Source organism: Chenopodium quinoa, unplaced genomic scaffold, assembly GCF_001683475.1.
Source record: "Chenopodium quinoa cultivar QQ74 unplaced genomic scaffold, ASM168347v1, whole genome shotgun sequence".
NCBI lineage: Eukaryota > Viridiplantae > Streptophyta > Magnoliopsida > Caryophyllales > Amaranthaceae > Chenopodium > Chenopodium quinoa.
The window spans coordinates 1,369,689-1,438,405 of record NW_018742815.1 but is presented as its reverse complement, the minus strand read 5'-3'; the positions used below and the strand labels follow the sequence as shown (position 1 = coordinate 1,438,405).

The following is a 68,717-nucleotide window of genomic DNA, read 5'->3' as shown; positions in this document are numbered from 1 at the left end:
AAGCTTAGTAAAAAAAAAAGAGAAGAAGGAACAAAATAAAAGATCCAAGGTTACTTGGACTGACCGTTAGAGAAGCTTGGAGGGGTACGAAGGTTGAAAGTCAATGGCGGGGGCGGCGCAGGCTCGTTATCCCCTACCCCCGTCCGGCCAGACTGATCGTCGGCCGACTGATTGGCATCAAGCCAATCAGATTCATTGACTCTTTGGACGGGCAGAGTCACTTCTGGCCCGGTCGGTTTTGCCGGGGTCGACTTACCCCTATCGTCCGATTTCTCGGACCTAACAAGACCCGGCATGGCGGCCGGATCTATGGACTTGGAGGCCCCGCTATTGCTCAGCCAGGGTTGTTCTCCTTTAGACTGTTTTGAGATAGTCCGCGACGTCGTCTTGTCCGCAGAAGTGGAAGTGGTCTTGGATGCGACCGTCTTCCTCTGTTTGGACGCCTTACTGTCCTGATCCGTCTTGGACGCAGGAGACGACTGCTTCCGTTTGGACCTGGGGGTTGGAGTGGCCAGATGTAGAGACAAAAGTTAGTAAAAGAAAGCAAGATAATATAATAGGCCGAGCCTAGTTAGGAAGAAGATCTCCTCCGTAATGCATACACGAACGTAAGGAGGAAAGCTAGATGGGTTTACTTACTCCTTTAGATTGCTCGTACAGCCTCTGGAGAGCCTTGTACCGAGCCAAGTCAATCTCGGACATGTTGACCTCCCCTCTTTGCTCTTTGTCCAGCATCTTGTACGCCTCAGCTGAAAAAGGAGGAAAAAGAGTTAGAAAATTCTTCAATATCAAATAATATGTGTAAGTGTAAGAATATGTGTCCGTGCCTCCACCTTGGGGCAGGTTCTTGTACAGGCCATAGGCGGACATAAAGGTGGGATCCCGCAACCAGCTGGATAAAGGGACCCAGTTACTTGGAACGCGCTCAGTTTTGCCGTTCCTTTTCACCCGCCTGACTTTGAAATATTCAAGCTGGTACTCCTGGCTGGGGTGGACGGGTGGCTTATCAGGCTTGAGATCCCCACGTCCAAGTTGAATTGGCTCAGCATTGAACCGATTCATCCGCAAGTTAAATTCGACGTCCTTAGTTTTGATGCGGTAGAATCGGTGCTTCCAGTCGCGCCACTTGGAGACGCGGTCCATCACCACCATGTAATCTCTAGTGGTGCTCAAGATGAGCCAGTCGTCCGTATCCGCGTCCAGCTTAGTCAGTGAGTGCATCTCACAGAAAACTGCAAAGTCTGGCTCGAAGCCCTTGCAGATGCACGTCACCAGGTATCCAAAAATGTTTAACCAGCTATTTGGCATCAGCTGGAAGAGAGCTATGTCATACTCGTCCAAGATTGTGCGGACGAAAGGATGGAGGGGGAAGCGCAGTCCAACGTCTAAGGCCGCCCTGTAGATGCTGAAGGATCTTTGGCGCGGCCTCTCTTCTTCCCAGGCGGCCAAAGCGCGGGACTTCCTTGGAGGCTGGATCTCAAATCCTTCCCTAAGGAAGAGGAATGCCTTGTATTCCTCAAAGTTGTGGTTCAGGTAGCCCAAGGTCGTGCTACCAACGGTAAAGGCGTACGGATCCTTGAAGTTGTCAATGTTGGCAACATCCTCCTCGGCCGCCTCTTCGCCCTCTGCGGCTGCCGCTTCACCCTCGGCCGCATTCTCAGCTTCGCCCTCTTCTCGTTGAGGAGCGCTCCCAAACTCGGAAGACAACACTCTGTCAAGGTCGGCTGCCTCCGCCGAGCTGCGGCTCCTAGAACTATGGCCGCTTTTGGGGGAGATAATGTCTTCAAGTGGCCGTTTGCCCTTATCTTTGGCACCGGCCGCCTGACTCCCAGTAGGAGGAGCTCTGCGAGGGGGCAGGTCGGACGGTTCATTAAGTAAAATCCCCGTTCTTGGTCTGTCCGACCAGCCATATCGGAGATAGAGCTCTGAGGGAGTGGGGACAGACGTATCAGCGTCCGCTCGAGAAGAGGAAGGAGGCCCCTCACAGAGTAGAAACTCGGCCCCATCCATGACCGAGCTGGCATATTGGGGGAACCTCAACCCCGGAGTTTGCCCGGACGTTCCCCCCATTAAAGGAGCGCCTTGAGTTCTTTGTCGCTCCTCAAATGAGGAAGTTACTTCCACGGCCGAGCAGTGAGTGCCCGTGGAAGCGGTCGTAGGAGTGGTGGAAGGAGTCTCTACGTTAACATTGTTTGGGTCATAAGGAGGCCTAGGGTTTACCAGACTTCCGTCTGGATTTCTGGCTGCATGACGATCGTACGTTTGCATCGTCCGTGTCATGTTCGACTGTAGGGACAGAGAAGAATGGGTGGATATGAGTTGGTACGCACTAGAAATGGACCCACTCCATGAAGGAGACAACTCGTCTCCGTCCACTCTAGACTCCTCAGTCCCAGGCGAACGGCCGGCCTCATGAGGAGAAACGGACGAAGCCGAGTGTTGAGCCAGCTTTTAAATAAACAAAGAAATAAAAGACAAGGAAAAGAAAAACAGGCGACCTACCTCTGTACGTGTTGAAAACTTGGAAACCTTGAAGATTGATCAGAAAACTCAACCAATGTCACCGGAAAACTCAAACGCGCGACGGAGCTCTTGAAGATTCAAAGGAAAACACACTTTCTCTCTCTAGAAGCTCTGACTTCTCTCTAGAAAATGTAAAGTTCCAAAGTACCAAAATGAAGTCAAACCCCTTGTATATATAGGAAAAATTTATGGGGGTAAGATAGTAAATTCATCTTTCCCGCCTAACTTAGCTCAACAGTTACAATTAGAAAAAGTGACCTAGAATTTGGAAGGACAAGGAGCAACTCCGTTAAATTAGGCGGAAAGGATGACCTAATAAACAACGCGTCCAAAGGAAAGTTGGCAGAACTAAAGCTTTCTCCGAAATGGCAAGACGGTTGCAAAAATCGACGGCCTGGTCTAGTCCGCGCCGCTTGAATAGACAGGCGTTCGCCCTAAAATTGTCAGGCGGACAGAAAGTTGACAAAACTCTAAAACATCTGTACGCGTCAAGGCTATTAGAGGTCAGAGGGGCCGGCCTATATGCGTACGAGCCATCCCCCTCTGAGGGGAAAATTTTGAGGGTAAAAATACCTCGTGTATGTGGACCAATCCCATAGTGACACGTGGCCCAGTTATAGGGTGACACGTGTCACCACGGGAAGATGCCACGCAAACCAGAGTTCTTAAGGTCTCAGGCCAATCCCATAGTGACACGTGGACCAGTTATAGGGTGACACGTGTCACCACGGGAAGATGCCATGTGTTTAGGCAATATGATTCTTCTTTAAATTCAGCACGCCAAAAAGCCCTAACAACGTCACGGCAATATGACGTCAGGGCCATGTGGCATTCGCTGATTGCGCAGCCAATCACATCACGCAAATCTAGGGTATAAACCCTAGAGAGGGGCACGAGTCCCACCCCTATAAATACCCCAATCATTTATGATGGGAGGGGATTCAGACAATTGAAAACAACAGAGTATTAAATAGCTCCAACTTCTCTCTACTTCCTCTATCTAGCCTTTTCCGTTCTGATCACTGACTTGATCGTCGGAGGCGAATATTCCGTTGATCGGAATATTCGTTGTTTTGCAGGTGGGACTAACTCATTGCCAGCAGAGCGTGACCAGTATCCCAGGAAATCCAAAAAAGACCCGAAACACATCCCATATTGAATGCGTACGTTTGACAATAAATTACTTTGACCATATATATCTATAGCTGCACATTAATTTAAAAAAAACTACTATAATAACTGAATATCAATAAGACAGTAACTACTCATTCAGATGAATCAAATAAGCTCAACATAACTATGTTATGCTTCGTAATGTACATATTGAATGTAATACGTAGTATAAATAATTCTCTATTCTTATAATTGTGTCAAAGATTCCAAATATAAAAAACAAAAATGATAGTACTGTATTAAAGATAGATTGTGCCAAAACTTCATGATGGATTGGGCCTATCTTTGGGTCAAAAATGTTGTTCTCAAAACCCAGTTTTTTGGGCCAAAATTGAGCCCAAAATTAGAATATTCACATAAAAAAAAAGGAAAAATGGAATCTAAAATTCCAACCTTTGCGAGGTCTGAAAAAAAAATCCAACCTTTAATTAATCTCACAAAAATCCAACCTTTGCACCCCACCTTCTCCTACAGATCCATTTAACCTTTAACCTATTAAACAGGTAAAAAAAGTTTTTTTTTTAATTCTCTTTAATTTCCCTTCTCACTCCTCCTCTTTCTCTCTCTTCTCTCCAACAAACCACCAAGACACCACCACCAATTCTGCCACCCTAACACCAAACACCCTAAACAGCTAAGCCCCGACCACCCCAGAACCCAACCCTAACACCAACCACCCTATACGGCTAAACCCCGACCTTTAATTAATCTCACAAAAATCCAACCTTTGCACCCCACCTTCTCCTACAGATCCATTTAACCTTTAACCTATTAAACAGGTAAAAAAGTTTTTTTTTTAATTCTCTTTAATTTCCCTTCTCACTCCTCCTCTTTCTCTCTCTTCTCTCCAACAAACCACCAAGACACCACCACCAATTCTGCCACCCTAACACCAAACACCCTAAACGGCTAAGCCCCGACCACCCCAGAACCCAACCCTAACACCAACCACCCTATACGGCTAAACCCCGACCACCCCAGAACCCAATTTCTAACACCAACCACCCTAAACGGCTAAACCCCGACCACCCAAGAATCCCAGCCACCCATGAAACTCGACCCACAAAACCGGGGGTTGTCGGATTTGGGTGGAAGGGGGATAATTTGGGTCGGGTTTAGGGTGGGGAAGGGTGGAAACGGGTCGGGGAGGGTCAGGGGTTGTCGGTTTGTGGTCGGCGGGCGATGGGCGATGGGGAGGTTCGGGGAGGGGTCGGGCTGGTTTGGGAGGGTCGAATAGGGTGTTTGGTGTGGTGGTTAGGGTTTAGATCGTAGGGGGTTTTGGTGGTTGGGGAGGTTGCGGCAAGGGGTGGGGGGAGATCGTCGGAATCCGACGACCCCGATGGTGAGGCTGGTTGGGGGCGGGGGGAAGTTTCCGGGGAGTGGGGGAGGTGGCAGGGGTGGTGTGGGGGCTGGGGGAGGTGGCTGGTGTTGGTTTTTTTTTCTGTTTTTTTTTCTTTTAATTTTTTTTTGTTTTTTAATAATTAAAAAAATAATTGACCAATAAATGACTGACATGTGGCACATAACTTACAAAAATCGGTCATCAACAGGTAATGGATTGTGGGAGAAGGTGGGGTTTAAAGGTTGGATTTTTGTAAGATTAATTAAAGGTTGGATTTTTTTTGTCAGACATCGCAAAGGTTTGATTTTTAGATTCCATTTTTCCAAAAAAAAAAACCTCAAGTTATTATACTCTCCTAGTTAATTCCTCATACCAAATTCCAGAACAAAGGAAGGGCTTTAACGGGGTTTTACAAACCTCTAAACTCCACTTCATTCTCTCAAAAACTCCCAATAAGGCCTTGTTTACTTCACCTTATTTTTGCTGAATTGAAATTATTTTTACTAAATCTCTATTATGTTTCTGCTTTACATTTCCCGAATTTTACTAAATTGAAATTATTTTTGTTGAACTGAAATTATTTTTGTTGAACTGAACTTATTTTTATTGAATTGAAATTATTTTTAATGAACTAAAATTAATTTTATTGAATATTATTTTTATAAGGTGACGTGAACAGGGCCTAATACACACCTTTTGCCTTCTTCCTCCAGTTTCTCTCTCCTCCTAAAACTAGTAGAATAAGGCAAATGGGAAGCGGTTCAAACCTCCTAAAAGGAAGTGGTTTTGAACCGCATCTGCTTGGGGGGGCTTCCCATTAGCCTTTTAAATGGGAAGCGGTTCAAACCGCTTCCCATTTGTGTGAAAGAGAAGTGGTTTTGGCACCAAACCGCTTCCCATTATGCCTTTAAAAAAAAATTATTTATTTATTTATTTATTTGCTTTTTTCTCAGAAATTAATACACAACAACTAAAAATGTATAAAAATATATATTTTCATTAATAATTTGATGTAATATTACATTTTAATATTGTTTAAAAAAAATAACATTTTAATTAAAAAAACAAAAAAATCTACTGAAGCCACCACCGCCGTGCTATTATGCCACCACCGGCCTGCTTTTCAGCCACCACCGCAATCTGAAGAAAATATGGACAAAAATAAAATAAACTAGAATAAAAGATCAAAAAACGAAAGATCTAAAAACCTAAATAAAACACGAACAACCTAAAAATTTAGATTAAAAAAAAAGAATTATCTAATAGAGAAAGATGTAATTTAGATTTAAAAAAAAAACAAAAAACAAAAGTTCAAATAAACCATACTATACTATAAACGAACCCTAACCAATTTTTAACTCAAAACTTTAAAAAAAACCATAAATCTAACTGATTCAAAGCAAAACATAATCTAACAACCTAGAAATTCATATGGAAGATGAAATTTGAAGAAAAAAAATAGATTGAAATTCTTACCATAAACTTATATCTGAAAATTGGTTGATTGGTGTGGGCTGCTCGGTGGTACTCAGTGTAGGTTGCTCGGTGGTGCTCGACGTCAGTGGCTATTGTGGTCGGTGAGGGTGTAGGCTGCTCAGCGTCGTGGATGTTGTTGTCGGTGATAAGAGGAGAGAGGAAAAGAGCTGAGAAAGAAAAGGAGATGAGAGAAGAAATAGAAGGAGATGAGAGAAGAAAGAGGACGTGGGGGGGGGGGGAGGGGAGAGAAGTGAGTAGGGGTGTTCGCGGTGCGGTTTGGATCATAAACATCACCAAACCGCAAAAGTGCGGTTTGTAATTTTTTCAAACCGCACCAAACCGCACTTTTAAAAAAAACCGCACCAAACCGCACCGTAAGATGCGGTTTGGTGCGATGCGGTTTAACCGTATTTTATTTAAATTGTAATTATTCTTTTTAAAACAAAACTTTTATTTTATATTATAATTATTATTTGATAATTTAAATATTAAACTCTTTTTATTAACCTTTAACTAACTAATAGTAAAAAATTAGCTCATATATTTTAGTTCATTTATACAATTTTAATAAAAATATAATATAAAAATCGCAAACCGCACTTTGCGGTTTGCTTTCAATAATTTTGGAAACCGCACCTAACCGCAAACCGCGGTTTGGTCATTTTAAAAAACCGCACCGCAATTTTCAAACCGCAAACCGCACCAAACCGCAAAATTGCGGTTTGGTGCGGTCTAAACCGCACTCTGTACAGCCCTAGAAGTGAGGCGTGAGAATGGAGGGGGAAAACTGAGAAATAAGAGGAGAGAGAACGACGTGATAAATGAGGGGATAGAGGAGAGAGAGCGTGAGAAATGAGATGGGGTTTTAATTTTTAGGGTTTTTTAGCAAATGGGAAGTGGTTCAATGTTCAACTCGCTTCCAATTACAATATTCGGGAGCGGTTCACCCAAAAACGCTTTCCATTTGTATGTTTCAGTTTTTTTCTTTTTATTTTAAGTGGATTTTTGGAAGCGGAATTCAATAAAGGCTTCCCATTTGGGATTTCCCAATTGTATTTTTCTACTAGTTTAAAAATCTCCCCAATTTTCCCGCCCTAAATCCCTTTCTTCCTCAAATCACCATTTTTAGGGTTTCTCCAAGCTTCAACAATGGTGTCTCCTAAGCAAATTCTTTCCACAATCGAATCCACACTTCTAAGCTCTTCTCCTCCTTCTCCTTCAGATCGTATTGAGCTTATGCATGTCATTTGCAGTTTTCTCACCTCTCTCCAAAACCTCCTCTCGTATCTTATAATGTTTCTATTGCCTTTTGATTTTTACTTTGTTTTTGTATTTTTGATCAATTTTAATGTTTCATTTATTAAATTTGATAGTTTTTGTGGTTTAATTTATTAGCCTCCGCGACCGGCGGATCGAACTGAGGTGCAATCGAAGAAAGTACGATTGCCGACGTCCCCGCCGATATCGTTAGTTGGACGATCAGTATGTTCATCATGTAAGCTTTTCAGTAAAATTAATTTCAAGATCAGTTCAGTAAAAATAATTTAACTTCAGCAAAAATAATTTCAGTTTATTAGGAATAATTTAAGTTCAGCAAAAATAAGGTGAAGAGAACAGGGCCTAAATGCTAAATCATCTAATTTTCTTTTACATATCTATATTTAATTTTGTCTTTTTGTAATAATTATGAAAATTAGATGTATGAAAATAAAATACACATTGAGATAAATCTAATAAGATACACTTGATAATGTTTTTTCATATACATTTACGACTTTACGTACAATAAGATCAAAGTTTAATCAAATTAAACAATTGTTCGAACAGGCCAAGCCAAAAAAAAAAGAAAAAAAAAAGATGAAATAAGACCATATTAGAAAACCTTATTTCAACACTATAAAAGAGTACAAAACATTATTTTATTCTCATTACCAACTTAAACCAGATAAAGGCAAACACTTAGAATCAAGTTCGTTTGTTTATTAACAATTGTTTTGTTGATTGGGAATACTTGAAACTCGAATAATAAGTTCATTAATCATCCGCAATTTTAACAATAGTCTTGCCAATATTACGACCACAAAAGAGACCTACAAAAGCAAAAGGGATGCTCTCTAAGCCAACATGGATATCTTCAAGCACTTGCATTTGACCTGCTTTGAGGTAGCTTGATGTTGCTGATACAAACTCGGCAAAACAACGTCCATCCTCTTGAAAGTCGTAATCGGTACATAGATATCCTTGGATGGTGATTCGATTATAAACTACGTGATCATGTTAGGACCGGCTCTTCTCTTAGTAGGATCGGTGTATTGAGACATTACACCGCATACAACCACTCTACCAAAGGGGTTCATGTTTTCAATTGCAGCTTCTAACATCTCACCACCCACATTGTCAAAATAGATGTCAATTCCTTTCGGAAAGTGTCTGCATTTGGTTAAAAACCCGATAAATTGTATTTGCTTCCACATTTTTATGTCTCAAACCCTCAAAAAATTTAAATTATCGACATAATCAGTTAAATATAATATTACATATATGACACGACTACAAGATATCCCTAAAATATTGTTAAATATGTATGCATGCTAACATGTGCTCATTTAAAATAATAAAATTACTCATATATGTTTCGGTAGGTGAAAAAAAGCATTTTATTATAGCTATGAAATAGATATGACCTTTGAAGAGCCAACTTTAAATCACTTTCTTCTTTATAATTGAATGCATCATCAAAGCCAAGCTTTTCCTTTAACATAGCAACCTACAGATTATAGTGATGGTATTAGATGCTACAAAGTATTAATAAAGATTGAAACCAAGATAATAAACATCAATTCCTGAACAAGAAAATTAGGAAAAAAAAAAACTCTTGTTAACCTTTTGGGTTGAACCTGCACAACCAACAACATAGCAACCAAATAACTTAGCATATTGGCCTACTAAATTTCCAACAGAACCTGAAGCAGTTGATACAAATATCCTCTCTCCCTTCTTTGGTTTGCCCACTTTGAAAAAACCGGCATATGCTGTGAGTCCACTAACTCCTACAAACACATATATACATAGTACATAAAAATATATGCAAATTACTTTTTTCTAAAGCATCTACAAATGACTAAAATTCTTAGCTTCTATATCTATAAATGATCTTGAGGGAATCCGACCCCCTACTTCTAACCATATGTAATTGGTGGAGATTTAACTTGTAACCTCAAAGTCAAAAGGTAAAATTTTCACCATTTCCACCTAGTATCCTTTTTAAAAAAAAATAATATATAGCGAGATATAATGGTCGATTAGAGCACATACATGTTTTCAAGTGTTAAAGGATCAACCAAAAGCTTAAGGTGATAGTTGAGGCCAAGATTATATGTTATACTCTATCACTCCCCCTCATACAAGAGCCCGTTTGGGCTAGAAGTGTGGATGCAACATGGGCCCTCCTCATACCCAGTGCTTAATATTCCACTTGAAAGTGGGGGTGGGAGGTGGATGAGATTCGAACCCGTGACCTTTGTGTCACAGTGGCTCTGATACCATGTTAAAGGACCAATTTAACCTAAAGCTTAAGTTGATAGTTGAGACCCATGATTATATTTTATACTCTATCATCAAGTGAGTTGACGATATATTAGGACATTCTTTTGTATCCATCTTTATAGAATTTTTTTATTACTCGTTTTACTTGCAACTCCTCTCACATCATTTCATGTTTATTAATGCAATATTTTTATTCCTAATATATCTTCAATTATTATTTAATATATATTATTAATATTGAAAGTATATATAATTAAATAAGGCGAATATAACAGTACAAGATTCTACACGACTATACATTTTTTGAACTACTATGTATGCATTAATAAAGTCGATTAAATACTTAAAATAGAACACATGAATAGTACACTAATTAAAGTGTTGCGGTTTTTAAAAATAAACGGAATGGAAAAGGTATACTTCCTCCGTTTTTTTAATACTTGCAACACTTCCCTAAAATTGAAATGTCACAATACTTGCAACACGCTATAAATTGAAAGTTATTTTAGGAAAAAGATGTATTATTTCCCTTATTTAAAGCACATAGCTCACTAAATACACTCCTTTCAACTACTCTCCTCGTTTTAAAATGTATTATATCATGTGAATACCATATTTCTTAAAAACCGTGAAAAAATATGTGTTGTAACTATTAAAAAACGGAGGAAGTATATATTATTAATCCAACTAGCTAGGTTTCATCCCTTTCTAATCGTTTTTCCCTATTTTGACCATGAATACACTTTTTTTTTCAACTGAAGTTTAAAACTAATACTCGGACTATCTTCATGCATGTGTTTATGCTTAATGGTAAGTTGTATGACCATTGAATACAAAAGGATTTAAGCAAACATATAAAAAGAAAAGAATTGAATTGCAAGTAGATATATATATACCAAGAATTCCAAGGTGGTATGATAAGGGAAATTCCATAGAATCTAATTTCCTCAACAAATTGACATTCTCCACCACAGCATATTGTGCCCAAATCAATAATCCAGTAACTAAGTCATCCTTTCGAAATTTTGGATGCCCTGAAGCCACAACTTTTCCAACTCCGTTTCCATTAATTGGCTGCCATTTTCAAATAAACACTACAAATATAACACATCTATTCCATCCTTTATTTTCAAAAAGTAATATTGCACGCGTATAAAACATAAAGTAAATTTCCCTTAAAAGGTCAAAACTTATGACCCGCAATTCACTAACTATAATGTAGAGTACCTAATAAGAAGTCAAATAGATTGTAATAAGTATTTATTTAAATCTTTTCTTTTTCTTATTATATATACTTGAAAATTAAATGCAAAATTTTGCAAATTTCTAAGGGATTAGGCCGCCTAAAGATGTCTTAAACTTAAATTTGTTTTTATCTAGCAGAGTAGATTAACCTTATATTACTATAACTACATATATTAGTCAAGCCAATCAATCTAAATATCAACAATAAAATTAACTCAAAAGAAAAGGTATACTAAAGCCAACATAACTTATAATATATAACTAGATATATTTTTTATTTATTTATTTTGGGCAAGGAGAAGAACCATTTTAGAAAGGGGATGTAAGGAAATTCCCTTCTAAAATGCGCTTGGTGAGATTTGACCTCTGACCTCACGTTTGGAAGTCGTAGAACTAGTCAACTACTCTAACCTTCAACTCGTATCTCATAAGACCATAGTATTATAACCTACTAGTATATTTTGCCACCATTTATACTACTATCATCATTTATACTACTATCATTTCTCATATAAATTGGTGTAAAAACTTATTATCACTATCATCATTTATATTGCTTATGAGAGTGAAAGATAGCTCAAATAGTTAGAGCTTTTCTCCCCCCGATTCCAGGAGATCTCGGGATCGATTCTCATCCCCGCCCTCGTGGCTCTCTAAATACCAAAATAAAAAAATGAAAAAAAAAACATTTATACTATCAAACGGGGCGTAAAAGTATATTCTTCGTAGTTCGTATGTATTTGTTATACACTTTCGAGCAATCAAGAAGCCAAAACAACATAAGAAAGCCGCAACTACTGAATTTTGAGAAGGACTAAAACTCTTCATGCGGTTAAGTTGGTAAGGATCCATTGAAAGTTGAAGACATTTAACGATGACAAGATTAGAGCCTGGCTTAATTGATGATAGGCTAATATTTGTAGTCAAAACCTCAAAGTCATCCTCCTTTGGTGCTCCTTCTATGGTGTGCTTTATTGTCACAAACTTATTGCCTATAATTTCTTCCATTTTTGTTTGAGCTAATTTTCTCTATTGTTGCATATATTTTTATTGTTTGTTTGAGACTAAAAATTGCTTTATATTTCTTATTACTACGGAGTATAAGTCTACAACCACAACCACAAGTTGTGGCCCTTAAAGCATTATATTTTCGTTCCAATATATCTAGTGATGTATGGCTATTAAGCCTATTATCAAAAGTGGTACCCACTTTCAATTTTCCAATCCAACTACTGTATATTACTCCGTATCATACAAGTATGTATCATGCCAATCATTAATGTTTTCTTTTATCTTACCATTGTAAAAAAAAAAAACAAAATAAAATTGTACTTTCTCTGTTTTTGTTTTTAAATACATCACTTTGACTTTTGCACTATTCACAAATCATGATTGACTTAATTTTTTCACCCTTATAAAATAAATACTTTGTAAATGTTACTCCCTCCGTCCCAAAAAGAACGACCCATTTGGGTTGATTACGCGGGTATTAAGGAAGTTAAGTAAAAAGAAGTGAAGAGCAAAGACTCTTGAAACTCGGGTTAGGGAGAGGTTAGATCGATTTCTAGCCTCACCCTCTTGGTTGAATTTGTATCCTGATGCTCATGTGGAGCATTTACTGAAATTTAGATCAGATCACACCCCTATAGTTGTGCGTACCAAGAAGGAGAAGAGCAAGAAAAATCACAAGCAAAAGAAAAGTTTCAAATTTGAAACTGCCTGGATGCTGGATAGTGCGTGTGAAGAGGTGGTTCGCAAGTCATGGACTGCTGCGGGAATTTTTGATACTGTTGGGAAATTGCGTGTGCTGGGCAAGGACCTTATGGAGTGGAGTAAAAACACTTTTAATGAGCTTGGGAAGAAAATTGGGGAGGCAGAGATGAAGCTCAAAGAAGTGCAGCAGCTAGGGGTTTCTCGTGAGACCTGTGGGAGAAGTCTGGAGTTGGAGAAACAACTTGATGATCTCCATTCAAAGCATGAGGCTTATTGGTATCTGCGTTCGAGAGTAATTGAGGTAAGAGATGGTGACCGTAATACTTCTTACTTTTATCACAAATCCTCGCAAAGGAGGAAGAAGAACATGATAGAAGGCTTATTTGATACTAGTGGTAATTGGCAGAAGGATGAGCGTAAGTTAGAAGAAATTGTGAGCGATTATTATAAAAATCTGTTCACATCGACAGAGCCAAATGACACTAGCATTTTTGATGTTTTAAAGCACGTCCAGCCTGTTATTTCGGATGATGATAATCAGTGGCGTATCCAGGAATTCTGAACTATGGGTTCAAAATCTTAAAAAAAAAAACGATGATCATATATTGATTAAAAATTCAATACATAAATTCAAATTTTTATTACAAATGGATGGATTACACAATAAAAAAAAATAAAAAAAATAAATAAAAAAAACTACAAAAGCATTCTTCGAGTTTTCATACTTTGAAAGCGTGCTAATACATCATCATCACTAACTCTTGCAAATAAGTCTCTCTCAAGATAAGTAACTAAACTATCATTCAATAGTTGATCACCCATACTATTCCGCAACTTATTTTTTACATAAGTCATTGATGAAAACACTCGTTCCACGCTTGCAGTCGCCATCGGAAGGATCAATGCTAGTCTTATCAACAAGTAAACTAATTTGTAAGAAGTATGCTTATTTGTTTCAACAAGCATCATAGAAATCTCATTAATACCCTTCTAGTCTCCAAACCTTGCATCTGTACGCATGTCATTAATATAGAAACCAAGTTCATGACGAAGAGCAGTCATTGTCATGTCATTAGTTGGAAACTCTTCGGGATATAACTCGGCAAGTCTCATCAACTTTTGCTTATCAAATGCCCCAAATGAATTTACCGGATTTAAGCATGACATACAAATAAGCAACTCCATATTTTTCTCATCAAATCGATTATTGAGCTCTTGGAGTTGTAAATCAATGACACTTAAATACATTTCTATCTGAAAACGATGAAGATTTGTCACTTTGGCAAAGAAGTGTTTTGATCTTCCACGAGGAACATACATATTATCCATATTAGGAGCTTCCACATTATGTTTAGCACAAAAAGAAAGCACAAGATGCAAAAATTCTTCCCACCCATGGTCCCTCATTTGTTGCAATTGTTCCTTAGTCAACGTAACAAATGACATGGCATTAACAATATCTTGGTCTCCTCTTTGCAAAGCTTGACACAATTTATCAGTTTGCCCAAATATTTCAGACATCAAATGTATCATGAAAACAAACTCAAAGGATTCAAATGTAGACATAACAGTGATAGTCTTTACACGATCATCCTTATAAAGCTTATTTGATCCAACCTTCTCAAGAACTTTGACAATAGTAGCATATAATGAGGTAACATTTGAAACAGTTTTGTAGTGTGACCCCCACCTAGTATCACTAGGCCTACCTAAACCAAGTTCTTGGTTTAAACCTTGCCCACTTTCAATTTCCCCTAGATCTAATGCTTCTAGAACATGTTGAGATTGTATTTCTCTTATCATTTCCCTTCGCTTACAAGAAACACCAATAATATTCAATAAAATAGCAAGTTGGTCAAACAACCAAATACAATCATCATTATCCTTAGCAACAGCAACAAGGGTTGATTGAAGTTGGTGAGCAAAACAATGAATATAATAAGCTTGTTTTGTTTCATTCATGATCAAAGTCTTCAAACCGTTTATCTCACCCCTCATATTACTAGCACCATCGTAACCTTGTCCACGAACTCTAGACAAACTCAATGAATACTCTATAAGCATAGACTCAATTGCACTCTTTAGTGACAAAGCAGTGGTATCCTTAACATGTACAATTCCAAGAAACCTCTCAGTTATCTTCCCTTTATTATTCACATAACGCAAACAAAGGGCCATTTGTTCCTTTTGAGATACATCACTAGATTCATTTGCTAGTATTCCAAAGTAGTCATCCCCAATATCATCAATGAGAGTCTAGTAGTTTCTTTGGCACAACAGTTAATGAGGTCCTTTTGAATTAAAGGAGAAGTCATTTGATTATTTCTCGGGGCATTACTTAGAACAACCTTTGCAACATCACTATTATTCTCTGAAAGCCATGTTAAGAGTGCAAGAAAATTACCCCTATTCCAAGAGTCTTCGCTTTCATCATGCCCACGACAAGCTAAGCCTTGACTAAAAAGAAACTTAATACATTTTAATGAATAAATCAATCGAGAGTTGTATTGAAGTTTAGCTTCTGTGGTGTAAGTGGAAAAAGATTCGGCAACTGATGTTTTTGGGTTAATGAAAAAATTGTATTTTTCATAAGCTTGATTATGCAAATGATAACTTGTTATTTGGTATGATTTTAGGGTACTTTTGAACCTTGTTTTCGTGATTATTCGACATCAAAGTTCATTATTTATCCTATTTTTATACAAATTTTGTACCATCCATGCTTCACGGGTTGTTTGTGTTTTTGATGTAACGTAGATATTTTTAGCACTATATATGGACGTGATAAAGCATGAGTGAACAAGGAGAAGAGAAAGCTTGGTTGATAGAGCAATTAAGGAAGAAGGATGAGTGTCTTAAAGAGAAATGAAAAGCTTTTGGAAAGTTTTGGAAGGATTTTTGCACTAAGGTCAACTTCAACTGACCATAACTTTTGTTTCACTCAACATTTTGAAGTGATTCAAATTGGATATTAAAGTTCATCTCAAGAGCTTTCCAACGACTGATCACATGCCTTATTCCGATGAGTAACAAAGAAGTTATGACCTTCCAAAAATAAGTTGTTTCGCCAGAAAAGAGCTGCACGTCCGTGCCAATAAGTGGCACGTCCGTGCAAGTCACTGCACGTCCGTGCCAAATGAAGCACGTCCATGCAAGGTCAGGCAGTAGCTACTGGTTGTATTTTAACACGTCTGCACGTCCGTGCAACCTTTGGTACGTCTGTGCAACCTTTGGCACGTCCGTGCCGACCTATAGACGGGTCGTTTCCTCGTGTTCTCCGTCCTTTTACTTGGGGGTTATATAATACCTCTTTGGCTTCATTTGCAAAGGGGGGATCTTCTTAGAGTAGTTTTATCTTAGTTTAGGGTTTTTAGAGAGAGAAACTCTCATTTTCTAGAGAGAGAAAGTGAGAAAAACTTGTTGAATGCTTGGAATATGAAGAATTGAAGGAAGGAGACTTGAAGATTTGATTATTTCTTGCAATATCAATGAGAATTTCTTAGTCTCTCTCTTATTTTATTGCTTTAATTACTTATTTTTGCATCTTTTCTAGTTTAATTACTTGTTTATGATAGATTAGTGTTTGAATTCATGTTCTCAGTTGTTAACTCCCTTAGTTTTGGAATTTATAATGTTTTGTGAGTAGTTTATTTACTTGGGATGGTTGAAACATTGATGAATTCACAAATACTTGTTTGCATGTGTTGATTTAGCTAATGTGGGATGTTAATTAGTTAAGTTTAAGTGGTTTCATTGTTATTTCTTGTAAGTGGCCATTGCTAGAACTATTTATCTAAGCTTTCTCAACGAAGGATCGAGAGATGAACTTGAGTTAGATCCCTTATGCTTAATTGACTTGAAATGCCATGAGAATAGGAATTTCCAGTCAAGGAAATGTTTATGTCATCGTGATAATGCTTTAACACTTGTTTTATGCTTTGTAACCACGAGAGTAGGTTGTATTCATAACTCAAGTAATCCCTCTAGCTTGAGAGAGTAGTTGGGTGCCTTAGATGACTTCCCCTAATTTATCCCTAAATTGCTATATTTTGTATGTTAAATTTTAGTTTGTGAATGACTTAATTGGTGGATACCTTCCCAAGATCCTTTTTATTATTGTTTGTAGTTTTTCATTATAACTCAAAACCCAAAAAGACTTGACTTAACTTATCACAAATCGATACTTGTTAGTGCTCCCCTTAGTCCTTGTGGGATCGACCCTTACTTGCCCTTTCTACCCATTAGAGAGACCAAGTTAGGTTTTTATCTTTGGTAGGCTCGACGACGGCCTATCAACAAACTACCAAGACCTCCCACATGAAGATTAAATCTACCAATCTTATTCCATCCTCTAAACCCCCCTTTAATAAAGCAATCATTAGCAGCCATAGAATCAACTTTATCCTTGAACAAGTAGCACACAAAACAAAAATCCGCATCTTTCTCCACACTATATTCAAGCCAATCATATTTATCAAACCAAGCAACATTAAATCGATACATACCTCCTATTTGTCTTCGAGGGAAATTATGAGTGCGTGGATCACAATGTTTCATTGTAATATAACCTCTTCTCACAGCATCTCTGTCAGTAGCAGGATATTCCAAAATTGGAATTCTTTTTCCAGGATCATGTGGAAGAAGATGAACATCATAAATGCGAGTAGCATCAGACTCAACACTAGCATTTGGATTAATTTGAGTTGTGTTTTCAGGGATTGGAATTGACGCAGCCACTAGAACCGCATCATTATTAGGTGACACGACATCTGCATCATCATTAGGAGACTCAATATCCGCATCATCAATAGGAGTTACAACATCTTCTTCTATTGGAGGATTCCTAGAACTAGGTGAAGAACAAGTAGAGGACTTTTGTGACTTCCCGGCACGTTTCCAAAAAGACTCTAAACTCATGGTAACTGACAGGGTAAAGTCGTATCCCCTAATAAAAAATAATTACCTAAGTCCTCTAACTAAAGTAGATAGGGTAGGGTCGAATTCCACAGGGAAACAAGTCTTTTTACTCCTAATTAATTAATATAATCTAGATTTTAAAGTAACCAAAACATAATGATCGAAGGAAACTAAACTACAAAGAGTAAAAGGAAAGAATAAAAGTAGGAGGAAAACAATGAATAAAAGGCCTAGGGCATAGGTTCACCAATAAATAATATTCCAGGGTAAAACATAATAATCAATCATCAATGCATACATTAATCAGATCATAAAGGGCTTCCGCTACGTATTACAATCACACAATTAATTTACCGGCATTAAATCTCATCTTTCGAATCTCGACTTAACCATTTATAAATTAACCTGCCTATTGAAACTAGACCTAAACATCAATTCTCATCTGTCGAATCTCGAATCAATATTGTTAAACCCATGCATAAAAGATCTGCGCAAATCTAGTCACAGAGCATTAAATCAATCAATAGGAAATTAATCTAGCATTGACAATTAACAACAATAAATTACCCCTTCATATTATTTATGGATCCCCATAAACCCTAGAAAGAAAACTACTTACACATAATTAAATATAAAATAAACAAAGCAATTAAAGACATCATGATAAAGATCAAAGCAATTAAATAAAGCATAATAAAAATAATCGAATAAAACTAAAGAGAGGGGAAGAGTAATACGGAGAAATAAAACTAGAACATAATTAATACGAAGTATGAAAGAACAAAACAATGGAAACAAAGTATCTTACAAGAAATTAAAACTAATCTAAAAACTAAAACTAAAAAGCTAAAACTAAAAACTACCTAATGATAGCCTATTCCCATACTACTACTCCCTTTTTATAAGGAAAAGGAATCTTATTAAGAAACAAAAAGATAATCCTAGCTTAACTCAAGTGAACTGTTAAACATCGCCCGCAAATTCCTACATAAAGCCCACAAAATAAGAGTGAAATGACACTTTTGCCCTCATACTAAAAAACACACAATTTCTCTCTCTACTCTCTACTTCCACTTTCTCTCTCTAAATTATTTCCAGAGCTATGTCGAGGCGGCCCGGCAAGGAAGTGGCGGCACCGGCGGTGGGCGGAAGGCGGTTTGCCGGCCAGAAGGTAATTTTTTTAATTTTTGTAATTATTTTTTTAAAAAAAAAACCTCCGGCGACGGTGGGGCGCCAAGGCGAGACGCCACCACCACGGAGGAAGCGCCTAGGCAAGACGCCCGTACGGTGGTTGCGGCGCCTAGCCCAGACGCCACTACCACGGCGGCGGCGCAGAGGCTAGGCGCCACGGCCGTGGTAGTGGCGTCTGGGCTAGGCGCCGCCACCACCGTACGGGCGTCTTGCCTAGGCGCCTCGTTCTTTTTTTTTTTTTTAATTTTTTTTTTGTTTTTTTTAATTTTAAATTTTATTTTCGATTTTTTTTTTTTTTTTTTAAAAAAAATTTGTTTTTCTTTTTTTTAAATTGTATGTTCCCTTTTTTTTCAATCTTTTTTTTTTTAAATTTTGTTTTTTTATTTGTTTTAATTTTATATTTTTTATGTTTATAATTTTATTTCCGTGACTTGTTTATTTGCTTTTGTGTTTATTTTCGACTTTTTTTAATTTGTTTTCGTTATTATGTTTCGTTATTTACTTGGAGTTAGGCATCGCAATTTAGACCTGGTGCGGGGAAGAGTATTGACGTCGTGAGGAGTACGATCTACTCAATGGAGAGCTCGGGGCCCAGACACGTTAGATCCCGTGGTATTTCGGCCTCGGCCCGCAGAGAACGGGTGCACTGTTCTGCGGACGATCAAGATGATGATGATGATGAGGAGGAGGAGGAGGAGGAGGTCGAGGAGGAGGAGGTCGAGGACGAGGATGATGCAGATGAGGATGTCGACGATCAGAGTGGACCATATGATGATTACGGTCCATTCAGTCAGAGGCTTGATGATACGTATGAGACGCATAGGGTAGATGTGCGTAAGGGTCGAGATGGTAGGTTTGTTAGTAGATCTGGCACATCATCTGCGTCCACTGTGTCTGCGGGTAGCAGAAAACGGTCGAGGGCCGTTAATGATTCTTGGATGGTGAGGGGTGAGGTGGCCGGGGGACCTATAGACGGGAGTGTGATTCCTAGCTTTTTAGGACACATCGCTACCCGTATTTGGGAGGACCAGGAGAGGGCTTTGGATACAGGCATTTTGAAATGCCAAACCCGGGAAAAGACTTGTAGGTTTTTGTGTAGCTGGGCTGATGCTTGGCCGGAGGAGAGCGAGATGGTCGGGCGATTGAGGGCCACTAGAGTCAGTCACCTCCCTGCCACCATGCACGACAGGATTGACTGGACGCTGATCACGGCTTTCGTTGAGCGATGGCAGCCGGATACGAACTCGTTCCACCTTCCGTTCGGTGAGATGACGATCATGTTGCATGACGTCGAGGCCATCCTTGGGATTCCCGTGGAGGGAAACCGAGCATCTGTCGTCACTGATGCGGATCAGGCAGATTTACTAGCGGAGCTGTTGGCGGTGGATAGGGCTGCGCTGTACACATCGGCACTTGGTGTGTGGGATCACGGCGGCGTTAAGATCGCAGCCGTCTTGCAGCGATGTTTGCACCCTACGGCACGTAGGACGCAGGACACACAGCTGGCTGCATATGTTTTTCTTCTTCTCGGGTGTACCTTGTTTCCGGATAAGAGCGGGAACAAGCTCAGGCCACGCGACATAGTTGACGCGTGTGAGCCCGACAGAGTAGGCCAGTTTTCTTGGGGGTCGGCTACGCTGGCGTATCTGTATCGCCAGTTAGGATTCTCGAGCCGGGCTGATGCAGCAGGTATCACTGGATGTCTGACGTTGTTACAGACCTGGATACACGAGTATTTTCCTGCGTTTCGACCACACCGCGACCCGGTTCCCATTGGTGATGGCCAGCCACGTGCCTGTGCGTGGAGTCCGCGTGTCGAGAAGAAGTCCGTTGACCGCCTGCGCTCCATACGGTTATCGCTTGACAGGATGTCCCCCTTAGAGGTACAGTGATTAAATTATTTCTACTTTTACAATCTGATGCTTTATTTTATGACTGTTACTGATTTTAAATAATGTGCAGGTGAACTGGATGCCTTTCGGCCAGAACCCTAGTAATAGGGTACCCAGGACCCTCTACACTGGACTGATTCAGTATCGCGAGATCGTAGAGGCGTACATGCCGCAGCGCTGTCTTCGCCAGCTTGGATTTGTCCAAGTTGTCCCACCTCCACCGGCATGGCCCAGTAAGGCGGTACGATCTGCGTCGTCGAAGGAGTACGTCGTCCAATGGCCGTCAAACATGATATCCATGTGGGAGCAGTTTCCGATGGTTGCCCGCCTATGGACGGCGGAGCTGCAGCGGCCGCCAAGTGGGGTGACTGCCATGTGTGACCAGCACTACATGGAATGGTACATCCGGCACTCGCACCCGAGGTTGATCAAAGACATCGACGACGCAGATGATGACGATGTGCCACCTGCCACTGCCTCTTATGCGGTACGTCTCATCTTTTATTTGTTGTTCTCTTATTTTAATATATATATGTATAATACGTCGTTTCATGTTTTTTGTTTTGTGTAGTGGATGGGCAAGATTATGCAGTTGGGACACCGACTTTTTGAGGAAAGGGACTGCATGACGAGTGCATCAGGCAGAGCTGTTATTGACGATCTGGAACGGACCCTTGAGCAGTGGCAGTGGGCGTCACAGAGGGATTACTGATATTTGAAATTAGACATTATATTTTTAGTTTGTAATATTTGAAATTATTGTTCTTAGTTTTTAAAATTCAATATTATCTTTTTAGTTTGTAATATTTGAAATTATTGTTGTTAGTTTTTAAAATGAAACATTATCTTTTAAAAATGAACACATAGAAATGACATAGTATTGACAATACAAGGCCTCATAGTAAAAGGTAGGTGTACATCAACAAAAACTACATGGCAATTAAATTGTTCCACTGTTGCACGCGAGCATGGTACAAAGTATCCAGAGCAGCCGTGGAAGAATCAATCCAGTCCTTCAAAGCTCTATGAGCGCTCTCGACTCTGCATGTCGTAGTGTTCCCAAAATGAAGAACTTGGTTCGTCCAATATTTGACAAACTTTTCCCTCTGAGGTACCCACTGATGCATCACATAGTCTACGATTGGCGGGCACCACTTGTACGCATCCTTTAAGTTTTCCAAGGCTTGATCGTACTCTGCCTCCGTGGTAGCTTGCAGGATCTTCCGCCACTTACCATTTACCAATCTCTCTGCTGAATCTAAGTTCTTGTTGAAAAGGTTGTAGGCTTTGACTTTCACGCAGTTGTTGATGTGCCATGTGCACAGTAAATGGCTCGACTCCGGAAACAGCTCCGCTATAGGGGCAAAAAGACCTCCCTCACAATCACTTACGATGGCCGATGGCTGTACATTTGGGCCGATGTAGTTTCTCAACTTTTCCAACACCCAACGGTAACTCGCAGCCGTCTCATCCTTCATGACTGCATAACCAATCAGAAAGTTCTGGTTCGTTGGAGCCATCCCAACCATCTCAACCAGTGGGAACTTGTACTTGTTTGTCTTGTACGTTGAATCGATCAAAATCACAGATGGCCAAGACGAAATCATATCAGCACAATCAGGATGGACAAGGAACAAATGAGTTACCTCCGATGTGTCTTCGTCAGATTCAAACCAGTAAAGGTAACCACGTGCTTGTGCCTGGTGCAGAAGCTGCTGTATAGGGTTCCTTCCCTCTGACCGTTCAAACCTCAATTTCTGTCTGACGTTGTAGATGTGTCTTCGGTTTGGCTGGTCTTCGGGGAATTTCTCTAACACAGACGCTAATATTTTAGCGGGCTTCACTTGAGCATCACTCATTTCTTTTACAACTAGTTTCGCAGCTGGACTTAGGCCGCTTAACTGCCGATGCCCCACTTTGTATGCTATCAGCTCATGGTTGTGATATCCCCATTTGCCGTAACCCTTCACTTCCCAACCGTCACGCCTTTGATGTTGTCGAACCTTAACTCGGAACTGACACCCACAACCTTTCCGCTTTGAGTCAAACCGAATCGCTTTACTGAAATCTCGTTCTTCTCTTTTGCGATAACGGTCGCATCTCAAAATGCGATCCATTCTACCATCCCGTTGAGATTTATGAGTTGCTACTACTAAACAAAAGCCTGATCTAATTGCAACCTGTTTTGCCCAATCAATCGCTTGTTGAGCATCTTCGAACAGGCCATCATGTACAAAAATCCCACTGTAATCATTTCCGTCTCCACCATAATCCTGTAACAATAACATATAACGTATAAATATAATTACATTAAGATTAAATTAACAAAAACAAACAAAAAAAAAAAAAAGGGGATTAAATTAAAAAATAAAAAAAAAAATAAAAAAAAAAATATTCCCCTACTGGCGCCTGGCCAGGACGCCGGAGCCACGGCCGGGGCGCCTGGTCAGGACGCCGCCGCCATGGTGGCGGCGTGGTGGCCAGGCGCCTTGGTCGTGGCTGCGGCGTCCTGGCCACGCGCCACTACTATGGTCGAGGCTTCTCCACCAGGCGCCGTGACCACGGTGGCGGCGTCCTGGCTAGGCGCCACAACCACGGCATGGCCTTTTGGCTAGGCGCCAGCCACCATTTCGTCCTTACGATGCGTTACGAACCTCGTTTTCCGATGACGACGGCGATTCTCCGGTGATCCTCGGCGATCCGGTGCTGCTCCACATTTTTTTAGTGGGAAAAATTTATCTTCCGTTAAAATTATAAAAAGGGCAAATTTGTCAAAAACTTATAAAATGTGGGCTTTATGTAGAGATTTGCGGGCGATGAATAACAAGTCCCTAACTCAAAGTCTCAAACTATGATAAAATTGCCAAAATTAATCTAGGAATCAAAGTCCCAAAATCAGCTAAGCAATCATGCGCATTCCGTGGCCGAAAATGATTCTTGATAGATTGGGCCCGCCAGACATTACGCCCAGCAATCAATCTCGTGGCTTCTTGAGCTGCTCTTTTGGGATTGGGCTCCTCAAGCTTGGACCCAATTTTCTTCCTTGTTTGGGCCGTAATAAAATAACTTGTAAGATGATGGACCTCTTCACATATCGAGCCCTTAACCACTGGATTAATTAATCTAATTCGGCCTTGGGCTTAAAATATTTGGTCATAAAATACGATCCGACTCCATTGTCTTTGTAGTGCCTCAATAAGCTCAGGAATTATCGTAAATCTGCAAATTCCTACAAAATAATACCAACTCTACAAAAACACTAGAAACCGTATATTAGTAATAAAAATAGCTTCGCAGAGCTCAAATAAGCACAAATATAACTGTGGGATGGGGAATAAAAATATATATAAAATAGACTTATCAGTAACAAAAGCTCTACAATCTACAATAATACACAAAATACACAATTAATTATCAATTAAAATCACAAGTCCCCAATAAACACAAATTTGACAATATAAACTTCTTCTAATTATCAAATTTCAATTAACAGAACAAGTAAAATTTTATAATTCTGAGTTTCTAACTTCTAAGTTTCTACAATTCAATTTCTCAACAATTCAAGAATTCAACAATATATCAAAATCATAAACCAATTTAAAAAATAAAACAAGCAAACCAAGATTAAGAATTAATAGGAGTAGAAGAACAAGAGATTAAGAGGACTCACAATTGTAGAAGAACTCGAAATCTGAACTCAGAAGACAGAACAGTCGTCCCTCGTCCAGTCGTCCGTGTCTCCGGTCGTCGGTCGGTGTCTCAGTGTGCGGTGCCGCGGCGGCTAGTGGCTACTGGCTAGGGTCATAGGGTGTCAAGCCGTCAAGGTTAGGGTTTTGGTGTTTGGGAATTTGGGGAAAAACCGAAAAATGTCTGATGTTTGATTTCTGAAATATGAAATATTGAAATCTGAATGTAAGGAGTAAAAAAAAAAAAAAAAAAAAGTACAAAAATAGTACAAAAAAAGAGGGCAGTAGGAGTCGAACCTAAGACCTAAGGTATTAAAGGGGCGCGCTGCTCTATTATTTAGAGAATTACCAATGCACCAAACTTACCCGTGTGATAATTATTCTCACAAAAATTTCTTTTAAACCTTTTTCTTTTATTTTTTTTTAAAAAAAAATTAAAACTTATAATTTTTTTCCAAAAAATCTGTGGGTTCAATGAACCCCCCTAGATCCGCCCCTGATGATAATGCTGAGTTGCTTCGACCATACTCAAAGGATAAATTTTTTGCGGCTCTACAGCAGATGCACCTAGGGGTGGGACTTCGGTCTGGCAGTTCGGTTTGACCTCGGTTTGAGTCGGTTTCGGTTTGGAGCGGTTCGGAATGAAACGGTTTAGTTTAGCTGTCGGATCGGTTTGGGTTAGTCACGACTCGGTTTGGTTTCGGTTTATTTCTTTGCGGTTTAAATTCGGTTTGGGTCATAAGCGGATCGGTTTATAAACAATTCGGATCATGTCGGTTCGGTTTGATACGGGTCGATTTAGGCGGCGGGTTTACCCGGGTCAATGTCAGTTCGGTTTACAAACGGTTTGGATCAAACCGGTTTGGTTTGAAATGGGTCGGTTTAGGGGCGGGTTTACCCAGGTCAATATCGGTTCGGTTTATAAACGGTGCGAATCATGTCGGTTCAGTTTGAAATGGGCCGGTTTAGTGGAGGGTTTACACAATCCAATTGGTTCGGTTTATGAACGGTTTGGATCATGCCGGTTCAGTTTATAAGCGGTCTGGGTCATGAATTCATGATTGTTTTAAAGATCGCGTCATGACCATGATTTAATGAGTTGATACTTAGAATACGATAAATTGATAATTAAGAATGTACAAGTATTCAATTAGATCGATCAACAAGTGTTTTAAACTTTTAAGTTTTAATAATCATATATGTTTATCAATTATACGGTTTATACCGTTATACGTACATACCATGATACCAACGATTCAACGAGACAATGATAGTATGATACCAATCGTACATTCGTACCATATGATATACTCATATACATAATACATATACTGATATACATTAACAATGTCGTATTGAATCAATTTCAATTTCCAAACTTTGCATTTCTTATAATTTATAAGTTAAACGAGATTAAATGGATTAGTTATTTACTTATTTAGTTTGTTACTTTATTTAGATTACTAACTCAAACAACTTGATAAGTTAAATGGACGAAATCACAAAATCACTAAAGTGGTGATGAAATCATTATGCAATACTAATGTACAAATAGTCAAATACATAACAATTAAATTGAATGCCCATGAAAAACAATGGTTAGATTTCATTACTTTATTAGTTATTAGTTTATTACTTATTAGTTACTAGTCTTATTAATTAGTTTATTACATTTAAAGTCACAGACTCACATATATAATGATTTATGTTTACCGGTTAAACTTAAAGAGGATGTTCAGTTTAATTATGAGTTTGATCAAGTAGGTCGAACCACAATGACATACATTAGATAATTTAGATTCTATTCACAGTCAACTTGATAGCGTGCGGTATATCAAATCTACTAACAGTATTGCCAAATTAAATGTATATAATAGCAAACTAGCTAGTATGGTCGGATCAATATCAAATTAAATATATTTTTCATGGCAACAGACATGCTACGTACATTGGGAATAGTTTCGGCTATTGTTTAGTTAACGGTTAAACATGAAAGATAACAGCATCTGTACAAAAAATCATTCGTTCATTGTCGAAATCTTTTGTAATGCTCTAAACTAAACTCATTCAGACATCGGACCCAAAAAAACTTACTACATTAGGATGATTTGATGCATGATGTAAAATCTAACCACCCAAAAAACTTAAAACCCTAAACCCTAAACCGATCATATATATTAATATATAGTTGATTAATTATATACATATAGAGATGATAGATATTGATGTACATTAACTATGTCGTAACTCGTAATGAATCAATTTCAATTTTGAAACATTTGCGTTTCTTACAATTTATAAGTAATAAATTACTTACAGTAATAATAGATTAATAGTAGTAGTATTGTAATAATAATAATATTAACAAAAAATTATACTAACAATAATAATAATAATAACAATAATAATAAAAATAACAGTATTAATAAAAAAATAACATTATTAATAACAATAATAATAAAAATAATAATAATAATAATAAAAAACCTCAAAAGTCAAAAGTCAAAATTCAAAATAATAATAATAAAAATAAATAATTAACAATAATATTTAATATGTTTAAAAAAAATGAACGGTAGTATCAAAAAAAATAATTAAATAAAATAATAATAAACGGTCAAAAAGACCCGAAAAGAACAAAACAAAACAAGACCGTTGGATGTATGAAGATTCTAGATCCTTAATTACTACCAAAAAAAAATTGAAATGAACGGTGAGATATTGAGATTGGAAATGGACGGTTAGATTAGGGGAAGAAGTTTTAACCTAACCTAAACCTAACAACAGCAGTAGCACGCCTCATTTGATCAGTTCATCATAATCTAAACGGCTCTCTCTCTCTCCTAACTTGCTTCTCTCCATCTATCTCTCTCCTAACGCCTCTGAATCTCCTAACTTTCTCACACCTCTGAATCTCCCTCTTCATCATCTCTCTGCATCTGAATCTCCTATTGGCGAATGGTAAGGTATTTTTTCTATTTTCTTTTGCAATTTATGTAATTGATTAATTTGTTCTTTTTTATTTGAAGTTTTAATTTTTTTTTTTTTTTTTTGTGTAGATCTGTCTTATTCTCTCACGGTATAAGGTAGTTTTTCTTTTTTCTTTTGCAATGTATAATTAATTAATTTGTGCTTTTTTTTGTTTTGAAGATTTAATTTTTTTTTCTTTTTTTTTTGTTTTTGTAGACCTGTCATACTATACTCACGGTATAACCGTATAAGGTATTTTTCTTTTGCTATGTATAATTAATTAATTTGTGCTTTTTTTTTGAAGTTTTATCTTTTTTTTTTCTTTTTTTTTTGTAGATATGTCATACTATACTCAGTTACTCACGGTATAACCGTATAAGGTATTTTTTATTTTTTTTCTTTTGCTATGTATAATTAATTAATTTGTGCTTTTTTTTTTAAGTTTTAATTTTTTTTCTTTTTTTTTGTAGATCTGTCATACTATACTCACGGTATAAGTGTATAACCGTATAAGTTATTTTTTCTTTTTTCTTTTGCTATGTATAATTAATTAATTTGTGCTTTTTTTTTTGAAGTTTTAATTTTTTTTTTCTTTTTTTTTTGTAGATCTGTCATATTCTACTCACGGTATAATGTATTTTTTTATTATTATTCTAAGTTTCGATCTTTTGTTCATTAATTGTTCTGTAATGTATATTTCGTTATTTTGTGCTTTTTTTTTGTGAAATTTTATTTTTCTGTGTATATGATCATGATGTTGAGTATATGAATTTGATGGGGGTTTTATGGTTTATACTATATGATACTTGTATAAAAAAAAGCATATATTATAATTCAATGTAACATGTAGTTTTAGTTAGTGTTATGTTGTGTATTTATGTCCCAAATCCCAATTTAATCCAAGAATTGTTTGTGGGAAGTATGATATGAGGATTTTTTTTTTGTTCAAATTTAGTTTTTGTGTGTGTGTGTGTGTGTGTGTTTTTTTTGGAAACTAAACTCCAAGTAATGGACTATAAAATAATTGTGTACTTGTGCCTAATGTCATACTTTGTACATTCTGCCCAAGTCCAACATTTATTAAATGGGTCTAGTTTGTCTGAGGCCTCTATTAGTTTGTTACCATTACCTCAGGAAAGTCCAGTGAAATGTATACTTGTCTGATTGGCTTAAAGTTAGTACTTAAAGTTAGTATACTTGTATGTACTTAAAATGTATACTTGTATGATTGGCTTAAAGTTAGTACTTAAAATGTACACATATGTCAGTCACATGAGACAATGCATGCTTAATTGCTCACTATTAGTAGAATCTGTCACTTAATTTGGTACTTATAAATGCTGGTTTTTTTTTTTGTTTCAGTTATGTCTCGCGAGTATGATGAATTTGACTATGAGAGGCAATCAAATTTTGATACTGTTGTCTCTCAAACTGCCACTGTCCCGCTTGATGATGCTAGTAATACCGGCACTATCAATCCTTCTGTTAATAAACGTCAAAGAACCGCGGGTATATGGAAGCATTACACTTTTTTTGTAAAGACGATAGGTAATGAAAAGGTAGATTATGCTCGTTGTAATTTGTGTGGCAAAGAATATAAAGCACCTGGTAAAGCGGGTACTTCAACTTGTAGAGCTCATATTAATGCATGTTTGGAAAAGCATGGTCTCCAGTCCGGTAACGAATCACAATTTGATCAAAAAACTTATTTACAAAAGTTTGCTAAAGCTATAATCTGCCATGCATATCCTTTAAATATTGTAGAGCATGAATACCTTAGGGAACTTCATGCATATTTGAATCCTAAGGTGCAGCATGTTTGTAGAAAAACTATGTTAAAGTATGTTATTGCTGAGCATGATAAATATAAATCCTTGTTGCATGAGTCTTTGGCTAATGTTTCTGGTAGAGTTAGCTTTACATGTGACTTGTGGACTGCATGTACTAACCGAGGCTATCTCACTTTGACTGCTCATTATGTTGATAACAGTTGGTCTCTTAGGTCTAAAATTTTAAATTTTAGATATTGTGGCCCTCCCCATACTGGTGTTGAGGTTGGAAAGTTTGTGTTTGAACTGATTAAAGAGTGGAACCTTCAAGGTAAGGCTTTTTCAATGACCGTTGATAATGCTCGTTCTATGGATGTTATGGTTGAATATTTGAAAAAAGAATTAATGCAATGCTCTCCTCTTCCTTGTAATGGGAAATTCTTTCATGTTCGATGTTCAACTCATGTTTTAAATCTTATTGTTCAAAGAGGTTTAAAAGAAGTTCATGAAAGTGTTGAAAAATTGCGTGAGGTTGTTAAATATATTGATGCTTCTGATTCTAGATTAACTCAATTTGAGAATGCTTTGTCTAAGTTAGACTCTGCTTTTAATGGCAAGTTATGTCTTGATGTTGTGACTCGTTGGAATGCCACTTATACAATGCTCCGAAAAGCCTTAGAAGCTAAGGATGCCTTGATTCTATATACTAGTAGGTTTTTGGGTATTTCTTATAGACTTGATGCTGATGAATGGGATACCATTCAAAAAAATTTGTGATTTCCTTCAGCCATTTAATGATATAACTGTGTTATTTTCTGGTACCGAATATCTCACTTCTAATTTGTATTTTGTTAGTGTTTTAAAAATTGAGTACGCTATTACTCAAGCCTTTAAAGACCCTAAACTTGCACCCATGGCAGCAGTTATGCTTGAGAAGTTTGAGAGTTATTGGGAGGATTATAGTTTGATACTTTCAGTTGCTATTGCTCTTGTTCCTCGTTATAAGTTGTTTCGAGTGAGACATATGTTGAACTCGATGTATAATGATGAGGCATGCGACGAAAAGATTATGATGATTAAGGAAGCTTTTTATGACCTTTATAAATTTTATTCTACTGCATCTAATACAAGCTGCAGAAATCCTGCCTCTTCAAACACAGCTCAATCTGAAAATTCTAATCGCACGTTGAGATCTCAAAATATGTTCACGGTATTTATGTTATACAATATACTCAATATTAATGGTAGTCTTCTATTTTTATTTGTAATGTCATAATGTAACTTTTATAATAAAAAATATGTTTTAGTTGCGTGAGGTTGATGACGAATGTGATGATTCAACTAGATGCCCTCTGGCTGATCTTGAGGCATATTTGAATGGACCTCGTTCGCGATTAATTCAAGGGGAACATTTTGACGTTCTCAAGTATTGGGAATCTCAAGCTTCTTCTCTTCCTATTTTAGCTAATATGGCAAGGGATGTTTTGGCCATTCCTATTACATCGGTGGCCTCTGAATCTTCTTTTAGTTTGGGTGGTCGTATTTTGAACAAATATAGGGGTAAACTTTTGCCAAAGAATGTTGAGGCATTGGTTACCACCCAAAATTGGTGTCGTGGTTATCAAGCGGATGTTGAGGAAGACGTCCTCCTTATTGGTAAAGAGATTGAAGCCGAAAGTGCTTCATCTGCATAACTGGTATTTGTGTCTCATTGTGGTTTATTTTATCTTGAAAAATCGTTGCCCTTGTCATTTATTTTCAGACTTTCTGGCAGCATTTTTCAAGACTTTTAAAATCGTTGCCCTTGTCATTTATTTTCAGACTTGCTGGCAGCATTTTTCAAGACTTTTAAAATCGTTGCCCTTGTCATTTATGTTGAGACTTAAATAGTTAAATGTATTTTGGTACTTGCTGGCAGCATTTCTCAAGTTTTTATTAAAACAACCATTGCTCAGTGATGTAAATCTGAGAGCAATTTTAAAAAACAAAAGCTATAATTTTGAAGTTGCTTGAACTTGTTATGAGCTGCTGCCTGCTGGTAGTGCTTTTGCCTTTTGGTTGTTGTCTCTGCTGAGTTGTTGCTGCTGCTGTTTTGTTGCTGCTGTTTCTTATGCTTGCTGCTGTTTTGTTGCTGCTGTTTCTTATGCTTGCTGTTTTAATTTTTCTTGAATCATCGTTGCCCTTGTCATTTATGTTGAGACTTCAATGTATATGTACTTGCTGGCAGCATTTTTCAAGTTTTAAGTTAAAACAGCCATTGCTCAGTGATGATACGATAAACGTAAATCTGAGAGCAATTTTGAAAAACAAAAATAAGTTCCTGCTGAGTCCCTTCTGCTTATATTATTCCTTGCTTCTGATAAGTTGCTGATCTGTTATTGCGTGTGCTGGTTCCTGCTTGTTGCTGCTATTTCCTCTGCTCTTGGGTGTTGTGCTGCTGCTGCAAGATTCTGCTTCAAGATTCTACTCCCAAATCACTCACATTCTCACTCCTCCCTTCATCTTATCATGTATCATTTTTTGCAACCCTAAACTTGATGATATTTCAGTTGATAAATCTGAAATCTAATCTGGGTAGTAGTGATAGTAGTTTCATTATGTATTGGTATATGTATTGTGAATTTTAATCAATGAAAATGGTGACTTTTTTTAATTGCTTATTGATATTACTCTAATTTTAATGCTATTTATCTGCTGGATTTGTGGTAATGAATAATTGTGGCTACAGATTTGGGATGCCTCCGTATTTATTAAAATTCTTTTACTTAATATCTGGTTTAATTTAAGAAAAGCTAAAAAAATGTGTTTTATAAACATTTTAGTCCTCCCCTTTACAAAATACTTGTATAAGAAAGTTTTATAAAGTGATAATGTGAATGATTGTACGCCTTATTGACTAGTACAGTAATATTCTAATGCTTATGCCACTTGTGTAACGCAATCTCATACATCTCCAATCTTATGTTACCTTTGAGGCTTTGAGTTTTATTGGATGATCATGAATATCAAGGAACAATGAAGATAATTTGGGTGGACTAGCATTATTACTGGAATGAAAATGATACAATTATACAAATGATATATTTTGTAATTAAAATAAATAAGTAATCTAAAACGATATTAATAATGTCGTTGGCCTAGATCTAGGTGATATAAACCTTTGTATAAACCTAAGTCGTTTGATTAGATCTACATTTATTAACATTAATTGTATTTACTATTTAGCCATTTAGGTTGTAAATAATTCAATTTGAATTAAGCAGTTTGTAATCGGATTAGTTTAAACAGGTTGCGATTCGAAAACAGTTCTATTTTAACGGTTTAACGGGTTATGGCAGTTCAGTTTAGACGGTTAGCGGATTATAACGGTTCGGTTTATACGTGCGGTTTAAACGGTTTCGGTTCATAAACGGGTCGGTTTAAACGGTTAGCGGGTTACAAATGGTTCGGTTTAAACGGTTTTTTTTTCGGTTTAAACGGTTTCGGTTTATAAACGGTCCGGGTCATTAACGGGTTATAAACCATTCGGTTCGGTTTTGTTTCGGTTCGGATTTGCGCAGTTTGGTTTGTTATCGGTTTACGGTCCGTAACGGGTTGACATTGAGCGGTTCAATTCGGTTTCGGTTTGATATTGAACGGTTCAGTTCGGTTTTTGGTTTATATTTATCGGTTTATAAACGGATCGGTCCGTGATGGTTCGGTTCGGTTCGGTTCGGTAACGGGCGGTTTCACGGTTCGGTTTGAAAAGTCCCACCCCTAGATGCACCCTTGTAAGGCCCCAGGCCCGGATGGTATGCATGCGATTTTTTACCAAAATTTTTGGCATATTGTAGGTGATGATGTGACTAATTTTGTTAGTAGTATTTTGCATGGTTTAATCTCCCCGAACTCTGTAAACAATACTAATATTGCTTTAATCCCGAAAGTCAACAAACCTACTCTGATGTCTGAATTTAGACCCATAAGCCTTTGCAATGTCTTGTATAAACTAGAATCTAAGGCTATAGTGCTTAGACTGAAACACATTCTCCCTTCGGTTGTCTCGGAATGTCAAAGTGCCTTTGTGCCGGGTCGTCTAATAACTGATAATGCTCTGATTGCTCTTGAGTTGTTTCATTCTATGAAGAAGAGAAATAAGGGGAGGAGGGGTGTAGGGAATACTTTCAAGCCTTAAAAATCTCACTAGCTTGAACCCTACTGTGATCATACACTAAAGTACGGTGGCGTCCAAAAGGGAAGAAGATAGAGCAAAAGAGTCGCCAACAAGTTTTTAAGGAACTTGTAAACCGTTCACGAGGTGAAGGTTACACCCCTTAACGATCCAAGAGATCGTCAACTCCATAAGGTCATGAACCAAATAAGGGTTCGGGGATGAAAGTACAAATCCAACCTAAAAGAGATTGAATCTGCCCTAATAATAGGCCTCTACTTTATTCTGATCGTATTCATGTGCGCTTTCTGACTAACATACAATCAATAGGATTGACCCTAAACCTGTTTATCTATGTTGGTTGAATTTAATGCACAAACAAACTATTATTGGCGATCACTTGAATTATAATCACAATTAACCCTAACAAGATTATTAATTATCTTATTAAGCATGATTACAAGTATAAATTCCCTTTAAGCATGCATAAAGGTGATCAAGCAATAACAAATAAATAATGTAACAAGCAACATAATAATAAATAATCAATCATTAGAATAAACATGAATAATAATAATAATCATCAAAATAATAATAATCATAAATTGTAACAATTATAATCATAATCATGTTCATGTTAATATTAAAGCATAATAAAAATAGCAAGATCCTAGGCATGATACTAACAAGATTAATAACAAACTCTAGCATGTCACTAAGCAATAAAAATCAAATCTTTAACCCTAACATGATACTAGCAATCATAAATATTAGGAAGAACATAGGAAGCATCACATGAATCATATTTAATATTAAAATTACCCTAGACATGATACTAGGAATCATAATAACAATATAAACATGATTTCTACATCATAATATCAATTAAAACTATTAAAGCACTTACTTTGATGTCTCGTACCTCTTTCTAATAACAAAATACACACGTTAGTAACTTCAAAGAAAATAATAATCGAAACAATTAAATTAAATAATTTAAATAGAGATTTGGGACCAAACCCTCAGAAATTAAAACCTTTCACGTCTAGGGTGAAGGCAACTTCGAATATGGCTAGGTGTTTCTAGATCTTGCGAATGCGGAATTTTGTATGAAAAAGTAAGAAAGAAAGAATTGAAAGAAAGAATGCTAGAGAATTAATGATTGTTGATGAAAGCTTGAGAATGAAGAGAATTGGTGAATGAAAGACGATGAATGATGATTGTAGATCACGAATTGTAGATGAATCAAAACGGAGATTTTGATACGATATTTATAGAGAAAATTAGCCAAAAAAGATAATTTAACAAAACAGAGTCTGACGCACGCAAAACAAGGTTGCGCCAACCCTGGCTAGCTGGCGCCAGCCACCAATGGCTAGCGCCTAGCGCCAAACCTGGTTCCAGGCGCCAATGCCTGGGGTTGGACGCCAAACTGGATTTCAACGCGTTTTCGAAAAATCTGATAAATTTACCGTACTGGAAGATAAAATAATATAATTTCTTCGAAAATGCTATTTGATCTTGATTAAAACTCTGAAAAGTCAACAAAGTCAACTTATCAATGCTAATTGAATTAGGAATGAAAAGAACCTTCTAGAAGATTCTAAAAGACTAAAACTATTCCTAATTGCATTAGGAATGATAAATCATATTAGTCCCTCCCCTAGATCATTGGGCCGTACATAAAGCTCAAACCGGGCCCAGTTTATTAAATTGGCCATAATTTCCTCAATATTCATCGGAATTGGGCTTATAATATATCGTTGGAAAGGTCTTTGCAAGCCCCATCCAACTACACTACTATTGGACCCATATCATGGACCAACCAAACTGGATTGGCTGTTTTATTAAAATAAAGTTTTCAAAAAACAGAGAGAAGAGAAAAGAAATAAAAAACTTTCCGCAACACTAGACCTTTCCACACTTTCGTTTCATTCGATTATGATTCGACGTGAAAGGTACTCATCACTGGGTTTGGTTTTAGGGAGACACAAATGGGTGTCTACAAGGGGTATTATTGCTTTGAAACTGGATATGAGTAAAGCTTATGATCGGGTCGAGTGAGGATTTCTAAAAAAGCTTCTTCTTACTATGGGGTTTGATGGTCGATGGGTGAACTTGATTATGGATTGTGTGATGTCAGTTTCGTACTCTTTTATTGTGAATGGAAGAGTATGTGGGGATGTGACCCCCTCTCGGGGGCTTCGGCAGGGAGATCCTTTGTCTCCTTACTTGTTTATTTTAGTTGCAGATGTTTTTTCTCACATGCTACAGAATAAAGTGCAGGAGAAACAGCTGCATGGGGCTAAAGCTAGCAGGAGTGAACCTGTTATTTCACATCTTTTGTTTTCCGATGACAGTTTTTTATTTGAAAGAGCAAACCGACGAGAATGCGAAGTTATAGTTGATATACTCAACACTTATGAAGTAGCATCAGGGCAAAAAATTAATTATGAAAAATCGGAGGTGTCTTTTAGCAAAGGTGTGAGCATCGAGCAAAAGAGTGAGCTTTTGGAGGTTTTGAACATGAGACAAGTTGACAGACATGAGAAGTACTTGGGGATCCCAACAGTTGCAGGAAGATCCGAAAAAGCAATTTTTGAAGCCTTAACAGATAGAATTTGGAAGAAACTGCAGGGTTAGAAAGAGAAGTTGTTGTCTAGGGCCGGGAAGGAAGTGTTGTTGAAATCCGTGATCCAGGCTATCCCAACTTACTTGATGGGAGTATACAAATTTCCCCTCTCGGTGATTCAGAATATTCGGTTAGTGATGGCTAGGTTTTTTTGGGGTAAAAAATAAGCGCGACAAAAAATGCATTGGAAATCTTGGGATAACATGTGTTCTCCAAAATGTGTAGGAGGGATGGGATTCAAGGACCTCGAAGTTTTTAATGATGCTTTGTTGGGAAAGCAAGCATGGAGACTAGTTCATATGGAAAACTCTCTCTTGAGTCGAGTTATGAAGGCAAAGTACTATCCAAATTCCTCTTTTCTTGAATCTTATTTGGGAGTTGGAGGAAGCTACTCGTGGAGGAGTGTGTGGAGTAGTAAATCCCTTGTGAAAGAACGTATTATCTAGCGCATAGGGTCTGGTTCGAATGTGAATGTATGGAGTGACCCTTGGCTCGCTGACTCAGAGGGACGATTTGTGACAAGCCCTGAAGTAAATGGAATTTCGCAGGTTAGTGATTTGATTGATTTGGAGAGTATGGAATGGAATTATGATGTTATCTCGACCGTTTTTAATGACCGTGATCAAAGATGCATTCTCTCAATTCCTATTAGTTTAAGAGCACCGAGAGATGTCAAGACTTGGGCTTTCTCGGATGATGGTCTTTATTCCACAAAGACTGCATAAATGATTGGGAAGGGATGCAACCTTGATGAGTACCATCGTGCTTGGGTGATAATATGGGGTATGGAAGCTTCACCTAAGGTCCGCCACTTTTTCTGGCGCTTCTGCTCAAATATTCTGCCAACAAAGGCCCTGCTGAAGCATCGTCACCTACTGGAAGATGCCTCTTGCCCATGGTGTGGGAACGAAGAGGAGACGAGCAATCATGCTATCTTTGACTGTATTAGAGTTAAAGATCTGTGGGAGGAAAGTGGGTGTTCGAGCTTAATTTGTGACAGTAGAGGCAGTGCCTGCGACATGGTAGAGAGATGGAGGAGTCAGGATGCAAAAAAGATGCAAACTGCAGCCTTCCTCGCGTGGCTGATTTGGAATGAGCGCAACAATTATGTGTTCTCTGGGAACACAACTCCCCACAATGTCTTGATGAGGCGTTTGAGGAGGCTGGTGGAAGATTATGGAGCGTATGCAAAGAAGATCTACGGAATTGCGAGACCAGCAGCAAAGCACAGCCCATCTAAGTGGCTTCCTCCGTCAAATTCAGTGATAAAGTTAAATGCAGATGCAAGTTTGGTGGATTAAGGGTGGGTTGGATTGGGTGTTGTTGCGAGAAATCACAAAGGCGAGGTGCTGCTCACAGCGTCTAGAAGGATACGAGCTTGGTGGCTGGTAGAAATTGCAGAGGCAAAAGCAATGCTCATGGTTGTTAGACTCGCGAAGAAATATGGCTATAAGGAAGTGATGCTGGAGTCGGATTGTGAAACTCTTATGAAGCGCCTGTCGAAAGCAGCAATATACTTCTCTGATCTTGATGGAGTAATTGAGGACATTCTGTTTTCTGAGTAGTGAATTCGATTCCTTTTCTTGGTCTCATGTAAAAAGGGGAGGGAATTGGGTAGCCCATGATCTAGCTAGGATGATACCTTTTGGGGTAGAACAAACATGGATTAATCATTGTTCGCCGGAAATTGCTCCATATGTACTCTCGGACGCGTTGTCCATTGATTAATAAAAGTGCTCGATGCATTCCTAAAAAAAAAGTAAAAAAAAAGTAAAAGTATATTGGAAAGATAAATTTACATGGGGTTTGTAAAAAAATCGAGAGAGAAAGTAATAAAATAACATGGAAAATCAAATTTTTATATGGGGAAGCTAATTTTGCACAAATATTGTTGCAAATTGATGATGTTTTAATGCAAATGGGTCATTCTTTTTGGGACAAAGTTTTGGCCAAATGGGTCGTTCTTTTTGGGACGGAGGGAGTATTATTTAATATATCATTAGATGAGTCATAATGTCTAGTTTCATAATATAATTTTGTTATAATTTTTACTAGTAAACAATTGAGGATATTAATGGTTAAAATTACGTCTTGACAAATGTGTTGCTCAAATCGATGCATTTAAAAACAGAGGGAGTCTCATGCCAATCTACCAAACTAAGGTTGGGCTAATACTGAGAATTGCATCTTCAAATAATTAGCCTTGAGGTTGAGTATATATTAATCCCCTTTTGAGACACTTTATGGGAGGACAAAAAGCTCTTACCATTTTCCCTTACTCTCAAAGTGTTTAGTAGAATGTTGTGAGATCTTTTTACGAGTAATACTCATACAATATTATTATTAATTTAGTAACATTAAATACTATGTACTTTAAAAACTCATAATTTTTTAAGCGATTTATCTATGATATATCAACATTTTTCTGCTATTGTTTTTACTTGCAGCGCTTCTGATTTCATGTTTGCCAACGCATTAATTTGTAAAACAATTAGAAATTTTGATATTGTACAAGTATAAATCAAGATGAATTTACCAAGATTCCAAGTGATTATATTTATCCTTATCTAATCATACTGACCATATGAATAGTGCATCAGTCAAAATATAACAAGTAATAAAAAAAAGGAGAAAATAAAATATAGTCCCTTCGATACTAAATGTTCATGCCATTTTGAATGTATACATGTGACAATCCATTAATATCTATAAGTCAAATATCTATAGTTGCACACTAATAAAAAATAAAATAAAAATAGTAACTGAATATCAATAAACTACTCATTTTTTTTAATGAATAAAAAAAATCTCAACATGACTATGTTATACAGACTACAAAGTACTTCATAATGTACACATTGGATGTATAGTTAAGAGAATCTTGGTAATGTACACATTGAATGGCCTCTTATAAGAGGGATGATTATTTAACCATCTAAGCCAATTATCAGCCATGTTATAAACATAAAAATAAATGTATATAATTGATTATCATAAGGTTGAATTTTTTTAAGAAAAACATTATAAATATCAAATACATATAATCACAAGTAAAAATTAAAGTAGAAACCCGGTACAATGTCGAGACTACCCACTAGTTCCAAATGAAAGGTTAAAAAACATAGAAGTAATAAAACCTTCATGATGGGTTGGGCCCATTATTTGGGCCAAAAATGTTGTCCCAAAACCCACTTATTGGGCCAAAATTGTGCACAAAATTTGAATTTTCACCAAAAAAATAAAAAATAAAAAATAAATTCAACTCTGCTATTAGTTCATTCCTCAGACCAAATTCCAGAACGAAGGAAGGGCTTTAACGGGGTTTCACAAACCTCTAAACTCAACTTCCTCACTCTCTCAAAAACACACACCTTTCGCCTTCTTCCTCCATTTTCTCTCTCCTCCTAAAACTCTCCCCAATTTTCCCGCCCTAAATCCCTTTCTTCCTCAAACCACCATTTCTAGGGTTTCTCCAAGCTTCAACAATGGTGTCTCCTAAGCAACTCCTTTCCACAATCGAATCCACACTTCTAAGCTCTTCTCCTCCTTCTCCTTCCGATCGTATTGAGCTTATGCACGCCGTTCGCAGTTCTCTCTCCTCTCTCCAAAACCTCCTCTCTTATCCTGTAATGTTTCTATTGCCTTTTTCAATTTGATTTTGTTTTTGTTTTTTTTGCTCAATTTTGATGTTTTTTTTTTTGTTGAATTTGATTGTTTTTGTGGTTTAATTTGTTAGCCTCCTCGACCGGCGGATCGAACTGAGGTGCAATCGAAGGAAGTACGGTTACCGACGTCCCCGCCGATATCGTTGGACGATCAGGATGTTCATCTTGTAAGCTTTTCGCTGCTTTGCTACATTTTTTGTTTGCTGAATTACTTGCTTTTTGGTGTTAAATTGTGAGGGTTTGGTGTTAGTAATTTTATGCAGTAGAATAATGAGCTGTTCTATTAGAAAATTATTAGTTGAATTTTTCTATTGGAGCAATGTGAAAGTGAGCAAGTTCAAGATAATTACAGTTTTTAATCGATCCTTGTCAATTACTCGTACACAAACACCTACTTGATGTAAGACTTTACATGTGTATACTCCTTTGGTGCAGAAATAATAATCGTATTAAACTACTCTGATATGTTCGGGATCAAGTCGTCACCTTTATTTGATTAGTGATGGTTTATGATTAGGTATTCTAAGATGCCTCTTACTGAGCTTGAGTAATGAGGAGAGTCTATGAGTAGGTTAACAAGTATCATAAATCTCCTTGGAAAACCGTATTTATGAGGAGTTCGGACAATTTGAATACAGAATCTGGACAGAGGAGTAGTTTTTTTTTGGACATTGTCAGGGGATTTTAGCTGCTTTAACACCAACTATTTGAGAAATTCTGTTCGAAAGGAGACTTTTCGATGTAATGGAAGGATTCATCTTTTATTTAAGTGGTTGATATCGAATTTCTTTAATCTGTATCCTGTAACTTTATCGCATTTTGTTTCTTCCCTATTCTTAAATGCTATTGTTTTTTGATGGATGGTTAGGCTCTGAAACTGAGTGATGATCTTCACCTCAATGAAATTGATTGTGTGCGGTTGCTTGTTTCTGCAAACCAAGAGGTACAGATGTGCCCCCTTCTCTTATTTTTTTTGTCTCTTGGTGCATAATTATGTCTTATACTAGCAAATTGACATCAGGTGCACTTATTGGTATTAATGTGCACTCTTCTTTCTCTCAGTGGGGCTTGTTAGGACGAGAACCTTTGGAAATTTTACGTCTAGCGACTGGACTCTGGTATACAGAAAGAAGAGATCTAATCACAGCCTTGTACACTCTATTGAGGGTATAACATTTCCTATCATCTTCATAATGTCGTTTGCCTATGATGGATTTTTTTTTTAATTAATTTTTTTTACTTAATTTTTTGTTTTTCCATTTACTGATCATCATTTTACTTTTTGTTTTCGCAGGCTGTTGTGCTTGACCAGGATCTTGAAGGGGATCTGGTGGCTGACATTCAGAAATATTTAGAGGATCTTTTAAATGCTGGGCTCAGACAACGATTGATAACTTTAATAAAGGTTGGCCATGGGTTATTCACTCTTTACTGTACCACTATTCAGCTCCCATTTATAAAGTTTGATATCATCTCAGTACTTGGTTCTTGAAACTAAGATTATGAAAATGTATGAGTGGATGTGTTGTTGAGTAGGAGGCACATTCTGATAACATATACCCTATGTAAATGACCTTATGTAACAGTAGGAATGAGTAGTATGGTTGCATATCTGTATTTATGCAAGCTTCCTTCTTTTTAAGATCCTCTAGTAACTTCCTGTTGTATTATTGGTATCTAGGAACTCAATTGGGAAGAACCAGCTGGTTTAGGGGGTCCTAATGCAGAGCGTTATATCATTGATGCTCGTGGTGCTATTGTGGAGCGTCGAGCAGTTGTTTGCCGGGAAAGACTTATCCTCTCTCACTGCCTTGTGTTGTCTGCTCTGGTTGTGCGCACAAGTAAGTGTCTTGAGAGTTGTTGATTACTTGAACTTATGATTATTGAACTTTAGGAATTCTTCGACCATCTGATATGTGCGGTAGCACAAATGTATTCAGTCTCTTATTTTCTAGTTTGTTTTGCTGATTTGGTGCATTATGGTAAAGTTGACATAATCATGGACTCTAACACAGGCCAGGTTCTGCTATCAGCCTGTCATAGAATATGCAGATCCCCCTCATTTTCAGCCATTTTATCATATAATAAGGACCCAATAATGACCTGTTCAAATTTTAGTGCCTGTAGATCTTTTGAATATATGTGCGTTTCCCCCCTTTCTAGCCTTGGTCTTGTGGGTAAATAGTAAACTGATGGTATTATTGGTCTAAAGAGGAGAGGGGGGGGGGTGGTGGTGGTTATTGGGTTCATGGAGGAAGATGGTGCTGGGAATTTGATATCAGTGGAGAAGTCAGGTGATACATGGTTGGATTTTGACTGAGATTTTACAAGATTTTATTTATGATTAGTGCATGAATCACACTCCATCTCCAACATGCTAGTGAGCAACTTTGACAGATAAGGTGGGTCCATCTCCACTAGACTTTGGTGTCCGTGTCAATTTTTGATTTTTTGGTGAGTGGTAATGGTATTTAAGGATGGGGATAGGAATTGCTTGTGACAAAGGTTTTGTTATTTTTTATCCCCATAATTTTTGATATCTCAATATTGTGTATCCAACTTGAGAGAGAGAGAGAGAGAGAGGATGGTGGGGAGGATTTTTGTAATGGTATATCACCATCAATTGTGTATTATTCAACAACTAATATTAATGCTTTAACTATATTAAAATAGCTCATCCCTCCTATTCCGAAATTTGTTGCAGAAGTTTAATTAGAATTATTAGATAGCATAGATATAGTTAATATATCAAAATAGCTATCCTTCGTATAAGCCGAATTTGTCACACAAACCAACAATTCTACACACATAGTAAGAAATTCTTACCGTAACCAAAAAAAAAAAAAAGAAAAAAAACCACCAATTTCAACCAATCATAGCAACCAAAAGAGCATATACAATTGGCTCAGAACAATCTTAAAAATTAAAATAATTAAAATAGAAATTACAGTGTAATTTTACATTTTTTTCACGAAGCAAAAATAAAAAAAAAGCTGAATTTTTAATAAAGTGGTAAGTCACGTGCCCTACCAGGTCATACACTAGTTCCGCGCCAATGGTGGTGGTGAAGTGAGTGAATGAGAGCAAAGTGTAAAAGGGGAATGAATATATTAGAGAAAGGGAAGTCTTAAAATCCCTTTCCCTATCTTTAATAACATTTATCAAATTGCACCCAACTTTCTTATTTTTTTTTTCAAGAATTTTCAGTGTCTAGGGATTGAAAAATGAGTGTATGATGAAGTTATTAGCTCGCTCATTTTGGTGTGGTTTAATATGTGTTTTTGAGTGAATATGTTTAAACTATTTGGATTATTTTTTGTAAAGTGTCCTAGATTCTCATATGTTTAAACTATTTCGAGTGAAGTAAAACGACCCTCATTTCTTGAAGATTCTCAAATGAATTATCAGATTCTCAAATTAATTCTCTAGTGGGAAAAGTTGACAAATAACTTTACTAATGCAGGGTTGACAAATTCATGTAATGGCAGCTTAGCAAAAATTATGGTACCCAACCCCCACCCCCCTTCCCAAGCCTTTGTTTTCTTTCATCTTTTTCACCATTGGTCCTTGTCACCATCACTTCCTTTGTATGTCATTAATTCCATTCCACCACCAAAATAATGGTAGCTTTCAAAAATCTAATTGTTGTGAAAGTTTTTAAGATAGATAAGTGCATTAGGGAAAACCATCCAACATCTTCATTTTAAGAAAACAGGTTTGCTGCAAGCTAGAGTAAAAGTCCAAACACAGAGATCAATTGAGCCAGCTACATCGAGCACAAAGCTCTTTAGCCTTTTATCACATCATGAAAAAAACCTTTTTTTCTGAAAATTTTGGATGCAGCTTTTCCTTGTAATTTTTTTTTTGGATACTGTTTCTTCTTTGCTGCATTATTGTTACCATACTGGCTTTCAATGTGAACAAACAATTTTCATCTATCAGTAGTATTTTTCCTTACTATAGCAGGCTATATTGCAGTTCCCAACCCACATCTCTCTACTAAATATAATATTTGAAATAATGTATAAATGGTAGGTGCTGGGGATATGCACATTTTTTTTGGTCTAGGCGAGGCAATTTCAGTGAGGCACCCAAGGCATTCAGCTTTTTTTTCCTCATTTTTTATTTTTAGTAAGTATGCTATATTGCTATACTTTGAAGAAGTGCAAAAATGTGCTGAAGGATCGCTTTTTTTTTTTTTTAATTTAAGTAGGTGCGCTATACATTCTAGTTGTTTCATACATTGATCAAAAACAAGGGTTTAGTTGCCAGATCAATGGAAAATCTGAGTTTCCGCCCTATCCTGTTCTCATCCGGAGTGAACTGCAACAAATATATCCCTTGGTTTCCAACCACAAAAACTCTTTTACAACCATTGGCTTTATATCCATGGTGGTAGAAAAAATTGACTCTATGGAGCCGGCTCTGGTCTTTTTGGTTTTTGATTGATAACCTGAGGCCAATTTAAATCACCGAAGTCTCAAATCTAGCCTATCTTTTTTTCCATGCTGGGAACAGGTATTTATAAGATACTGCTGGTTGCCGTAAAAGATGATGGTGATGGTCCAAAATGGTGGCTGTGACTCTTGTTGAAGAGGATTAGGTGTAGAACTATGTCGAGGATGGTAATGAAAGATGTTTGGTGATGGGAGTGAGTGGGGGTGACGAGGAATAAAGGGAGGATGTAGGGATGGGTTTTCAGGGATAAGGTAGAAAGTGTGAGAAAGAAGAAAGTGGGTGGTGTTATGACTACAAATCTATAATCCTCTTTAAAAGTTTGGCTTAAGTGCTATTAACTCCCTGTCTGAATATGATCCTTTGGGGATAGATATTTTTTCTTGGCCAATATCTTGATAATTTTGAAACTTGACTATGTGAGCATTGTTTGAGAATATTGCTATAACTTGGGATCAATCCTTTATTTTTATAAAATTGTTATCAATTTTGGAAATGTTTTTCATTTGATAGGCTGTTAGATACTGCATTCCTAAACTGTGATTTTTTTTTTTTTTTCTTGTTTAGGCCCCAAAGATATAAAGGATATATTCTCAGGACTGAAAGACAGTGCTGCTGAACTCAACGGCTGCACTGACACCTCAAAATATCAGGTATGTATTTGTAGTCTCTTTTCTTTTAATTTAATTTAATTTTTTTTAATTTTTATTTCTGTGTTTCTGGAATCTAATTAATTTATTTTGTCTATTTTCTAATAATTCTGTTGCAGTCCCTCCTTGCTCTATTGTGCTGCATTTAATTTGGTTCTTGATTTTCCCGTGCAGATCACATATGGCATCCTTTTTTCTCTTGTAATTGCATTCACTTCTGATGCTCTAAGCACTGTTCCAGAGAAAGTGTCTGTCCTTTCTCGTGATGTTTCCTTCAGACAAGAGTTTCAAGATATTGTAAGAACCACTGGTTAGATAGGTGCCTTTTGGTTTAAGTAATATAAAGTGTTATAATCTTCTGTTTAATGATTTGAAATATATTTAGGTGATGGCTCCTGTTAACGACCCAAATATAAGTGGATTTGTTGACTGCGTAAGACTGGCATGGTCAGTGCATCTGATGTTAGTACAAGAGGGAGTCACAACAAGGAATACAATCTCCAGTGCTTCGTCCAAAGACTTGCAGAATATTAGCTCTTGCTTGGAAGTCATTTTCTCAAACAACGTGTTTCAGTTTTTCATGGAGAAAGTTCTCCGAACTGCTGCTTATCAGGTAATTCTTAAGATGACTGAAAGTTTTGGGATAATTTTTGAGGGCGTAATTGTGTTTTTCTGTCTGCAGAATGATGATGAAGATATGACTTATATGTACAATGCTTATCTTCATAAGCTTATGACTATCTTCTTGTCTGAACCACTTGCTAGAGACAAGGTCTGTCCAACTCATTATTTAACATTTGAGGCTGATATGTTTGCCTGTACTGAGAATTTTGATCTTAAACCCATTTGTGAGCATACATTACAAGATTTTCTCTCCTCTTCACATTCTTTTGTTTTAAAATAATTTATTTAATTTATTCTAGTACCTTTTTTTTTTTTTTTTTTTTTTTTTTGTGCGTGCGTGCGTGTGTGTGTGTGGTAGTATGTGGTTGAAAATTGAAGTGAATGAGTTACACTATGTTTGGATAGAGAGAAATGGAGGGAAAGGAAGAGAAAAGAAAAGTAGAGATCCATCATCCTTTATTTGGATGTCTAATACAAGGAGGGAAGGGGAGGGAATTGGAAGGATCCATTTCCCTCCCTCATTAAAAACCAAGTTCCTTTGGAAAAATTTGGAAGGGAATTGGAAGTCCACCTCTCTTACCCCTCACCTCCCTTTCCCTTCCCTCTTTTTCCTTCCCCTCTTTTCCCTTCCCTCTTTTTCCTTCCCCTCCCTTTCCCTTCCCTCTTTTTCCTTCCCCTCTTTTTCCTTCCCCTCCCTTTCCCTTCACTATTGTTATCCAAATATAGTGTAAAGTTTCCCTAGCCTCATTAAATTGTTTTTGTGTTCTTCATTGGTTTGCATGACCTAATGAAGAGTCAAAGTAACATAATTTCTATCTCTGATTTTTATAGGTAAAAGAGGTCAAAGAGAAGGTTATGACTACACTAAGCCCTTATCGCATGGGAGGACCTCATGGCTTTTCTCACTTGGACAACATAAATGCTGGTCATGCTGCTGAAGTTGATCGTCAACCATTTATTTCCTTGTTGGAGTTTATCAGTGAGATTTATCAGGTATGCCCCTTCACTTTTTTGGTGGCCAAGTAAAGGCAGATTATGTCTGATTACTAGTGTGGTAATATTGTGAGATACATAATCCATCACCTCTGGCTGTGAATGCATGAGACATTACTGATGCACTGCAGATGGTTTCCTTTTCTTTTTCTAATCTTTAATTTTAATTTTATTTATTTATTTATTTATTTTTTTTTTTTTTTTTTGTTGTTTTGTCTAATGTGGTTTGTTCAGACCAGCTTGGCCTAAGTCCTTTCATTGCTGAGAGGATTAAATCTGGGTAAAATGTGATTTAGAGTATGAAGTCCGGGTGGCTTAAATTGAGTGCAGCAACAGAGGGTTATTGGGTGAGAGTACTATACCTGTAAGGTTTAAGGGAAAATTCTATGATGAGACTGTTGGAGCAAAGTTAATATATGATTCATCGTTTACAAAGGATCATATTAGAAAATGGGAGTAAAAAAATGCGTGAGTATAGATTGATTTGTGGGAGCACCTTTTGAAGAATGATATTATTTATACCAAATGAGGATATTTAGTGAAAAGTTGGAGTTATGGGTATTAAGTATGAGATAAGGGGAGAATCGATTAAGTTGGTTTGGGCATGTAAGATGAAGACTAGAAGATGCATTTGAAGGAAATTAGGGATGCCAAAGATGACTTCAATGGATTTAGGAATGATATGAAGGAAGTGGGCTTACTGGAGCATATTGATCACTGTGATAAATGGGCCTGGAGGGAAATGATCTTGGCTGACTACTATAGGAAAGAAATTATTGGTTCATGTGGCTGATCCCCTTGAGGATTAAGTCTTTGATTTTGCTGTTGCTGTAGTATTAGATTTGGCCAAAACCAATCTTGTATCAATGTTGATTCGTAAGCTTTGCACTATGTTGAGTTAATGGGTTGGCTTTGTCATCTGCTTAGCTGTTGAAAGGCTAGAGTAACAACACTAAAATTATCATGCATTTTATTTTTTGTGGTAGTTAGTTGTCTTAGTACTTAGTAGTTAGGTTTATGGCAGGCTAATAATGTTCTGTTTGTCTCATTCTGAAGATGGTTTAAAACATCACACATTCTTTTTTTTTTTTGCACCATTATTTAATTATCGGAAACTTATTTCATCGGATGGTGCTTGCTTAGAATTCCTGCAATTGTTTGATATTTTTCAGAAAGAACCGGAATTGCTGTCCGGAAATGATGTTCTGTGGACCTTTGTTAACTTCGCTGGGGAAGATCACAGTAATTTTCATACGCTGGTTGCTTTTTTAAAAATGCTTGGCGCCTTGGTACGTGAAATGATTGCTATTTTCTGTCGCACAATCCTTTCTTTCTTTATTTTTGTTTTATTTTCAAGTCTTGGTTTTCTTACCCTTTTTTGCAGGCTTGCAGTCAAGAGGGTTCGTCAAAAGTTTTTGAGCTGCTTCAGGGGAAAACTTTCCGTTCTGTTTCTTGGAGCACTTTGTTTGATTGCTTGTCAATTTATGCGGATAAGTTTAAGCAGACTCTTCAGAGCACTGGTTCCTTGCTGCCAGAATTTCCAGAAGGGGATGCTAAAGCACTTGTTGCATATTTGACTGTTCTTCGAAAGGTTTGTTGTCATTTATCCAAACAATTCTTCTCATGGTTACAAAGTTTAACATTTTTAATTATCATTCCATGTTAATCTCTGTAGTGGAAGCATAAAAGAAATTGGGTTGTACTTCTTGATTACCTTTTTTGCAAGACAGTTCATTTCTTTTTGAATTAAATGTTCTTTTCTTATTGGAGAAGTGTTTTTACGCAGTCTCTATTAACTCTGGACCAAGAAATATATTACTCTGACTCTAAAGACTTGATTTATGGTAACTGCAGGTTGTGGAAAATGGAAATCCCATTGACAGGAAAAACTGGTTTACTGATATCGAGCCATTATTTAAGCTCCTTAGTTATGAAAATGTGCCTCCTTTTCTCAAGGTGGGTTTACTTCACCTTTTATTGATTGAATTATGGAGCAAAATTTGATACCTCTGCAATTTATAGTTGACACTTCTTGTCTTTCCAGGGTGCCTTGAGGGATGCTATAGCTGTATTTATCCGAGTTTCTCCATTGATGAAAGACACTATTTGGGGCTATCTTGAGCAATATGATCTGCCAGTTGTAGTTGGACCCCAAGTTGTAAATACTGCACAGCCAATGTCTACCCAGGTTATTTATTTATTTATTTATTTTTAATTTTTAATTTTTTTTAGTGGTCTAGTTATTGCCAAGTCATCAATGCATTATGCATAATTCATTCTATAGTAACTGGCCTCAATCTAGTGTTGCTTGAAATTCGTTGAACATTTACTAGTTAGAAAATTTGCCAGTGATGCATTCATTATTGCTTACTCTGGGCACATTTTCTCTTTGTGGCGGGGGGTGGGGCCATGGGGGCTATGATGCCTGAAAATTCTGTTAAGACCAAATCTTCTTGAATGCATGAACAAACAAAAATTGGGAATTTTTTTCGTCCCCTATACATTTTGCAGATTTCGTATATTGGATATGAAAAAGGACTGATATTTTTGATGGGGTAGCCGAGTTAAAGCCAATAATGCGAAAAAGCTCGTCACAGCCTCATATATAACTAATATAAGTTGTCGTATCACAATGCAATTATGCAAGGACGAGTGGTTCCTTTTCAATCCAATAGCAAAACACATGAGCAATCTAGATTTCTTTGTCTTCTGATCTGTTGCGGCATAAAGTCACCTTTATAGCGGTGTTATGGGCTAAAGTGTACGGGGCGTTCAATAGCTACTTGGTTGTGTAGGTTAAAGATATTGGGGTCGCCTATAATTTTTTTTTTTTTTTTTTTTTTTTTTTCCCCCGTAAAGAAGACACCTTGCTGCTTGTTTTCCTTTCAGCTGCTAGCCTGCTCTTATGATCCAGTTTTTTAACAAAAAAGATACACATTCTTAGACAAAGCCCTTTTTTGTGTGCGTCTAGGTTCTGATCAGCATTAAGATTATCCAAATGAAACTGATACAAACACTTTTACCCGCTTCAGATCTTAGCTATTAAAATTATGTGGAAATAGAGGTTTGGTGCGATTTGGGTTTTCGGCAAGTGAAAACCACAAGTTAAAAATCCGGCAGTTCAGACATTCAAATTTTGTGTTCTTGGAGTCTGACAAAGAAATGTACTAAACTACTCAAGATTTTTTCTAAAGTAAGAAATCAAAGGAAAAATTTGGAATTATCCCATAACCCCTAGGAAAAGTAACATACAGTGACCATCATCCCCTCGTGAGTGACAATTAAACCATTCGAGTAGCCAACAACCAGAGCATCTTCTTCACAGTTGGACATTTTTTACTGTCAGAAGTGGTGAGGACTGAGGAGATCGCCGTAGCCGACTTCTAGGTGAGACGAATGTTAGAACAACTGGCTATTTGTCTGTAAAAGGTTGATCATGGGAAATTTATAAGATTTTGGTATCGCTAGGAGCCAGCAACATTATTACAACTACCTCTAGCTGTGTACAGAAGTGTTAGGGCTCTTGAGTGTAGCATTGTGAATGTTGCCAATGTGATTGTGTTCTCTGTTGGTCACTTTGCTATTACCTTGCTGAAACATGTGATATGGAGATGTCTATAATTTGGGGTGTGAGAATATATATTTATTCTAACCCTCCTTTCTGTTTAGGGTTGACCACCCCTCTGGTGTTCCCTTATAATCTACTTGCCTATTAAAGCATCAAACTTAGTGAAGGAAAAAATGCAGTATCCCTTCAAGTCATCAAATACACGTCTATCCACGGTGATTAATATTATGAAAGACTAACTAAATGGATGAAACAATCTAAAGAAACAGACTTTTCTATGTACAACCCCCGCTGTGTTTTTCTTTCATGTTATTTGACTACCACATGTTGGACATCATTCCCTTCACATGTTTTCTTTAAGAGAGTAAGAATTTTACTGCATGAAAATTACAAAGGTGGGCTAGATGACACATAATAGGTCCAATTGGAAATAAAATAAAATCATAAAGAGTCAAGGTCTTTTGCGATATTTTTTCAGGTCACAAATGTCACTTAATACCCCTTATTTCAGTTTTCCTTCCCAAAACCAGTCTGTATATCAGGCCTAAAAAATATGCACAAAAGTGAATTGCATGTATTCCGTAGTGGCTCTTGATTAAAAATTGAATGGATATGATTCCTTCCCATTTCAATTTCTTGTGTGAAGCGTTTTGATCAATTTTTCTATTTCTTTTGACTGGATTTTTGGTAAGACTGACAGCTTCTATTATTGTAGAATTGATTAAAAATGTAATTGTCATTTGCAGGTGTATGATATGCAGTTTGAGTTAAATGAAATTGAGGCAAGGAGAGAATATTACCCCTCCACAATTTCATTTATTAAACTATTGAATGCTCTGATTGCTGAAGAAAAAGATTTTAGTGATGGAGGTCGTAGGTAATTGCGTTTCTACCCTTGTTTGGCAAATAGTGTGCTGCTCTTAACCTGGAATGGTCAAGTCAATATATCTTTTTAGATTTACGCATTGGTTGATTGTTACTGTCTGCAGGTTCGTTGGTATATTCAGATTCATTTATGATCAGGTCTTTGGGCCTTTTCCACAAAGGGCCTATGCCGATCTATCTGAAAAGTGGCAGTTGGTAGTTGCTTGTCTTCATCATTTTCGAATGTGAGTTTCGTATACTAAATATTCCTTTTAAATCCTCACTTATAAGACCTTTATTTATGCATGTTTACTTCATTCATACTGCCTCGGTTTCATAATAGATGCACTCTTTTGACCTTTTTACTTTCCAGCACAATTCTTTAACCATTAAATTTTGTATACACGTCAATTAATAATTAATTTTTAAAAGTTTTATATATACATGAAAGTGTAGACAAAGTTTATTAATGAGTAGAGCAAAAAGTCAAAGTGTTGACTAGGGAAAAAAGTCAAAGTGTTTGTATCTATTGTGTAACAAAGGTGATATTTTTCTGTGAGAACACTTTGTAGCTATGTATTTGATTTTTTAAATAATTTTTTTTATTACTTCATCCACTCCCATAATATTGCACCATTTGTCTGAAGGAAGTTTGACAACTAATTTTAGGATAACAAATATGAAATATCCTTAGTTTTAAAAAGCGCACGGCGCACCAAGGCGCAAATGGTCCTTGCAGCCTAGGCGCAAGGCGAAGGCGTGCGCCTTTTGCATGCAAGGCGCATGTATTTATATATTTATTTCAAATTATTTTTTACTTTGATAGTACTTAATAAAAATTGAAAAGATTCATAATAAACTAAGTAATGATATATTTAAAGCTAAGGTGTAGTCTGAATTTGAATAAATGTCCATCATTCTTCAATTTATAACGTAAATCTTAGTTATTTTCCTTGAGGCGCAAAGGCGCACCTTACTAAAGGCACTTTGAGGCGCACGAGGCGCGCCCCTTCCGTAGGTGACTGAGCCTCACCTAGCTAAAGCCCATTTCCCAGAGCCTGGGAGTGAGGCGCGCTTTTTAAAACCAAGGGAATATCTCTTTTTACTCACAAATACCCAATATGACCTTACATCTTAATGCTTGTTGCTTTAGTTTATGCTTGCAATCACATGGGCAAGTTTATTTTTCTTTTTTCTCTTCCTTTCTTTTCCCACTGCCTAAAATTTTATTCACTTCCCCAGTGGTGCATTGTTTGAGGAACAGAGGAAGTATCAAATTTCTTTAGATTTTTGATGGGTAATATATACACAGTATTAAGTAATGGTTTCTCTCTGCAGGATACTAACTACATATGAGATAACAATTGAGGATATCGAGAGTGTTGCGGACCGATCTCAGCTCTCTACAGTTCAGCAGCCTGCTCAACACCAACTGCATCTTCCTGTGGTTGAGCTAATGAAGGTGTGCAAACTGTTTTGATTTCATGTTTTTTCATTATTTCGATGTTAAGGTTTATTTCTATGGTGGACGGCCAGTATTGTTTTGATTTACTTTAATTTGAAAAGTTTTTTGAAAGTTGAACATAATGTTGAAACGATGGAAATTTTGCAGCTCTATACTAAATTAAGGCCAGGAACCCCAATTTCCTAATAAATACTTGACATGTTCAATATTTTTTGCCAAGTGATAATATTTGTTAAGAGTATGTGACATGTTGAAACTCCTGATTGATTAATATGTAAGGCTATTTTGACTTGTTAGTTGGCATAGTTTGTTATTACTGTTCTAGATATGGATGAAAAACCCTATTGGCGATTTCTTGTACTGTGAAATCCCGGTGAATCGTAAGTTACTTGCTACCTTGTCAGTTGAAAGTGATGATGTTTAGTGCGTACATTTTAATGGTATCTCTGACTTATATATCTTCTCTGTGTTATTTTTGTAGGACTTCATGAGTGGCAAGACAGTATTTAGAAACATCATGGGTATTCTCTCACCCGGGGTTAATGCTATCATCACTGAACGCACTAGCCAAATATATGGGGACCTTTTGGAGAAAGCAGTTAATTTGTCTCTGGAGATTATATTTCTTATTTTAGGCAAGGACATACAGCTTGCCGATTATTGGCACCCTCTTTATCAGGTGATTAATATGGTTTGTCTACTCAGGGAACTGTGCTACCACATAATTTGTTGTCTTATTCTATTTTTTTTGTTTGTTATTTAATTTCTTGCTTTCTTTCCTTCCATAATTATTTTAGACAGTAAGATATTTCACCTTTTGTATCATTGTTTTCCATAGCAAACTCTCTATTAAGCCCCCGTTACTAGTTACAGGTGAGGCTGGTCCTTGTAAATCTCTCTTCGCCCTAAACCCTAACAATGATGGTAACCTTGCCTTTGTGTGTGTGTGTGTGTGCGCGGGCGCCCAAAAAATTGCAAATAATGGGCTTGGTCATGATAGTTATTGTATTCTTTTGTAGGGAGAATAATCTACTAGTAACCTTTATTTTAATGCGAAGTATTTTTTTTTTCTTATTTTATTAACAAAATAAATGGGCTGTCTAAGCGGGCTACTTTTCCAGTTATCCAGGGTTCAGTATCTTTTTTTGCATGTCTCTTTTCCCTCGTGCCTCATTCTTCTTTATATTATGTCTGTGATGTTAGGAAATGTATATTTGGTAGAAAGCTGATTACTTTCCAATAAGTGTTCTGGCTTTAAAATATTTGTATTTCTGTGAGAAGTGTGCATTGTTTGGGCTTGTTGCATGTAGAAATTGCCTAAAATATTCCTGTCTTTACTGATCTAAAGCACCTTGTCTCTCTGTTGACAGCCTTTGGATGTGATTCTTTCACAAGATCATAATCAAATTGTAGCTTTGTTAGAGTATGTGAGATATGATCTACAGCCACTTATTCAACAATGCTCAATCAAAATCATGAGCTCTTTGAGGTATCCATTTTATGTATCATTCTGCCTCGATATTCTTTAATCTGTAAAAGTTTTGAATATTGTTTTTGAGCCTGTTTACAGCTATAACTGATAAACGTTCTTAAACATTAGTGAATGCTGCTAGTGGATTATTTTATTATATATTCAATGTACTTAAAATGGAAACTAAGTCATGTCTACTGTCCTTATCTTTGCCAGCTCTCGTATGGTTGGGCTTGTCCAGTTATTGCTGAAATCTAATGCCGCAAGCTCTTTGGTAGAGGATTATGCTTCGTGCCTGGAGATACGTGCACAAGAAAGCCAGATTGTGGATAATAGCAGTGATGATCTGGGTGTGCTTATACTCCAGGTGCTAGAGTATTGTTAGTGAATTGTTAATATTATTGTAAAAATTCGTTATGTGGCTTTCTATTGATATCATCTCATTTTTTTTACAGCTTCTAATTGACAATATCAGCAGGCCAGCGCCAAATGTGACTCATTTGCTACTTAAATTTGATCTAGATACCCCGATTGAGCATACGGTCTTACAGCCAAGATTTAATTACAGGTATGGTACTTTAGGTTTATGTGAATCCATTGTATTGATTGTTCAGTTCTTATTAGTTTTCTCATCTCTGTACTGATTTGTGATACACAGTTGCTTAAAGGTTATTCTTGATATGTTGGATAAACTTTTGAAGCCGGATGTAAATGCATTGCTTCATGAGTTTGAATTTCAGGTTAGCTTTTAATTTAGATAGCTACAAAGTACCAAACACTAGTCTTGAGACATTAGCAGCATTATAGGACTAATTCATGAAATTACCCTGATGCTTTGTCAAAAAATACTTGCTACCTTTTGAAAGTGGTATATTTTACCATGATAAAGAGTTCTTGAGTGCATTGCTTAAATCCCTGACCTATTTTTTTTCCTTGTTTGATTTATTTTTAACTTAAATGATTTTCTGCAGCTTCTTTATGAGTTATGTGTTGATGAACTTACATCAGGTCCAATGATGGATCTATTGAGTAATAAGAGATATCATTTCTTTGTCAAGGTATCCATTCAAAGTTTCTTTCCGTTTTCTTTATTCAAGGCTGCTCAGCAAAATATTACATTTTGGTATTGGTAAGCATCTTTTTAACATATGCAGCATTTGGAGACGATTGGCATTGCTCCGCTGCCTAAACGGAACAGTGCCCAGGCTTTACGAACGAGCTCACTTCATCAGGTTTTAACCCTGTAAACCATATGATTGATGTTTTCCTTTTGAAGTTTACCTAGTTTCCTCGTGTGCTTCTATTTTATTGAAGAACTACTGCTTTATCTGTATGGGAAGGGAAGTAGAATCTTTGAACAAGGAAGGATAAGTCTCAGTGTCAAAGTACTTTTCAACATAGGTTGGCCATTTTGTGTGTTATATGTTACTTCTATTAATAGAAATTTGTGTTACTCTTACCTTGTAAAAAAGAAAGATAATTTCTTTGTTATTTTTAGACGTCTAACTATAGAACAATGAGTTTTAAATTTCCTGATGGAAGTGGTATTCTTTTTTTTTAAAATAAAAAATTGTTATTATTTTCCGACGAAGTTATGTGCATTGTTTGTAAGTCTTTGTCACCTTTTTGCAGAGAGCTTGGCTGTTGAAGCTTCTGACTGTCGAGCTGCATTCTGGCGATATGACTGATTCTAGCCATAGAGAAACATGCCGAAAGATCCTTGTCTATATGTTTGGGCAAGAAATGAACGAACTGGAGGGTGATCATGATATTGCTTCTTCCTTTGCTTTGCAAAACAGAGATAATACTGGGACTGGAACAATCAGTAAAAGCAAGGTATGGGCATGTGCCATTTGTGTGCTTGGTGTATTACAATTGGTCTGTATTATGCTCAACTGTTTTTGTTGTCTGCTCTGTTAATTCATTATGTAGGTAAAGTATGATACTAAAAAAATAATACGAGAGTTAAGAGCTCTACTTAGTTTCTTAAGTTTAGAAAACCTTTATTTTTTGAAATTTAAAAAGATTAATTCAAATGGGGAAGACATGAAGATCACCAAACTGGCCGAGTATGAGCTGTAGCCCAGAAGTTTGGTGTTTATTGTCTAAGAATGTTTTAGGTGGTTGAATGCTATGGCAGAATCTTTTAATACTGGAATCCCTTTGGCATCAAGTGATCTGATCTGGTCTTCACTCTTTAGAAGGATGGGATGCTGTTACTAGTCTAGCTACTGCACAAGCCTCTTGCTACTCCCTTTCCTCTTTCCAATTACAACTTCATATGTGGATACGCTTGAAACTATTAAATGATTTGCAGAAAGTGGGGAACCAATATGTTAATTATGTGCTCTTTGCCTTCGTTGTAAGCGATGTGGGAGCCATTAGTTTGTGCTTTAAGCTGGCATTCTATGTGTGGAATAGGTTATTTTCTATAACGTTGATCAGTTAAGTGTGTGTGTGTGCGCAAACCTTTAAGGTCTCTTTTGAAGCCTCTCTAGTCTCTAGGTTTTTTAGTTTGGTTATGGGAGGATGGGAAGCATATTGTAAATCTCTGTGGCAGGTTATTTGTGTGTATGTTCCTTGAGAGTTGAGAGGGGACAGAAACTGATCCTAATATTTAGGAGCAGATCTATCTTCTAGTTGGGGGGTCTGTGGGTAGAGTGGTGTTTTTTGCGTCATTGTTATGCTTCCAGTGGGTATGCCGCGTGATTCCTTGTCTAAGCTTTAGTGATACCAGTTTGATTGGCTTGCGTGGTTCTTGCATAACCATTTTTTTAGGGTACTCTTTGTTCTCTTAAGATTGCACCATTCTTTCAATCCCGTCAATGAAAAATTCCCTTATCTGAAATTAAGATTGCTTTTCTATTACTTCATGTTGTGTACATCTAATTGTATCCTATACATTGTCAGGCATTAGAGCTGCTTGATATCATTCAATTTAGAGCTCCTGAGGCCACTCTGGACTATTCACAAGTCGTATCTAATACAAAATGTAGCATGCTAGTAAGTGTTGTAACTGATAGTAGCTTTTTCATCACAACATCTGCTCAGTTATTATAAGATTGAGGTGTATTACTTGTAACTATTATCCTGTAGGCCGAAGAAATTCTTCGAAGTTCTGTCTCTGAGAAGGATGGTGTATACTATTACTCAGAGCGAGGTGATCGTCTAATCAATCTTACATCATTCCGAGACAAACTTTGGCAGGTGTGTGACAGCGTGAGGGCACACACATGGTTTTTGTGCATGTGTTAAATAATCATTTGAGACCTGTTTCAGCCTCTCGTTTGTTCTTTTTATGCCCTTTTCAAATGTGCAATTTTTTTTTTGGTATGCCAGATGAGTTCCTTTGGCAATGAACTAGAGCTTAATGACTTGCGAGAGATGGTTCAACAATTGCTTAGATGGGCTTGGAAGTACAACAGAAATCTGGAGGAACAGGCTGCCCAACTTCATATGCTAACCGGCTGGTCCCAGATTGTTGAGGTCATTCCCCCCCCCCCTCCTCTTCTCCTATGTTGTTTATATGATATTTTATTAGGAATCTGTCAATTCAACTGATATTCCTTTGTCACATAGATGTCCAATTCTATATAGCGTGTATGAAAGTTTAATACTCCATTCTACTTGGCAGTTTTCAATGACAATGCTATGACAAAACTCTCTATTTTATGTGTATACTCTTAAATGAACTTCTTAAGGAATGGAGGGAGTATATTTTTCTTAATATGCTGACAACTGCTGTTTTATCTCCTTGAATATTGGTTTTAATGATATTTTTGTCTTGTAGATTTCTGCTTCAAGAAGATTGTCATCCCTTGAAAATAGAACTGAAGTCTTGTTTCAGTAAGGAAGCCTGCTTGATTTGTGTACATTTTCCTAATGGGTATATTGTATTTCTTATTGAGCTATTGGTATTGGCAGATTGCTTGATGCCTCTATCAGTGCTTCTGCTTCACCCGACTGTTCTCTAAAGATGGCACTATTGTTAACTCAGGTATCCTTAGTTTGGAGTATAATAATTCATGCTAAATGCCTAAATCCCTTAAGTTCATATGTAAATCCATGTATTTCTTAAGGAAATTTAGATCATATTGATGATAATTTTTCCACTACACTGATTCTTAGGTTGCTCTTACATGTATGGCCAAGCTGCGAGATGATAGATATTTATATCCTGCTGGTTTAAATTCAGATGCTGTAACTTGCCTTGATGCTATAATGTTTAAACAATTATCAAATGGGGCTTGTCTCTCTATATTATTTAAACTTACTCTGGCACTTCTGAGACATGACTCATCAGAAGCCTTGAGAAGAAGGTATGTAATTTTTCCGGTGGGTGATGCTATTTTTGTGGTTGCTATGCTTGCTGTGATTGTGATTATTCTTTTTTTAAACATGAAATTCAGGCAGTATGCATTGCTTTTGAGCTATTTCCAGTACTGTCAACATGTGCTTGATCCAGATGTACCTAAGAGGATGCTGCAATTACTACTTGGTACCAATCAGGACAGTGAAGATATGGACCTTGAAAAGGTGACACATGATTATTATCTGAGTCATGTCTTTGAGATAGCAAATGATGATCGAATATGTTTTATATGGGTATTGTCCTGAATGTCGTGTTTTTTCAGATTGACAAAGAGCAAGAAGAACTGGCACGGTCAAATTTCTCTATATTGCGGAAAGAAGCTCAAGCTATTCTAGATTTGGTGGGTTCTTCATTATATCATAGCCAATCATAGTCATACAGTCTTGTGGCTGATCTTTTTATTCTTGCTCTTTCAAATATAATAATGCTGAATATATACAAGTATATAAATGGACTGTTTGACTTGTTAAATTAAAACAAGGTACAAGAAATTGGGATGAACTTCACAGGATGTTATTGATTCAGTATGGTGTATTAAATTGTGTACTTTATGTGTGTGTGTGTTTGTGTGTGTGTGTGTGTGTGTGTGTAGTACGTTTTTTATTTACCCTTGAAGATATGGGCTTAAATTTACTCCCTTAGTTCTAAAGAGATCGATGTAACTTTTCTCAAAATAGTGGTTTTAAAGTGAATGACAAGGAGTTATTTTAAGAGAAAATTGTGAAAAATGACTTTTTAAGTGGTCGGCTTTTTGAAAAAGGACCTTTTAAGTTAAAACTTGTGAAAAAGGACCTTTTAAGTTGCATTTTGTTTGTATGGGGTACTTGGGTGACCTTCCGTGGTGGTCAATGCTGGGAGCTGCGGCGTTGACTATCACGTGTTAGTCACGTGATTTTTTTTTTTAAACAAAAAAATCCCAAATTTCCCTCCTTTCCTGACCTAACTCTTTCATTGATTAGGTCGGGAAAGGAGGGAAATTTGGGGTTTTTTTTAAACAAAAAAAAGTCACGTGACTAACACGTGATAGTCAACGTCGGAGCTCCTGCATTGACCACCACGTAAAGTCGCAGGCTCGCCCAAGTACCCCATATAAACAAAATACAACTTAAAAGGTCCTTTTTCACAAGTTTTCACTTAAAAGGTCCTTTTTCACAATTTTTAATTTTGTAAGAAGTGCAATTGAAAAAAATGGGTTATGCGACAAAGTTTTATATTTATTTAAAGTCACGCTGCTTTGTACTCACATTGTCTTGCATTGAATCAGCCGACTGCACATCTGTCATTGTCACTTTTCACTTTCTTTACCACCGGTTTAATCTGAACTGTCATGTGAAGAGTGATGTATTTGTTATGAAGATGTCAAGGTTCTTTGCTTCTCTATCTTTCATTTTCTCGGATAATAATGAAAAAGGGACCACATGTCAATTGATTAAAACTTGGCTATAGAAGATTGATGGATTCTTTTGGTGTGTCTTGAGGTTATTACTAAAGAAGGCATCAGGATGGCCAGGTTTTCCTAATAAGCTTATCTCTGGAGAATGCCTTAATCATTAATAAGTATCAAAGGTAGAACAATAGTGTATCAACTGGAGAGTACTTTTGACGTAGGGTTTTAAAAGTGGTAGTTTAATAAAGGGAATACAGAAAAAGTAATTGTAGGCTGTGGGTAATTATATAATTGAGGTGGGATACAATGTCTGTGTGGTTCAAATTGAGAGCAGTGAATGGCTTATTGTGCAATCTTAGTGTGGCTTTAAGATTATAAATAAATTCAGACTGGCATTGTGTGGTGGAGACTTAGTAAAAAGATGGAGTGTAGCATATTTAAGTATCTTGAGATTGATATGAGGGATAAAGCTAGGAGTGTAAATATTCAGAGCAAAGTTGAAGTTGTTGATATTGAGGGTAATAGGAGTATTGCGTTGGTTTGGGCTTGTAAAATGTCTACTCTATATTTATAATGGTAAGGAAGGTAAAGGGTTGGGATAATAGTGATTTCAAAAGAATATGTGGGTGGCCATAGATGACTTGGATGGCAAAAGTCAACAGTGGCACTAGAAAAATAGGCAGTGGGCGTGCAGGAGCATGTAACCTTGGAAAGAAGGGTATGGAGGAAGAAAATCTTTGTAGATGACCACAATATGTATTTACTTCATCTTTTAATACTTGCAACACACAAGTGGTATTTAAGAAAAGTGGGTCTTACATGATTTAATACACTTAAAATGGGGTTGAGAGAGTGTTAAGAGTATAGTCAAGTGGGCCACGAGTTTGAATAAGGGTAATAGTAAAACTTTCATTGTTGCAAGTATAAAAAGCCGGAGGAAGTATATTTATGGCTTAAGTATCCAACCCCATCCTTATGGGAATAAAGACTTGTTTTAGGAGAGATGTGAATTAGAAACAAATGAAAGTAATGAGTTTTTTTTTTTTTAATATTGTTTTTATACGATGGAGAGTAAAAGTAGATATTTTTGTAGACGGTGCAACGTTTATTATATGGTATTGGTACCAAATATAAAGGAACTTGTTTAGCGAATTTGTGTATTTGGTATACTGCTGAGTTTTGATTGAGTGCATTGGATCACTAGCTGATTATGGATCTATATCTGTTAACCTCCTCTGCAGGTGATAAAAGATGCAACCCAAGGCAGTGAATCTGGGAAGACTATATCACATTTTGTTCTTGATGCACTAATATGTATCGATCATGAGAAGTTTTTCCTGAACCAACTTCAGAGTAGAGGTTTCCTGAGGTCTTGCTTGATGAGCATCAGCAACTTTTCTCATCAGGTTTGTAATTCTATTTTTTGCTGTTTTGGCTACTATATGGCATGGACCATGAACTCACTCTGAACTTGAAAAGCGAAAATAAGAAATATTATTTGTTAGAAATATTAAAAGCAGCAATTAAGATAATTGCTAAAGATGTATATCACTCCAAACTACTTATAAAGTATAACTTATATAGGTCTATGTTCTGCCATATCCAGCTAATGGTATTAATTTTGAGGAAAAAGCTTATAGATTTTTCCGGAGAACTTGTATAATAACAAGATAAGATTGGAAGTTTTATGTTTATTTGTATATGAAATTTTTTATCTGTGCCATGGACTTCATATCTATGATCCTGTGTATTTTCAAAATGGTTGCCATTAAGCTTCTTACCTATGATAATGAAAATAGTATGGAGTGACCTTAGGTTCTAAGCAGATTCATACATTACGTTTGGTGGATACTTGGCTGAATCTGGGTCCCTCTTTGGACAAATTTGTTCTTTTCCTTATTCTTATTTGTAAATTTACTTAGGTAGTTAAGAGTATGAGCTCTGTAACTTGCTAGCTGTATATTTCATATAATTACCTTTTATGATTTTGGTTTTATGAATATATTAAGTATATTCCTGGTTGATATCCGCCATGTCTATACATCTGACAGAGAGCTGTTTCTTGTATGTTACTTTTTTTACGGACATGCACATATAATTCTTTTTGTTGCACTTTTATTGTAGGATGTCCGGCGTACTATGGAGACTTTGCAGAGAGCCTGTACACTTGAGGCTGAACTTGCTTTGGTGTTAAGAATCAGTCATAAATATGGAAAGGCTGGAGCTCAGGTTTTGTCCTCCATGGGTACCTTGGAGAATTTGGCATCTTGCAAAGCACTATATATGCCCCTGAAGGTATCTTCATTTCTGATTACTGTTTGATTATTTTATTTTTTTTGAATTTTTTTTTTATACCTGGAAGGCTGGAATATTTGTGTGTTAGGGAAGCTTAAGGCGGGCAGAAACTAGGTTCGGAAGAGAACTGCCTGCAAACGCTGACAAGCAGCAAGTGATTGTTGCTCCAGTATTGAGATTGGTGTTATCTCTGACTTCATTGGTTGACGCATCTGAATTCTTCGAGGTTTGTCAATATGGTCATGTTTCTTAGAACTTCTTTTTTGAGGCATTTGGTCGATAGTCATGCTGGTCTACTGATTGCTATACAATTAAAAATCCAACTAAGTATTATCCAGACTAAGCTGTAGCACTTATATTTTTCTGATCTAGAGTCTAGACTATAAAGTTGGTTGATGATAGTGTAAAAGTTGAAAATTTAATCTCTTACAGACATTGCTTAATGTGTGCTACAGGCCGACACTTATTTTGCGTTGATGGGAGTAGTTATTAACCTAATTTGCGGTTGTTTTATGCATTGTATAGATCTGCTTGAAGTGCCAATGATCTCATTTGGTCTAATGTAGAAATATTACTTATTGCCTTATTGGCTGTTGAATATAATCAGACCTCATTCGCAATTTATAATGGAGCTAATATATTGCCAATCTGTCGGCCAACACCAGGCCACAGCTAGTCCTTATCATGTGTTTCCTTTAGTAAAGCTGGGTCATTTATTTTCTGCCTTGGTTAATGTATTTTTCAAGTGGTTTTTCATATCTTTGCAAAATTGTGCTTGTTGCCCTTGGTTTTTGATGAGTATTTTCTAAACTGGTGTGAGTAGCCGTGTAGGTAATTGATAAGCGGTGAAATTTCAGAAAATATGCCAACGCAGAAGATTTATCTTGTCTCTTTTTTTCCCCCTCTTCTGATAGGTGAAAAATAAAATTGTTCGTGAGGCTATCGAGTTTGTAAAAGCCCATCCTTCTCTGTTTGACCGGGCTTTGCAAGAAAACATTTTTGAAGTTGATGACTTGATGATGGAGCTTATTAATCTTTCTGTTGGCATATTAAGTAAGGTACAATTCTCTCTTTTGACAATTGTTGCTTCTCTAAAATGTCTTAGCACTACGAATCAGAACAAAGTTGCGTTCTTACTTCAAAATTTTACTTGTAGTGGTGTGTATAATATTCCTGTAACATTTGACAACTTTTTATTTTTGTATGGTCTTTGGCTTGACTACTATATACGTATGTAACAAACGAAAGGTTGCACTTTTTTATTAGTGTTGCAAAATAACCAATTCTTAATTGATGCTTTTGTTTTGATTGACGCTTCCTCATGTCAAAATAATTGTATCTTTGCTACTGTCATGCCCATTGTGTCATTTATTATGCTTTTGTTCTTTGAGTGTTTTTACTTTATGTTATTGAATGCAAAATCGACTTAACAGCGTGGGTGCATTTTTTTATGTGGAGAATGGAGTCAGGAGGGTATTGCCCTTGACAATAATATCTAGTTTTGAAAGTGATTTGTCAATAAGATGAACCACTATGTCATATTTGCAATGCTCAAAATACTTGCTGCACAGGATCCCCCCCCCCCCTCTTCCACCCATTCCCCACGTTCCTCCCCCCCCCCCCCCCACCCATTCCCCACGTTTTGTTGTATATCCTTTGTCTTGTTCCTTGCGAAAGTCGTGGGATTTCTGTATTTATTTATATTGAAATTTGATGTTTCTTGATTTTGCTTTGACATATGATGGAATCTCGCAAATAATTTTTCTATAAATTAAACAGGTCTGGCCTTATGAGGAGAATGATGAGTTTGGATTTGTTCAAGGCCTTTTTAGGATGATGTGTGATATGTTCTCTCAGGACTCTGAATCATTTTCTTCTGTCTCTCCTGGGCTGTCTCCTTTGGTATATGTTCTTTCTGACTTGATCTGAAGCTTTGCCATGGAGTAGTTTTTGCTATTTTCGTAAATTTTCATGCAGTCGAGTCATTTCTGATGTTACATTTGTTGTTTATTTATAATTTTCTTTCAGAACCAAAGGAGGTCGGAACTAAAGAAATATCATATAGGCTTCAGACTCAGTTCATACCTTTATTTCCAAGTGACGAAGAAATCCCTTAGGTTGCAGGTAGACATAAATCTTGCTTTCATTACCATATGCTAAAAATGTAAGAATCGTTGTGCAGTAGTCTGTTAATTATCTCTAACTTCTCTAAATCTTCCCCATCACCCCCCCCCAACCCCCCAACACAAAAAAAAAAAAGGTTTCAGATGATCAATCAGCATACCACAAATTTGGTGGAAAGCAGCAACCAACATTAGCACTGCTTGGCCATTTTCTCAACACTGTAACCAGTGCCCTAGAAAGGGCTGCGGATGAGAAGTCTCTGTTGCTTAACAAGGTAGAAACATATACTTTGCCTTGCTTTGATTCCTAATTTTTCTAATCTCCCCTTTGAAATTTAATTAAGCTGTTCTGTTTGACTTGTGCTGATTTTCAGATTCAAGATATAAATGAGCTATCTAGACAAGAAGTGGATGGCATAATCAATACCTATACAGAGAAGACTCGTGTTTCAACATCAGACAATACAAACACAAGGTAGCTATTGAAATGGTTGAACTTGGGACCTGCAAGATGAAATTATATGCTATCTTAGTACACTCCCTCCATTTCTAAAAGTTCAACTTACTATAGATTCTTGTAGTCTAGTTATTAAGAAAGTTGAAAATTGTAAGTAGGTGTAAGAAAAGGTGGATAAACTAAATTGAGAATGGAGTAAAAAGAATGTGGATAAAAAGTTGGTGGAAGGGTGTAATCATGGTAATATGGGATTTCCAAGAGTAGAACTAAGTTAATTTGAGTTGAACTTTCTAAAAAAAAACGAGAACTGAGTCAGACTTTTTATAATTGAAGGAGTATAGAATTTTAATCTTCGGAGTTAAAAAAAGTGTACTGCTTTATTCTATTCTTCCCATACCATTCTAGATCACACAGTCTACATGTTCTCTTTAGAATTTGTTATTTTACTTGTGCCCTATGAGTTTTCTACTTAGAGTCAACTCGTAGCTTTCCTGGAAACTATATTTTGGACCGAAAGAGCCCTGCTTTTCACACACTGACATACCTGTTGGCTTAGTCTGGGTTTGCCTCTTGTTTATCAATGACGTCAAAGCTCTATTGTTCAGGCTATATGTGAGCAACCCATCTGTGTAGCAAGCAATATGAGCATTTGTGTATGATATTCATGTAAAAAATGAATGTGTATTGAACATATCAGGAAATGGTTATCTAAATAAGGTTTTTTAAAAAAAATTATTATTATTAATAATAATAATAATAATAATAATAATAATAATAATAATAATAATAATAATAATAATAATAATAATAATAATAACTTTATTTATTACTTCCTCCGTTTCTATTTAGTTGACGTGTTGATTTAGGCACATATATTAAGGAGAGGAGAGAGAGTGAGAGAGAATAAAAAAGCAAGTGGAGTAGCTTGTAAATGCAAGGTAAAAAAGTTATCCCAAAAAGAAATGTGTCAACTAAAAAAAAACTTCCTAAAAAGGAATACATGTCAACTAAAAAGAAACGGAGGTAGTATTATTTTATTTTATTGTGAATATAAAGGAGCTGCACTGTCAATTGTTTTCTAGGATGCATATTGGTGACCCAGGAGGCCAGAAGTAATACAATACTAGATGTTAAATACTCCCAAGATAGTATTCTATTTCTTTTCATTTCATTATGTGCTTATTTTGTTCTAGGCTTGTTTTCACACATCTTTGTATCACTGACTTCAATCTTTTATTTTTGAAAAATTCTGCACTCCCCCCTCTTCCCCCCACCCACCCCCTATCAAAAATCTTTCCATACTTGGTGGGAACAAGAACAGGTAATGTCCATGATTGAAGCTTTCTCACCTTACTTTCTGTTTCTGCAGACGTTATATTGCAATGGTGGAGATGTGTCAAATAGTTGGTGACCGAGATCAGCTGGTCACTCTATTGCTTCTACTGGCAGAGAATGTGCTGAATGTGATCCTTGCTCATTTCCAGGACACGTATGATTCCTCTCATATCCCTTCTTTTATTGTATTGTACTTTCTTGACTAAGTGATGTGTTCTGGCTTTATTTATGACAGTTCTTTGATGGCTGGAACGAATGACACTACAAAGCTGATTACATGTACATCAGATGTGGAGTCTAAACAGGATCTATCGTCCTTATGTGGAAAGTTACTTCCCATCCTAGAAAGATTGGAATTGCTAAACGAGGTAAACTTGCTGTTATCTTTATAGTACCGTTGCCTGATCATCCAAGTGATATCTTGCATGCGAATTATCAGAGTGTTTAGCAGTTGTGATAGTCTTGCAGCATAAAAGATTATTATTAGCATCTCACTCTGTTAAGGTATAGATGAGTCTTTATTGAGCATTTTGCAAAGTATGAGCTTTGAGTTTAGATTCTTGCTTGATGCTTTTGAGCTTTGTCTATTTTGCTGGAAATCTAATTGGGAAACTGCCAAACTGTTTTGTATATAAGTGATTTATAGTTGAATTATGGTGCTGTCAAACTATGTTCAAATAATGGTGCGCCTATTGACACCTAAATTAAGAAAATAGGAAACATAAGGGACTACTACTAAAAAAATTCACCTCGCATGAATTGGTTTTTCTTCTCTTGGTGCAGGATAAGATTGGACAGAGTCTCAAGGTGTTTGGCAGATTAGTAACCTCACTTAAGGAATTGACCATCCGTAAACTGGCGTCATGATTTTTACCAGGCTCAATTTTGTTAGGATTTTGGTGTTGATATAATTTTTAATCTATTGTTGTATGTAGTATATGTATCCCTTGTGACCTACAGGCTACAGTAATGAACGCCTTTCTAATGATTATGAAGGTGGTTGTAATTTGTATATACTTCTCTTTGCACATTTGCGCTCTCTTATTTTTTTATTTGGTGAAGAAAAATATACAAAATAAAAAATCAAATCTCACTAGACATAAGTCTTATTACGGTAAATGTCTATCTAGTAACCTTTTAAAATTATATAACATGCATGTGGAAATATGGTAATACTGGTATATTAACCTATCCAACCATTAAAGGTCGGAAAAGCTTCTAAAACAATTTTGTGGTACCTCTTAAAAAACTAATTTTAAATGGAAAAATGGAAACTAATAATTCCATCTTTGTCCACTTTTACTTGAAACATTCTTATTTCTTCGAAATTTGAGGGAAAGAATCCCACCTTTATACCCTATATTCTTAAAATGAGCCTTTTGTAGGTTTATAAATTTGGTAACATGTTTTAGAAGGTAATTTGCCACGTGTTACCTTCTAATTGGTTGTTTTTAATAATTTTTATGAAATAATAAGAATTTTTTTTTTGAAAAAAAAAACATTTCTCTTTCCCCTTTATTTCCCTGCCGGAACCCCATTTTCTTCCCGGAACACCCTTCTTTGCTAGACCTCACTGCCATAAAACCCAGCCACAGTCGAACCTTGTTGTCGGCTACTGCCGGACCAGCCCAGCCTAACCCACAACATAGAACACTAGCTCCGGCCATAATCTTATTCAATTATAGTAATTTGATAGTATAACTTGTGAAAATGGTGGTATAATGATTGTCTCGATTAATAGAATAAATAGATCAAATCAAGTACAAAAGATTAGCTTTATTCACGAATCGGATATCAGATCTAAAATGTGATTTCGTCGGCGGAGGGAAATCTAGAGGGCTTGATTTGGACTGAGGTGGGTAGGGTTTGGGATTCTTGATGGGTGGTCGATGCATCTAAAATCGTTAATTGTTATGTAGTATCTTAACATATGAACTCCCTAAAAGGAAGATACATCTTGTTGCTATGAGTAATATATCAAAATCACGAGGGGTATTACAGTTATATATACATCTGAGTGCATAGTGCAACCAAGGATTTTATCAGTACTCGAGAGACTATTATATACACCTAGCTGCACTGTGCACCAAACAATATTTTGAATGAAAAAAAATCTTTTTCATTTAATCAATTACATGAAGAAAAAAAATTACTTTGAGTTGATTGAGGGCACTATGCATCCAGATGCATGTATAGATGTATACTAAATTTCATCAATACCCTCACACTTGATAGAATTCAAGTCAAATTAAAGGACTGTTCACTTCAGCTTAATTTCTATTCACCTTCAATCAGTTCAGTTTAGTTCAGCTCCTAATTTTCTTCTCTTATAAAATATTCATTTCAGCTTTATTTAGTTCAGTTCAACTCCAATTAATTCAGTTCAGTTCAGCACATTTCAGTAAATATGACCAGGCTTTAACACTTTAATGAATTAATGCTACTCTGTTAATTTATATAAGAATAATACAAGTACAAACCAATATAGTTACACATGTTCATATCATTTACAAAAATCACACAAACTTGTTCATATTGAATTTTTAGGAACAAACATGTTCACATTGTTAAAATAGAACAAAAAAAATACGGAGAACTACGTATACTCCCTCCATGTTTGAATAAGTGTTACACTTACCAAATCCAGTCGTGTTTTAATAAGTGTTAGACTTTCATTTTTGGCAAAAAACTACATTAAAATATTATATCTCTCACCTCTCATGGTCCCCATCCAAACTCACTACTAGTTTTTTTTATTACATTTTTTC

The 68,717-nt window shown here is 36.7% G+C and overlaps 3 protein-coding genes, 1 long non-coding RNA gene and 2 pseudogenes across 5 annotated transcripts; 4 read left to right on the top strand and 2 right to left on the bottom strand.

The window, feature by feature from the left end:
* Positions 1 to 8,102: 8,102 nt before the first annotated feature.
* On the bottom strand, positions 8,103 to 12,662 carry LOC110725457 (annotated as a pseudogene).
* A 1,346-nt stretch (positions 12,663 to 14,008) lies between these two features.
* Positions 14,009 to 17,935, bottom strand: LOC110725389 (annotated as a pseudogene).
* Positions 17,936 to 20,439: 2,504 nt separating this feature from the next.
* LOC110725648 lies at positions 20,440 to 21,767 on the top strand. Its single transcript, XM_021905122.1, has 3 exons — positions 20,440 to 21,009; positions 21,089 to 21,505; positions 21,590 to 21,767. Exons 1-3 carry the CDS (start codon positions 20,995 to 20,997, stop codon positions 21,728 to 21,730), a joined length of 573 nt encoding a protein of 190 aa, XP_021760814.1. The 5' UTR covers positions 20,440 to 20,994; the 3' UTR covers positions 21,731 to 21,767.
* Positions 21,768 to 27,339: 5,572 nt separating this feature from the next.
* LOC110725456 lies at positions 27,340 to 28,266 on the top strand. 2 transcript variants are annotated; one of them, XR_002512165.1, is made up of 3 exons: positions 27,340 to 27,790; positions 27,891 to 27,926; positions 28,145 to 28,266. It is a non-coding gene; the product is annotated as an uncharacterized LOC110725456 (long non-coding RNA). The 2 variants fall into 2 exon arrangements; XR_002512163.1 differs by having other exon boundaries at positions 27,891 to 28,054.
* Positions 28,267 to 36,950: 8,684 nt separating this feature from the next.
* On the top strand, positions 36,951 to 37,526 carry LOC110725388. Its single transcript, XM_021904875.1, has one exon. It carries the CDS (start codon positions 36,951 to 36,953, stop codon positions 37,524 to 37,526), a length of 576 nt encoding a protein of 191 aa, XP_021760567.1.
* Positions 37,527 to 39,192: 1,666 nt separating this feature from the next.
* On the top strand, positions 39,193 to 66,979 carry LOC110725647 (nuclear pore complex protein NUP205-like). The gene is made up of 45 exons (XM_021905121.1): positions 39,193 to 39,851; positions 39,962 to 40,057; positions 40,759 to 40,833; positions 40,953 to 41,057; positions 41,185 to 41,295; positions 41,572 to 41,731; positions 44,913 to 44,998; positions 45,170 to 45,292; positions 45,381 to 45,608; positions 45,678 to 45,767; positions 46,451 to 46,612; positions 47,785 to 47,901; positions 47,997 to 48,203; positions 48,467 to 48,568; positions 48,657 to 48,800; positions 50,927 to 51,057; positions 51,170 to 51,289; positions 52,383 to 52,506; positions 52,991 to 53,188; positions 53,880 to 53,998; positions 54,197 to 54,347; positions 54,436 to 54,548; positions 54,639 to 54,720; positions 54,952 to 55,038; positions 55,135 to 55,212; positions 55,613 to 55,816; positions 56,891 to 56,983; positions 57,077 to 57,187; positions 57,320 to 57,466; positions 57,771 to 57,826; positions 57,905 to 57,977; positions 58,109 to 58,299; positions 58,390 to 58,516; positions 58,615 to 58,692; positions 60,981 to 61,145; positions 61,864 to 62,034; positions 62,123 to 62,260; positions 62,949 to 63,092; positions 63,814 to 63,936; positions 64,063 to 64,158; positions 64,295 to 64,432; positions 64,532 to 64,632; positions 65,984 to 66,103; positions 66,185 to 66,317; positions 66,733 to 66,979. Exons 1-45 carry the CDS (start codon positions 39,711 to 39,713, stop codon positions 66,814 to 66,816), a joined length of 5,643 nt encoding a protein of 1,880 aa, XP_021760813.1. The 5' UTR covers positions 39,193 to 39,710; the 3' UTR covers positions 66,817 to 66,979.
* Positions 66,980 to 68,717: the final 1,738 nt, after the last annotated feature.

Coding starts and splice junctions, on each gene's coding strand:
- LOC110725648 (XM_021905122.1), top strand. Junction 21,506..21,589: donor CTGCCACTGCCTCTTATGCG/GTACGTCTCATC, acceptor TGTTTTGTGTAG/TGGATGGGCAAGATTATGCA.
- LOC110725388 (XM_021904875.1), top strand. CDS start 36,951: ATGATTGGGAAGGGATGCAACCTTGATGAGTACCATCGTGCTTGGGTG.
- LOC110725647 (XM_021905121.1), top strand. CDS start 39,711: ATGGTGTCTCCTAAGCAACTCCTTTCCACAATCGAATCCACACTTCTA. Junction 39,852..39,961: donor AAAACCTCCTCTCTTATCCT/GTAATGTTTCTA, acceptor TTAATTTGTTAG/CCTCCTCGACCGGCGGATCG. Junction 45,609..45,677: donor TCCGAACTGCTGCTTATCAG/GTAATTCTTAAG, acceptor TTCTGTCTGCAG/AATGATGATGAAGATATGAC.